Source organism: Cricetulus griseus, chromosome 2 (assembly GCF_003668045.3).
Source record: "Cricetulus griseus strain 17A/GY chromosome 2, alternate assembly CriGri-PICRH-1.0, whole genome shotgun sequence".
Classification (NCBI taxonomy): Eukaryota; Metazoa; Chordata; class Mammalia; order Rodentia; family Cricetidae; genus Cricetulus; species Cricetulus griseus.
Window position 1 is genome coordinate 265,203,246 of NC_048595.1, and position 61,501 is coordinate 265,264,746.

General features: G+C 46.4%; 1 protein-coding gene across 1 annotated transcript; it reads left to right on the top strand.

Annotated features, from left to right (window-relative positions):
- The first annotated feature begins 10,995 nt into the window (after positions 1 to 10,995).
- On the top strand, positions 10,996 to 58,402 carry Scml4 (Scm polycomb group protein like 4). Its single transcript, XM_035439094.1, has 7 exons — positions 10,996 to 11,215; positions 26,002 to 26,131; positions 29,883 to 30,083; positions 32,689 to 32,883; positions 47,879 to 48,163; positions 56,485 to 56,630; positions 58,023 to 58,402. Exons 1-7 carry the CDS (start codon positions 11,060 to 11,062, stop codon positions 58,146 to 58,148), a joined length of 1,239 nt encoding a protein of 412 aa, XP_035294985.1. The 5' UTR covers positions 10,996 to 11,059; the 3' UTR covers positions 58,149 to 58,402.
- Positions 58,403 to 61,501: the final 3,099 nt, after the last annotated feature.

Below are 61,501 nucleotides of genomic sequence, written 5' to 3' on the forward strand. Positions count from 1 at the left end.
CATCAGGGCTGCCACAGAGGAGCTGAGGGGCTTGTGCACAGAGCTCTGGGGCTGGACCCCCGCTCTGCCTACTGATGGGTGGTGATCTCCTGCTATGTGTCTGAGCCTCAGCTCCTCTCCTCTAAGTACAAGGGTGTAACACTGAGCTCCAAACCACGTGAAAACTAACATGATGTAGGTAAATTTTGGTAGGCCTATTTTGGAAACACGTGAATGTCATGTCTTGCTGGGGTGGTCTTCTTGGGAAGTGTGGCTTTTTAAAAAATTGTGCATGAGTGTGCACTCACATCGGTGTGTGTGCACGCTGTGGGGCATGTGTGGAGGTCAGAGGACAACTTGGTGAAGTTGGGTCTCTTCCACTTCTGTGTGGGTTTCCAGACTCGTGGGCTAAGTGCTTTTATCCACTAAGTCATGAAACTGGCCTCAGAAAATGGTTATTGAAGACTCCTCAGGTGGAGTCCTGAGCCTGGGCTTATTACTAACAGATAACAAACAAATGGCCTAGGCTGGAGCCTGCTGTCTCAGTGCTGAGCAGTGGAGGAGTCCTGGATGAGGGGCAGGTCACCAGATCACTCTTTCAACCATTTGGTGAACATTTTCTAATTCTCAGAGATGTACTCACCACCCTGGAGATGGAGCCAGATGTGCGCATCTGTAATCCCAGCACTGAGGAGACCATGGCAGAAGGATCACAGCAAGTCCAAAGCCAGCCTGATCTATATAGCAAATACCAGGCTAGCCAGTGATAGCCTGTCTCAAGAGTCCAAATCAATCAAAGACAGAGCTTGTGTATCAAGAGAGAGACATAGATCCAAATAAGAGAGAGAGAGCACATCGGTGCTATGAGAGGAAGGGTCCCTTCCAGCATAGAGAAGGAGTGGGACACAGAAAGTTTCTGTTGGAGTAGCAACTTCCAGGCAGAGCTATGGAAAAGAAGCCCACCGCCAAGACAGTTTCCCGAGGGGCACGAGCCTTTGAAGGCAGCTCCTCGACTCTTGTGTCAGGAGAGCACCGATGTCTGTTGGAGAGTGAGGACTGATATCTGTTGTGTAAAGCTTAGACAAAACTGTGCAGGGAGTCCTGTTACAGGCTCGCAGGCAGGCAGAGGCTCAGTTCTAACCTTGGAGTCCAGGGGCTGCAGACTCGGGGTTTCCAGCTTCCATATCCTCGAGGGCAAGGGGCACAGGGACCTTGAGGCTCTGAGTACCCAGGAAGAGCAAGGTGGAGAGGAGCTGGTGGCCAGTGTGCTGCAGGCTGTGACTATCCTGGACTCTTTGGCCTGATCCTTGAGGTTCAGCAGTCTCTGAAATGTTCTGCTGTGTCATATGTGATGATCTCTTTTTTTCTAGTGAGTGCTCAGCTCCCAAAGGCAGGGGTCCAGGATCCAGCACGGTGCCCTCAGTGACCCCAATGTCTCCACTAGACCATGTAGGCAAGGTGTGGCTACAGCTAATCTATTGAGAGATGGCCCTGTGATACTCTTCCAGTCTTCCTCCACTCAGCAGAAGGCTGGAGGCATGTAAGGAACTGCTCCATGCCCTTTGTGCCCCTCTCTAAGTGCCCCTGCGACTGTCCTTAGACACCTTCTGGATGCTGCAGCCTTTTGCCTCAACCTGTCTGGGTCACAGGCTGCAGAGCAGCTGAGCTGCACCACACCACTCCTCCCAAGGCACCATGCCTGCTTTGTTTCTAAGTTGCTCTGTGAGTCAGAAGCTGGGAACTCGGGCTCTTCTTGCTTTTACTGTGTGAGCCTGAATCGCCTGGTGCAAGTGTAAAATATCCACGTGTCTTTACCAGCTGTGTCTGTCAGCTTTGCTCCTTGGGGTGTTCAGAAAGCTGAACCTGTGCTGAAGGGGCAGGGTGGGGGTAGGGAGCTAAGCAGGCTCAGAAGGGTTGAGTAACATGTCTGCCTATCAGCTAGTCAAAAGTAGAGTCTACGTGAACCTGATCCACGATCATTTCCACCAGCACTAAGCCTGGAGTGCCATCAGCACCCATGGGGATAGGTGTGGTCTGGTCAGCTGACTCACTGGGATCAGAAGGCCTCCTGCTTGGTGTGAATGCTCACATACTGCGAGTGTACAAGGCTCATGAATGTAACACTCACGTGATGCCCAGTGATTTGCAATCTTTTCATGGTTCAGAGCCCCCCACTCCTCCCACACCAGTGCAGCTGGCCCTGGCAATCAACAGCTGCAGAGGTCAGAGTCACTCTTGCCTTTAGGTCATACTTGGTTTTGTTACTATTTGAACACACATAGCATTCAAGATAGAAAGCAGTGTGGAAAGATAAGTCTCTACATCTCCTGGATCTGCAGTTTCCCTTCTCACCCCAGCAAGAGACACTAGCTGCCATCAGAAGAACTCTTCTAGGGAGACTTTTGCGTCTGTACACCTACACAAGGGATGCGTTCCAAGAACCCCAGTGAATGCCTGAAATGTCAGCTACAACTATATGTACAATTTTTCTTTTACACATACCTATGATAAAGCCAAATTTATAAATTAAGCATGGTAAGAGAGCAACAATAATAACTAACAAGAAAATTTGACGTGGTAATATACTGTAATAAAGGTTATGTACTAAGGGTTGTGTGACTGTGGTCTTTCTCTCAAAGTATCTTAGTTCCTCGTTGTATTATAGTGATATTTTCAGAATGTGGGTAACTGATTTTCCCCAAAGCAAAACCATAGTTAGGCATGGAGGGGGACTGCAGGGATGTACAGTTGTGTAGCATTGATATTTGCACGGTCCCTGCCCGCCATCCGAGAGCACACTATGTAAATTTCAACATTTACCTGGAAGATCACTACCTCTCCCTTTTCTTACCTCCGAGTCTGGGGAACACTGATCTCCTCCCTGTCAGGCCCCCCATCAAGACCCATAAGCTTGCTCATGGGCACATCTCAGGCTGTGGCAAGAGGGAGGCCGACTCAAGCTTTGAAGCAGCAAAGAGGACATTCCCAAAGGAGGCTCTTTTCCAAGATCCCATTTCGCCCCATCATTAAGGACCTGCCTAAGGCAGGTACATGCTGTCATTTCCACAGATGTCCTCAGGGTAATCTCTTTTGTATTTAAGACAATAAGTATTTAATGGAGGGGGATGGCCACATGGTGCTGGAAAAGTCAAGAGAGGAGGCTGGGTATGCAGTCATAGCCCGTGCAGCGACTATGCATGGAAGCAGAGGACCTGTCACTCAGCGGAGGTGAGGACCCTGGAGCCAGACAGGAGGGGTTTTCTGGTACAGAGCTAGCAAAGTGGTGGTGGTGGGGGTAGAGACGGGGGGGGGGGGTACATTCTCCTGGCTTCCTCTTCTCACACCCATCTTCCAAGCTCAGGCTGTCACCTCTCAGAGAGTAAACCTAGACAGCAGCCAGGGGACCAGGGGACATGGCTTAGGCAGGCAGCTCCCTTTTGTAAGGAATGTAGTGGAGAGCATCAGGCCTGGGCTAGTACACATTGGGATCTCCAGTGTGTTGTTCCTTAAAGTGTGAGACTGGCTATGGTGGGGTGTTGAAATAAAAATGAGTGGGTATCTGAAACCAAGAGGAGGCAAGGGCAGCTATTCACAGGTCTTATTTCCGACTTCCATTACCTCACAGCACCTTCTGAAGGGCAGGTTTAGGCCAATAGGCCCTGGCGGCAGAGCTGGAGTTACAAGGGAGTTCCCGGCCTGGCCAAGGGGATTGAAGGAGAGCTGGGATACAGCTGAGTACTGCCCAGCCAGTAAGTTCTAAGAGCTGTGTGTAGCACCTCTGTCTCTCATGTTTCCAGCTACTCTGGTATTTTCAAACCCTGCAGGGTTTGGAGCCCGACTGCACTTGTCTGCTCTTCTTGCATTGTGACACCTTCCCTCCTGTCTCTGACCCAGATGGCCTTTGTTTTCGGTCGGTGCTCTGACTGCTCGACCATCCATCGCTGGGGCAGGGAAGTTCCTCAGCAGCAGGAAGGAAAGTGGGTCCAGTCAAAGGTAGATGAATTTGGCTGCTGCCACAGTCCTCCTTCCCCAGCAATGGCCTATCTTAGGACCCAGAGGCTCTGCCACCTAGCCTTCCTGACAGCCAAGTGAGGGTGCTGTTTCTGGTGGCTGGAGTGCTGTGGTCTCCTTCTGCTTCCTTGGCACATCTAGAAGCTTCGTGTCCTACAGGTTCAAGCAACAAGCCTGCACACCATGTTCCTCTAAGGCAGGTCACCTTCCCTGCTGAGCCCTTCTCCTTGGTTCTGATGTGGAGACCAGCGCTGACAAGTCCCTTCTGCTCTGCATTCAATTCCTGTTTCTCCAGGACAAGTTGGCTTCTTCAGATTGTATTACACTGATCCTTCCCTGTTTAGAATCTACAGACAACTGCATATCCATATCTAATCAGTGGAACAGACAGATAGAAACAGGTCCCCCTACATTTAATGAAACCAACTAAAGCAAATTATATTTTATTCTGTTCACCTTTCAATTATATTAAAATAACTGCAGTTATATCTGGGTGCAACTCTCTAAGGCTCTTGTGGTTTGAAAGGAACTTACTGCCTCCCAACGCTGTATTTGGGTTGCTGTATTACTACCGTCACTGCTAATGTGTAAGCCATTACATCCTTCTTCTTTGTCCTTTTAGTAACCCTCCTCGTACCCTTAAAACTGTCCTTGTCTCTGCACTAATCAGATATTCAAGCTAATCCTCACCCTTCTTTGTCCCCCAAATATGAAATCAGCTGTCTCTAAGGACTCTTGATTTTATTTATAGGATGAACATTTTATCCTATAAATAAAATATGGAGAACAATATCAGAGAGTAAAATTTTAATGCTAGGAATGAATAGATGCGAGTATTGGCTTTGTGTTCTGTTAGCCAAATTTTGTCAGAATTGGGAAAAGTGTGTATTAAAAGAACCCATTTTCTCCATTTAACAGACTCTATTATTATCCTTGTTTCTTGTACTTCATAAAAGATTTTTTTTATTTTTAATCATGTGTGTTCACTTGAAAGGAGTATGTGTCCTGAGCTGTCTCTAGTCCCCATTGCCCCATTCTTGTCATATGAAGTTGTTTCAATCTTCTGTTTATTTAATTTTGCTTTCGCAAGTACTGAGTATCAAAGCCAGGGCTTTGTGCATGCCTTACGAGCATTCTTTCACCAAGCTGCGTCTTCACCCCAGTGTGAAGGTTTTGCTGTTCTTCAAAGTGTTCTTTTATATTGAACACACTTCTATCCCAATAGGTATGTTTTACCCAAACCTTACAAATGTAGATACACACTTCTGACTCCACGTGAGATGGCTGTACTCCACGGTGAGCAATGCTGCCATCACACAGGTGACAGGTGCCCTCTGCAGGTGCAACACTGAACCAGAGGCTGAAGGGCAGAGTAATATGTGGAACATAGGCTCTGGACTCCAGGGATGCACACACATCCCTTATGTGCATGAACCAATGAGGAAGATGTGTGAGTCATAGTTAACCAGTACTCAAGATTACTACTAGTCAGACAATAGGGAGAGATGGAGTTGAGAGACTAGCGCAGGGGAGGAAATCTCTCTGAAACCTGAGTCCTTGGGCCATCTTTGAGAATGGCTGGATTCAGACAGGTGCCAAAGTGAGCCTATATCATTAGAAATTGCTTCATGAATAGCCTCAATGGCCTGAGAGCTGCTGGGACATTAAGTGTCTATAGGTTGGTTATGAAAGATTCTAGGTTACAGTGAATTCAGCATGGGGCCCCAAAGGGAGATGAAATAGGATTACTACAATGTTCTGAAATGATAGTGAGAAAGACCATTACACTGGGGTTCAAAACCCCCTCCCTGTAGTTAACAGAAGGAAATCATTTAAGAGCCAGCAGAGACTTGGCATTCTGTACCTGCTGCCTCTTGGTGCTTTCAGGAACAACAGAAAGCCATGGATCTTTCCGTTTTACCTACTTTTTTTCCCTCTGATTTACCTGCTTTTCCTTCTTCCACCCCCCAAATATCCCTGTCCAACCCTATTGCATCACCATCCTGGGCACTTCTGCCTGAGAAAGTCCTAACTCTGATGTCACGTTCTGATTCTCCTGTTTCCACGCCACTGCAACTATGCTAGTAGAACTGATTTCTTCTGTCGTTGATGCTCTGGCATTTCATATATTGCTTATACTATGTATTTATTAATATGTGCATATTATTATTGCCTCTCTTATCTACTTTTTAAAAATCAGGTGGGGACTACTTTAGAATCTAGAATGTCCCCTGGTTCTTGAAGGGCTGATACAGATGCCGCATTTAGGACTAAGTCCTCAATGGTCTGTAATTCTTAGCACTTTGACCAGTTATGAGACTTACATTAGCCATTACCCACTGTAAAAAAAGGTTTCTCGGACCAAGGCTGAGGGTGAAAGCCATTAACGGTCTTGGGAGTCCCAGCTTTGGACCCTGCCTACTATGGTATATAAGATCTGCTTGGTGCAATAGTGGCATGTCTGTTGAGGGCAACCAATTAATTTCTGATTGGATTTGAGGCCTGCTTCACAAGGGGAATATGCATCTGACACTGTAAAATTGGTCAAAGCCTATGGCTGAGTAGATCACAGGCCCTAGCAGGAAATCTACTACTCATGTTTTGCTAAACGTTTGTGAAGTCAAGCTGTCTTCTGACTGTGTTACAGCAGTAGAGTGATGATGCTCCCAGCCTCTGTCAAAGCAACTTCTTTTTACAGCTTTTGCTTGGATATTAGAGCAATGCTCAGTGGAGTTTGGTGGTTCAGGATGAACCATCATTACAAAACAAAGAAAAGGAAAGCTATTTAAAAAGAGTGAAGATATCAGAAAGAGTTCTCAGAGAATGAAACTCATCCCTGCATTGTTTATTTTTCTATTTGTATATTTGTCTCTGATTTAAAAACTCAAACAATTTACAACAGCACACAAAAGACAGTAAAAGCCGCGTTTCCGTTTCTTTCTTCCCAAGGATGACTGCCCTAGTCATCTGAGGCTTTTCTTTCCCAGCCTTTTACAGAGCACTGCAGATTCCCACATGAAGCCATAAATACACTGTAGAGCACTGCCCTTCACACGCCCTCTTCACACACACACACACACACACACACACACACACACACACACACACACACACAGAGAGAGAGAGAGTACATGCTTAAAACCACAAAGTATTCCATCTTATGAGTTTGGAATAATATGGCAAATCCAGGCTGTGTGAGGGTGTTTTGGTAGTTTTCAGTACTTCACTACTATAAATATCTTTGCAAAGAATGACCCTGGCCATATAGTTTGGGCTTTCTTTAGATTTTTTTCCTTAATAATTTTAAGTGTATTATTTTCATTAGAATTTGTGTTCATTCTTCTTTTTCTTTTCTTTTTTTTATGTTTTATTTGAGATAGGGTCCCACTATGTAGCTCTAGCTGTCCTGGAACTTACTGTGTAGACCAGGCTAGCCTTGAACTCACAGAGATTTGCCTGCCTCTGCCTCCCAAGTGCTAGGATTAAAGGCCTACATCATTACACCCAGTTAGTCTTATTTTTCTTAGGACACAGAGCTACTCTTCTTTCTGGATGACAGTCTTTTATTACATATTCCAGTATTTGTCTTTCCTCATACCATTGAACCTTTATTTACACATGATAAAATTTCACTGTCCTCTCCCATGGTTCTGCTCTCCTTAACAAGATTTTGTGTGTCTTGTTATCACTTGCTTTCCGAAGCTGAAGCACCTCCTTATCTTTAGTATTGTTATTTTAAATTCTCTCTCTCTCTCTCTCTCTCTCTCTCTCTCTCTCTCTCTCTCCCTCATCCCTCCATCCCCTCTCTCAATCTATACCTTAGTTTTGGAAGAGGAGATTTTGGGGCACCTGCATCCCTGTCCCTCCACTTTTCCAAAGCATCTAGACCTGTTATTGAAAGTGAATGTGATTTACTAGTGATTCTCTAAACTCTAAGATTATCCTGTGGCAACATTTAGAGGTTCTAATAAATTCATTTATTGTTCAGGTAGGTAACCTTGTTACTTACATTGAATTTGTCCCTGGTTAGCAGGCAAAGTGAGCAATCACTCAGGCGTGGCAGGTTGAGGGTTTGGACATTGCTTGTCTCTGGCTTTCTATCTCCTCCCTGTGGTACCAACAACACTCCATCAACAATGGCTCCTTGTTGGTTGATTAGGGCCATGTATCAGATTAGTCATCCATCAGGGCTCTCACACTGCCTAAAACTGGTGCTTCTGTGGGAGGCAGCTTAAGGTATGGTTGTTCTTCATTAAAAAGAGGAGGGAGGGGAATGCCAGGGCAAAGAAATTAGTTGAACAGAAATGTGGTTTTTTTTGTTGTTTGTTTGTTTGTTTTCATTTTTTTAGGAAAGGTTTTTGTTATATTGAGCAATATAGGGAAAGTTAAGTTTAATTTTTGGATATCAAAGACTTTTTAGATTTATTTATATTTGAAATTTTGTTGTTAATTCATTTTGTTTTAAACTTCATTTTCTTTTAAAAAATATTACACTGTATTTATTTATTTACTATGTGTGTGGGGGTGTGCACATGTGTGGGCCCATGTGTGTACAGATGAGCATGGAAGCTCATGTTCTTTCTTAGATGCTGTCCATCTTAGTTCTGGGTCTCTCTGGGACCTGGGACTTGCTAGTCAGGTTATGCTGGCAGGCCAGTGAGCCAACCATGTAGATCCACCTGTTTCTGCCTTCTCAGTGTTAGGGTTACAAGCACAGCTACTATGCCTTTTTACCTTGTTCTGGGGATGGGACAAGATCCTTACCTTGCAAGATGAGCACTTTCTCAACTGGGCTTTCTCCTCAACCTCAACCATAGGTTTTCTTGCTTCCCTTTGACGCTGATGCTACTACACACATTGGTAATCTCCACACTAAAGGCAAAGTAGGATAGGCTGTTGGTATACAACTGTCATCCCCGAATTTAGGAGACAGAGGCAGAAGGGACAGGGTTCAAGGACAGCTTGGGCTGCATAGAAAGACTTGACTCCTGAAACCAAAAGTAAACAAAGCCAAAAGAAACTCTAAAAACAAAGGCAAAGTAGAAAAGTGCAGAATACACTCTACAAAATACATCCTGTTTCTAAAACCTTTAAACTCATAAGGAAGAACCAGACATTTGATTACATTTGGTCAAAATGAGACTGACTTTCACCTAATAAGATCTTGTTGGTTCTTGTCGATCCGTCAGTGCTTTTTGGCTCTTTTGTGCCAGTGAATGCTTTTATTTGTGCCAAGGAGTCCAGAAATAGACTTTTATGTTATGAATTCCTATACAGTAATCACAATTCATTGACTCTAAGAGGTATTCAATTACAAGATGTGTCATTATCTTACGATATACTAAGAATTTAAAAAGATACTCCTCACCCCCTTGGAATTCTGATCTGTTTGAAATGCTGCAGGGGCAACCTTATTCCAAGAATGTTAATATGTTAAAGGAAAAAATGTCTCATAGAATCAGTGAGATGGGATATTTTCCTCTACACACGAGAACAAAGAAAACTGATGTCTTTAACAGGCTGTTGATTCCTCTAAATTGTTTTGTTTTTACTTTATTTGTAGCTATGTGTACATTTATATGACTGGATAAGGACTTATGTTTGTGTGTGCAGTGCCTGCAAAAACCCAAAGAGGCCTGGGGAGTTATAGGCAGGTGTGAGCTGCTTGAGGTGGGTGTTGGGAACTGAACCTGTGTCCACTGGAAGAGTGGTCTGGCTTGTTTCTTTATCTGAAACATTCATCAATGTGTGAAATAAAAAATATTTCTACTTTAAAATTCTATTTATCGAGTTGGAAGTGTGGGTCACTAGTAAAGTGCTTGCATAGTGTAAGTTCAGTCTCCACATTGAAAAAAAGTCTACCCACCAAATATGGTATTTCCAAAAACAAACCTTCCCCTATTGTGTTTTAAAAGCATTTCTAGGGTTTCCCCTTTTCTTCTCTGAATAAAGTGATCTAGTTCCTGTATTGCTACTCCCACCAAGGCATGGGGAAGCTCATCCTAATGCCTTCTACAGACTTGCCAGTAAAAGCTTCTAATTTCCACTGGAAGGTTCCACTACTCTGTAGAAGTGGATTTCTAGCATCGCCCCCAAGTTAAAGTCTACAGCTCTGCCCCACTCAACACATTCCTGACCATGCCAGGATATATAACCTCTGGATTTCCAATTCCTCTGTTCTCTGGTCAGGGCTGATCAGTGGCCTTCAAGATTTATGAAATTCTACATGAGCAGTTTATGACTAATACTGTCAGCTGTGTACAAAGGACTATGTGTTGTGAATAGTTGCCCACAGTCTGGCCATCTTTAGCTAGGTGACTTTTTAGCACGCCTCTTTCCATTTATTTTACCATGTAAATTTTGCACACTGGAGATTACTTTTACGCTTCATTTATGTGTCTGATGTCTAATGCTTCCTTCACCCAACACCATGCTATGCAAAATGTGTTACTAAAGGCTTTAACTAGTCGGCAGTTTCAGTTTGTAAGTGAGTTAGCTATTCCCTTATGCATTGTTATTTGGGTTGTATCTATTTTATTTCTGTAGTTCTAAATGTTGTTAAAATGAACATTTCTGTATGCAAACCCCTGTGCACATTTTGACTAAAAGATGTCATGGCTTTAATGGAATTGATGTGTATGGTTAAATTTTTTTCAAGAGAAAAAGAAGTGAAGACAATTTATAATTAAACCAAAGAAAGAAGGTTAAATATTGGGGAGTGATGAGTTTATGTAGTACAATGATATTAAATGTAATATATTGATTTATTTAACATTAAACATAAATATAGAAATGTCATGAATAGTATTTAAATACTATTGTGATACTATTTTATTAGACATGAATGCTCTCAGTTGCTGGTGACAATATCAAGTGTGTCTAGATCCAGCAAGCTATTGTTTTCTGCACCTAAGTGCAGAAGTGATAGGTATGCACACACAGAGCTGTGTGCCTTGAAAACCAAACAGACATTTCTGTTTTTGTTTTGCTTTCTCTCAGGACGAATTCCCAGGACCTCTCTTGCCCGTGTGGTTTGCCTCCTCATTCAGTAAGACTGGCACCAGCAGAGATGCAGACACAGAAGGTCCCAGGGAGGAAGCGTGGCCGGCCTCCACTTCACTCCACACCGGTGCAGATGGCAGTCCATAACCTTTATTCTGCTTCTGCTGGCTCTGTACCAGCGGTGACAATCCCCAAAAAGAGAGGTCGGAAACCCAGGTACAAGGTATGCCTCCACCGGCTCCTCCTCCCAAGTCAACCAGGCTGGGGCACTGGGGAACTGGGGAGAGCTCTGATGCAAAATGTTATGGAAGACAGGGCCCAGGCTAGGAAATAAGTCTCTCAATGCTGCATGTGACAGGCAAGGTCCATTGTGACAACACAGCACACCATGAATGCTCTTGTGTGCTCTTTTTCTTTTTTCTTTTTCACAAGTGGAGAAAGCAAATCACACCAGATGGAGAAGCTATAGGCAAGCAGATTTTAGGCCACTACTAAACACATTATTAAGCTTACAGCTAAACAAGAGTGTCAGGCACTGTCTGTCCCTTGTTTATATGCACTATGGTGGCTCTTGAAGTCACTTCTAGAACTTATTCCTCATCTGTTTCCGTGGAAGCCGATGCTATTCCTTAGACATTTAAAGTAATGCCGTGAGCAGGTCCACGTCAAAGGATGCAGAAAAAGCTCACTGGACAGAGGCTTAGCAAAGGACTCTGGGCTGTCCATGATAATTTCCTGTTTGGAAAAGGCACTGGTGTCAAATTTGGCTGTAAGAGGCAGGTCCATAGCAAGAGAGCATCATAAGAACTAACAATATGGAGAGGCTGTGAGTGGGGAGTAGGTCTGATGACATGATCCCAATTTTATAACCCAGCCCAAACCCAGTGGCCCGCCCTTGTTCTATGGCAGATCACGAATGGACTGGCTACTTGAGGGGAAAGAGAAATAGTATCACCAGGCTTGTTCTCTGCAGGCCTTTGCACTTTTGAAGAGGAGTATCAGTAGTTATCTTAAAACAAAAGCTAGTAGGCCGGGAGTTGGTGGCGCACGCCTTTAATCCCAGTACTCAGGAGGCAGAGGCAGGCAGATCTCTGTGAGTTTGAGGCCAGCCTGCTCTCCAGAGCGAATGCCAGGATAGGCTCCAAAGCTAGACAGAGAAACCCTGTCTTGAAAAACCAAAAATAAATAAATAAATGAAAGCTGGTGTTTCCATCCTAATGATACCCAGATACTGCAACCAAATGCAAATTGGCAATTAACTCCCATTTATCAGGAAAATGTATGGAAATTATTGCAGGTCAGCAGGAAGAGCTTGTAAAAGATCAGGACAACCTTATTAATCAACCTTCTCAATCCTTCCAAATAAACAAAACAAAACAAAACAAAAAACAAAAAACAAAACCAACTGAAAAAAATCCCCCAAGTCAAAAACAAATAAACAGTCATAGGAGAGATGTTGGTTATTCAAAATTACTTGAGAGTCATTTGCTTTAGTTTTCTTAACTTTTTTGAGTTTTTATTTATTTTTATTTTATGTGTATGTGTTTGCCTGAATGCCTGTGTACTATGTGTGTGCTGTGCCCGAAGAGGCCAGAAGAGGGCGTTGGATCCCCTAGGACTGATGTTACAGATGCTTATGAACCACCATGTAGTTTCTGGGAATTGTTTTTGGTCCTCTGCTAGAGCAGCCAGTGCTCTTAATGGCTGAGCCATCTTTCTAGCCCCTATCATCTTTAATTATATGTGTGTGTGTAGAGTCCGGAGTTGGCTATATGTAGACGTGTGCACATAAGTGCAGTTGCTCACAGAGGCCAGAGGAATTGGCTTCTTCTGAACTTGAGTTACAGGTAGTTGTGAGCCACCTCATGCAAGTGCTAGAAACAGAATTTGGGTCCTGTGCAAGAGCCATATATTTTCTGAACTGCTGAGCCATCTCTCTAGCCCACTATATATATATATATATATATATATAATATATATAAGAGAGAGAGAGAGAGAGAGAGAGAGAGAGCTCTTCTTGACCAAAAGAAGTCAAACTCTTCTGCCGGGTATTTTCTGAGAGGGAAACCTCTTTTGTTCATGGCAATGTTGGCTTTGGAATTGTATATCTGCTCTCAGAAGCTAGCCTGGGTGCCTGGGCCTTCTCAGTGCCTTCTTGGGTACCTGTGCCATTGCTGGAGTCTGGGAATTGCATTTGGAGGGCTGGAACAGGGCAGGCGTCCTGTTTCACAGAGCCAGGGAGCAAGTCCAAGCTCTGAGGGAACATATTAAAGCTTCATTGGCCTTCTTCCTGGTCCCCTAGGGTCTGTGACCCAATAATGAAAATTACAAACAGACATAGAATTTCTTGGGCCAAGAAAAATGTCCATTCATTCCATGGAACAAACCTGATTTACTCTGCAAGTTTCTTCACTCCTGAAAGGGATTTTCCAGTGTCCCTGACACCCAGGGATACCTCAGAACAGTACACAGTTTAGGTTGGCTGGGTGACACACAGGCCCTGCACAAAGCAAACAGGTCTGTTCCCAACACATGAAGAATTATTTTTTGTGGGGACAAGAGGCCAGTCATCTTTTGAGTCTATTTCCCATATAGTTAGGAAAATGCATGGACATTATGTCAGACCACGTGTTCCCAGACGACTCCATAAGCCTTAAGCTTAGTGTCCTAGAAGAATACTTCCAAGTCAGGTTCCAGTCTGTGTGACCCTGCCACCTGTCAGTGGTGACACAGGAAAAATAAGAACCATGTGAAACTTTTCATGAAGCTAAAACAATTTCCTCAAAAAGATTACCCTTTATTCTAACATACATGTTGGTGAAAGTGTTTTATCAGACACTGCACAGTGACTGAAACTGGTGACTTAAAATCTTCTCAGTTGGTGAAATAAAGTTGGTAACCTGGTCTCCTAGTTTTATTTTGGCCATTTCCCAGACCCTGACCCCTTATTTTACCATTGAGGACAGAACTGTAATTGTGGAAGAGCCAGCAAGTAAATTGTATGGTCTCACTTCACTTACCAAATGGCCACTAATTTGGCAATTTTAAGTATTTGGGACACAGTAGGGGAGCCAGAAGTTGTTTTAAAAAAAGCCTGACTAAGCAGGGCAGGGTCTTACTTAGTCAGACCTTAAAGATCTTGTATTTTATTACCAAGAAAATGTGTCTTGGACTTGGAGACATATGTTTGTGTTACCAGCTGTCTGGAGGCAGAAGGATTCCTGGAGTCCATGAGTTTGAAACCAGTTTGGGAAACAAAGTAATACCCTGTATCAGCTAAAAGTAGATAAATAAATAAATAAATAAATAAATAAATAAATAAATAACCAACATTAAAGCAGGAAGTGATATGTTGGGACGAGGAAGGGCTCCAGAGGGAGTGTGAAGGAGGAAGAGAGGGCAATGGGGGTAAATAGGATCAAAATGCATTACAGACATGTATGAAATTGCTAAAGAACAAGTAAAATCATTTTTAAAAGAAAGGAAATTCTCCTGCGCCCTCCATCAGAGGCTGGTTAAACACTCTTTGCAAGTTCAGTAGTTTCTCCCATGAGCTACAAAGGGGAAGGCATTTGGAGGGAGAGACAGTGAAAGGGTGACAGTAACTACTTACAATGATACTGACGCTATATTAACATAACAGACACCACTATCACTATTATCATTGTTTTTCTTCTTAGCTTCCTGTGTTTTTCTTCCCCACCCCAGGCAAGACAGCAGCCCTTCAGCCCCTACAGTACTTGTAACACCTCCCCACCCTAGGAAGAATCTCAACTCTGATAGGAGAAACTCCTGTCTCCTCCCACACACCCATTTGTGTCTCTGAAAGACATCCCTCCTGTTACCTTCTGATCTCATCATGGTGCCTGTAGTATGTTATATTTACATAGTTTTATTTCCTTGGGTAAGTGCTGAGGCAAAGACTGTTAAATTAGGATGCCAGATTTGACCAAAGTCAAGGCCAAACGGTACAGCCCCTCCAACCCTTGGGTGTTTATGTTCCCCTGGATGTGAAAGGCAACTGTAGACCCAGTGGACCCCTAGGAATGGAATCATACATACTTCTTACTGGAATCAATTTGCCTTTTACCAGGCAGGATTTTAGCATACAGTCTGAAGTTAAACATGGTAAATGATTCCGTTTCTCTAGCTGTACTTTCCGATGGCCTCCCCTTACAACTCCTAGGGAGTTTTGAATAAACAAAGACTATGACTATCAGGGTGAAAGAAATGCGTCCCCAAGGCAAGTGTGGGGCGGGGACACAGGCAAAGCTATCCTTCCTGCTCCAGCTACTCCAGCAGTAGTGCAGTGGATGAGGCATCACTGTCCTGTGTGATGAACTTCAGGAAAAGATGTCAGCTATAGACGGATCAGGGTTGTTGGCTTTGAAGGTCAAGGCTTAGCCCAGCATGCTGGGAAGGTCGTGGCAGCAGACCTTCAGCTCTTCCCTTCTGGTGCTGCCAGGAAGAGGCCCCTGTTCAACCCTCCACATCACCACCCCACTCACCATTCACCAGATTCTGCTTTACTATTTGCAGTAGGATCTCTACTTGAATCTGGAGTAAGTAACTCCAGTGTTAACATCTTAAACTACAATGTCTAAACTGGAGGATCTCACACCCCAGCACCTATCTCCTTCAGTGTTAACATCTTACACTACAATGGCACACTTGTCACAAACAGCACACAGATAATAACATGTCATAAATCAAGCCCATACTTTATTCTAATTGTATGAACATCTCTCTAATCTGTTCTGGGGCCTCACACTCAGTCATCTTCTTTTCTTAAGCTCCTCTGCCTGTGGAAGTTGCTTAGTTTTTTGTTATTTTTGATGATGAACAGTTTTAAGGAGTTTCACGGGATGTTATACAATTTCTCTCTAGTGTTTCTGCCTAGTGTTTCCCCCATGTATTAGCCTGGGTATAGGGGCAGATCATGGAGGTACAGGGACATCTCTGTCTAACCATATCAGAAGCACATACTGTTAGTACTGCCGCAGGGGTTGCTTTTGATGCTGTGGCTGAGATGACATTTGTCAGGTGTCCCCCCTGTAAAAGTTACTGCCCCCATTGCCACACTGCAGTATTTAGAAGGAATTCATTATGAACAGCTCACTCTTAAAGACCAGGGGGTTGTGCTCACCTCTAAGGGAGGATGTGGAGATTTGCTCATAAGAGATTTATTTGTTCCCCTGCTAATTTAGTTTGTCAGTCATTTACTTATGGCAGATGGACTTGCGGACATTTGTTAGTATAGACTTTGTACTGTAATAAGTCACTACACTTTGCTCTTTCAGTCGGCACCTTGCTTCTTAGGAATCTTCTGTCACTAGCAGTTGTGAAGATCTTGTCACATCTTGGCACTTCCAGCTTATTCTGTATGCTCCCTGTCTTGGGATCATCCATTTCTGCTAGATGTTCCCAGTCCTTTTATTGAAGAATGACACTAGAAACCAATACATGAGCATTTCACTTTATTTTGTCCATTTAAACAACAAAATAAAATAAAATCAATTTTTTTTCAAAAAATTGAAAGTAGGAACAGCAAAGACAAATGTGCCCTGCCCTGCAGAGAACAGCTTGTGTTGGTTGAGGAAGAGGCTGAATCCCACCACAGATGACGTGCTGCATATCTGTGTTCCTCTATTTCAGGACTTTTCTAAAATCATGGTGACTCCCTCTTAAATGCCACATGTGTGTGCTCTCCAGCTGCTAGACTTGGGTCCTCATTCTTACAAAGAAAGCACTTTACTGACTGAGTTCTCTCTAGTAGGCTATTTTTAGTCCTTTATATTAGGCAGTGAAACTTACATTTCTGAACACTAAGTAAATTTTGATTGTATTTCATTCTTCCACAAAAATCCTATTTTTAAAAAGTCATGGGCTCCCTTGTCTAGTCTAGTTTTGATTAATGTAATGATAGAGTGGTGTCTGCATAATTCATAAAGTAAGGAGCTTTTGGTCTGGGGATATAGCCAGTTGTAGAATGTTTGTCTAGTGAACATGATGTCCTGATTGCTCTCACACACACAGACACACACATACACAGACACACAGACACACACACACACACACACACACACACACACACACACACAGAGAGAGAGAGAGAGAGAGAGAGAGAGAGAGAGAGAGAGAGAGAGAGAAAGGAAAAGAATGTTAACTAGTTTACAATCCTAGAGGCACAAGCATGTGGTGAGGCCTCCTGGCAGAAGATATTATATTAGTTTGAGCAGATGTAATAGGAAGTCACCTGGTGAAACAGGAACATGGCATGAGGGCGGAAGTCACACTTTCTGTTTTCATTTGTTGTTATTGTTTAGAAACAGGGTCTCTCTATGCAGCCCTGGCTGATGCTGGGTTAAAGGCATGTGATACCATGCCTGGCCACTCTCCCACTTTTAAAACAATCTGCTCTCACAGAGACTAACTTACTTCATGAGCCAAAGTCAATTCTTTCCCAAGGTGATGCCCCCAATGGTTTAGCCATTGGAGGTTCTTGAATCTCTTCATTCACCGAGGACCAGCCTCCTAGCACACAAGCCCCTGGGGACATGCCCACACCACAGTGCTTCTCACAGTTTGCAGAAGGTTCCTCTTTGTTTAAAAGTCCCAGCAGCTGTGGAGGCTGGTGTCCTAGTCACTGTCCTATTGCTGTGAAGAGACACTGTGTCCATACAACTCTTTATAAAGGAAAGTATTTAATCGGGGCTGTCTTATAGTTTCAGAGATTTAGTCCATTATCTTCATGGCGGTAAGCATGGCTACAAGCAGGCAGACATGGCTCTGATATAGCTGAGAGTTCTATATTTGGACCCACAGGTGGCATGAAAAAGAGACATTGGGCCTAGAGTGGGCCTTTTAAACCCTCAAGCCCACCCTCAGTGACACACTTCTTCCAGCAAGAGCTCATCTCCTAACCCTTTCAGGCAGCACCACTCTCTGGTGACCAAGCATTAAAATCTATGAGCCCATAGGGGTCATTCTCATTCTAACCACCACATGGGGTAAATAAGGAAGGTTTTGAGACAGGGTTTCTCTGTGTCGCCCTGGCTGTCCTGGCACTCACTCTGGAGACCAGGCTGGCCTCAGACTCAGAGATCCACCTGCCTCTGCCTCTCCAGTGCTGGGATTAAAGGCGTGCGCCGCCAGTGCCTGGCACAGGAAGCTTTTCTTTTCTTGCAACCAGAGGACTCATCTGATTTTTGTGATTGCTTCATTTAGTCAGAAATGATGGGTGGAAACGACAGCTAATTGTAATACTATCACTTTTTGTGAAATGGATTCAGTGGATAAATTCAACATTAATAAATATAATAGAGAACAAGCGTGAGATGTCAGGGTTGTTATGGGTTCATGAGTCTGAGATTTCAGTAATCATTATCATCACCACCACCGTTACCATCATCACCACCATCACCATCATCACCACCATCATCACCACCATCACCACCACCATCACCATCACCACCATCACTACCACCATCACCATCATCACCACCATCACCACCATCACCACCATCACCACCATCACCATCACCACAGTCATCACCATCACCACCACCATCACCATCATCATCACCATCATCACCATCACCACCACCATCACCATCATCATCACCACCATCACCACCATCACCATCACCACCATCACTACCACCATCACCATCATCACCACCATCACCACCATCAGTACCATCACCACCATCATCACCACCATCACCACCATCACCATCATCACCATCATCACCACCATCACCATCCACCACCATCACCACCATCACCATCATCACCATCATCACCACCATCACCATCATCACCACCACCATCACCACCATCACCATCACCACCATCATCACCATCACCACCACCATCACCATCATCACCACCATCACCATCACCACCATCACCACCACCATCACCATCATCATCACCACCATCACCAATATCACCAGCATCACCAGCATCACCATCATCACCATCACCACCACTATCACCATCATCATCACCACCATCACCAGCATCACCATCACCATCATCATCACCATCATCACATCACCATCACCACCATCACCACCATCACCATCATCACCACCATCATCACCACCATCACCATCACCACCATCATCACCATCATCATCACCACCATCACCATCATCACCACCATCACCAGCATCACCATCATCACCATCACCACCACCATCACCATCATCATCACCACCATTACCATCATCACCACCACCGTCACCATCACCACCATCACCATCATCACCACCATCACCACCATCACCACCATCACCATCACCACCATCACTACCACCATCACCATCATCACCACCATCACCACCATCAGTACCATCACCACCATCATCACCACCATCACCACCATCACCATCATCACCACCATCACCACCATCACCACCATCACCACCACCCATCACCATCACCATCTCACCACCATCACCACCATCACCATCACCACCATCATCACCATCACCACCATCATCACCATCATCACCACCATCACCATCACCCATCACCATCATCATCACCACCATCACCATCATCACCACCATCACCATCATCACCATCATCACCACCACCATCACCACATCACCATCACCCATCATCACCATCACCACCACCATCACCATCATCACCACCATCACCATTACCACCATCACCACCACCATCACCATCATCATCACCACCATCACCATTACCACCATCACCACCACCATCACCATCATCATCACCACCATCACCAATATCACCACCATCACCAGCATCACCATCATCACCATCACCACCACTATCACCATCATCATCACCACCATCACCAGCATCACCATCATCACCATCACCACCACCATCACCATCATCATCACCACCATCACCATCATCACCACCATCACCAGCATCACCATCATCACCATCACCACCACTATCACCATCATCATCACCACCATCACCATCATCACCACCATCACCAGCATCACCATCATCACCATCACCACCACCATCACCATCATCATCACCACCATCACCATCATCATCACCACCGTCACCATCACCACCATCACCATCATCACCACCATCACCACCATCACCATCATCACCACCATCATCACCACCATCACCACCACCATCACCATCACCACCATCACTACCACCATCACCATCATCACCACCATCACCACCATCACCACCATCACCACCATCACCATCACCACATCATCATCACCACCATCACCATTACCACCATCACCACCACCATCACCATCATCATCACCACCATCACCAATATCACCACCATCACCAGCATCACCATCACCACCACCATCACCATCATCATCACCATCACCATCATCATCACCACCATCACCATCATCATCACCACCGCCACCATCATCACCACCACCATCACCATCATCACCACCATCACCATCACCACCATCACCACCATCACCATCACCATCACCACCATCACCATCACCCATCATCACCATCACCATCATCACCATCATCACCACCATCACCACCATCACCACCATCACCACCATCATCACCATCACCACCATCACACCATCATCACCATCACCATCATCACCATCATCACCACCATCACCATCATCCACCATCACCACCATCACCATCACCATCACCACCATCACCACCATCACCATCACCATCACCATCACCACCATCATCACCACCACCATCACCATCATCACCACCATCACCATCATCACCACCATCACCATCATCACCACCACCATCACCACCATCACCATCACCACCATCATCACCATCACCACCACCATCACCATCATCACCACCATCACCATCACCACCATCACCACCACCATCACCATCATCATCACCACCATCACCAATATCACCAGCATCACCAGCATCACCATCATCACCATCACCACCACTATCACCATCATCATCACCACCATCACCAGCATCACCACGTCACCATCACCACCATCACCATCATCACCATCATCACCACCATCACCATCATCACCACCACCATCACCACCGTCACCATCACCACCATCACCACCATCATCACCACCATCACCACCATCACCATCATCACCACCACCATCACCACCTCACCATCACCACCATCACCACCATCATCACCATCATCACCACCATCACCACCATCACCACCATCACCACCATCACCACCACCATCACCATCACCACCATCACCATCACCCATCACCACCACCATCACCATCACCATCACCATCACCATCACAACCATCACCACCATCACCATCACCATCACCACCACCATCACCATCATCACCATCACCACCATCACCAGCATCACCACCACCATCACCATCACCATCACCACCATCACCACCACCACCATCCCCGCCACCACCCTCAGTCACCTAGGGAAGGAACACCGGGATCTTCATGTTGATTTACTTGAAGTCCACATGCACATCAATCACCACTTGCCCGTTCTGTCCTCCTGAGGGGTGGAATCGCCTGCAGGCTGGTGCTGGTGACCGAGAATTAGGGAAGGGGAATCTGTGGGTGGAAGTTCCTGTCCCACCTCGTCCCTCAGAATAAACACACAGAGGCTCACACTGACTATAAACGGTGTGGCGATGGCTCGGGCTTCTTCTTTGCCAGCTCTCGCTTAGTTACCAGCCCCTTTCTATTAATCTGGTGTCTCCACATTGTCTTGGCTTACCCATGATGCCTGGGCCTCTGGCCTCCTCAGCCGACACATGGCATCCCTGGTGACTCACTTTTTACCTTTCCCTTCCCAGCGTTCTCCTAGTCTGGTAGCCCCGCCTACATTTAAGAGAAACGTGTATTCACGGCATAGAGAAGGACATCCCCGTCAAGAACTGTCTGGGTTCCCCCGGAGCTTATGCCGGGAGCCTCTGGGTCCCTCTCCCTCGGCCTCCCCAGCATTCACAGCCAGCACCGGGGACCACGGTAGCCAGGGCTGCCGCTTCCTGAGAGCAGAGTCGTGCAGACGGAGAAGTCTCATCCCACCACCGAGGCGCTTCTCAAATTACTTTTCCATTGCTGAATAGTGTGTTGCTAGATTTGGGGTCCTGTGATTTTTTTTCAGATGCTACACTCAAAATGAAACACAACCCCTCCTGTTGACTGAAGCTTTGGGTTTATGCAGGGCAAGAGGCCCTAGTTTGGCATACACACAGCACCACTGTGCAGCCACCACGCTGGCTGTTGGCTGTTCACCTTTCCAGTTTGTTTTCCCGCCTTCCTCTGTCTCCTTAGCTCTCACTCCGGTTCGCTAACATGCCAGCCCCTCCATCCTCTGACACTACTTTTTGTTCCGATGGAGGAACAAGAACAAGCTCCCACTCCTGCCGTCCACTCAGCTCCTACGCAGCTTCCTTCTGCCTCTCTTCCTGCGGTGGTGAGCGCCACCTTCCCTCCCCACTCCTGCTCACAGCCCATAGCTGCTGCCATGCGTCATCCAGCTCATGCTTCTCCTCCCCTGGACCATCAACATCAACATTAAAACTCATTTCTCACTGGGTGATGGCACACAGCTTTAATCCCAGCACTTGGGAGGCAGAGGCAGGAGGATCTCTGAGTTCGAGGCCAACCTGGTCTACAGAGTGAGTTCCAGGACAGCCAAGGCAACACACAGAGAAACCTTGTCTTGAAACACCAAACCCCGCCCCCACAAAAAAAAACCCAAAAACCAAAACCAACCAACCAACAAAAGAACCCCCCAAAACAGATCAAAACAAAAACTTATTTCTCCCACTTTGAATTAAAAAAAAACAAAACAAAACAGTCTTTGAAACTCTTTTTAAAATTGTGGTGAAAAACCTCTGCATGATGTGAAATTAAGTTTCATTTGTCTCTAAGCATAAATTAGGCGTGTTGTGTGCAACCTATCTCTAAACTCTAACCAGCTCTTCGCCCCCGCCCCGCATCTCCCCCCCAGCCCCGGCAGTGCAATGCCCATTCTGCTCTCTGTATGCATCTCGCTTCTGTACTGTAGATAGTGAGCCTGTAGAGCTGGGTGTCCCGACTGTCTTTCAGACTGCCTTCAATTCTTTCCTGTGAGTGTGTGTGAGTCTCTGGGCTGTGTCTGAATTTTCAAGGAACTTTCTTCCTGATTTCCATAGTGACCACACCTAGTATACAAGTGCTCCAGTTTCTCCACAGCCTTGCCAATGCCACTATTTTGTCTTCTGTTTTTCCTTTTGACAGTGTGAGGTGGCACCTACTGTAAGGTAAATCTTCACACTCTACTTCTCCCCATTACTGTGGCTACTTCTCCGTTCCCCTCCATGACAAAACTATACATTGTTGGCTTTATTTCCTGCTTCCAGTATCTTTTTTTCCCTATCATTTCCTAAGTTGATTCCAATTGGAACCATCCCATTTAAAAATTTCATTGCATCCGGTTATGGCGGCACACACCTGTAACTCCATCCTTACACACCTGAAGCCTTTCTGGCCCCAACCTTCAGAGTCAGTTGTGCCTTTCCTACCCAGACACATTCTACCTTTCAATGTATCCAGAAGCACCCATCACTTCTCACCGGCACGACCCTGACTACCCACAGCACCTCTCGCTCATCTACTCTAGATTAGTTCTCCCACTGGGTCCCTTTAAACCTCTTTTCAACATGAGGGGTTAGAGGATTAAGTATTAGCTGCCTGTTCAAAAGTCTCTGGGTAATAGCCGGAGGCCTTGCATGTCCTCCAAAGCCATGCCCAGTCTCGGGGACCTTTTCTACCTTGCTCCCTACTCCTGCCTCAGGACCTTGCTGCTTGATGCCCTCATTGCCAGGAAGAGTCTTCCCCTAGACAACTGTGTTACTTGTTCAATTCAATCTTTATATGATGTGACCCAAGCCATTCTGTTTAAAATTTCACAAAGTGCCCCTCTCCAGTTATTTCCCAGCCCCCCCATCTCATTGCCAATCCCAGCTCATCTCACTTCCCAACACTGTATCACACACACTTGTTATGGTCGTTGCCATCCCTGCCCCATTACAGTATTAACTCCATGAGAGTGATTTTTGGTTTGTTTTATTCTTAGTTGTATCACAAAACAGCAGTCTGGCTTGAAACAGGATAGTACATATTGTGGAGTGACTAAATGGATAAATATAGCAACTTGGTTGTAAAGGATTTGAATGAGAATGGCCCTCACAGGGTCGTATGTTTCAGTGATTGGTCACCAGGGAATGGAGCTGTGTGGGAAGGATTAGGAGGTGTGGCCTTGTTGGACTGAGTGTGGCCTATTGAAGGAGCTGTGTCACCAGGAGTGACTTTAAGGTTTTGAAAGCCCAGGCCAGGCCACACCCAGTCTCACTCTTTCTACCCACTGCCTGCAGACCAGGATGTAAAGCTCTCAGCAATGATCAAGGACTAAGCCACTAAACTTTAAGCGAGCCCCCAATTAAATGCTTTATTTTATGAGTTGCCTTGGTCATGGTGTCTTCTTGCAGCAATAGAACAGTAACTAAGATAATGAATACAGAGTATTTGGAGCACTCTTTCCCCATCATCACTGTTAGTGGGATATCCGGCACATGGAGCACTCTTTCTCCATCACTGTTAATGGGATATCCGGCACATGGAGCACTCTTTCTCCATCACTGTTAATGGGATATCCGGCACATGGAGCACTCTTTCTCCATCACTGTTAATGGGATATCCGGCACATGGAGCACTCTTTCTCCATCACTGTTAGTGGGATATCCGGCACATGGAACACTCTTTCTCCATCACTATTATTAATCCATCCTAACCGTCTAGAGGAAAGCTAGGATGTAGATGTGTGTGATTTAACAGTGGAACAATACACCTGGCTGTCCAAAGTGTGCTTGTGGACCTGCAGAGACATCCCACCTGGGGGCTTATTAAAATGTAGAATCCTACCCCAGAACTCAGAATCAAAGCTAGCATTTTTATGAGACCCACAAGAGATTGCTTGAAAAAGTTGAGCAATTGTTCTTGAACTGTGTCTACACACTGAAAACATTTAAAACTTTTGAAGCTCCTGATACATGGGGTCCCACTTCTGCAAACTGGCTTGATTATTTTGGAGTGGGTCCCCACATAAGTCACTGGTAAAAAGGAAAAGCTAATGACTTATTCCATCTTCCAACTGTATCCACCATCTGGCCCCATTTATCCCCCACTGCTGTCCAGTGCCAGGCGCAGAGTGGCTTATTGACCCAAAATCATTGACTTGTCTTGGCCAATTCACTTAGTGCAAATTCCATCTCCGTGCTGTGGTCTCTGGGGAGACCTTCACAGTGGCGGCTGCCCACCTTTCCTGTCCCATCTGGATTGTATCTGACAGTCCGCCATAGGAAGTTACCACTGAACAGCTTACCAGCAACCTGGAGGATGCTTCTTCATGCTGTGAGTTCATCAGAGAGCGCCATGGTCCATCTCCCGGTGGATACAGGGGAAGCCCTGTAGCCAGAATTCTACAGAACACAGAGGTGTGGATGGGACACTGTCCTGCAGTCTACATACTGTTCTCATGGGGCTTGTGGGTTTTAATGTTCACACATTTTTATGTTCCTACAATCCACTACCTGGCTCTGTCATTTCCTGGGTAGTGCTAATGTAAAGTGCAGTACAGAGCTATATCTGACTATAATCCAAATATGAATTTTGAATGTGGACTTGAACCTGAAGCTTCTTTCCCAAAGCTGAGCAGTAGAAAGGTGTAGAAGTGAGAAAGAGCCCAAAGGTGGAGGTGCATGTCCTTAATCCCAGCACTCGGGAGACAGAGGCAGGCGGATCTCTGTGAGTTTGAGACCAGCTTGGTCTACAGAGCGAGTTCTAGGACAGGCTCCAAAGCTACACAGAGAAACCCTGTCTCAAAAAACAAAAACAACAACAAGAAAGAACTGAGACAGAGTACTTCAGATTAGCAGACATCCAAGAAAGACTGGGGGTAGCATCGAGAACATTTCCAGATTCACTGATTGAAAGATTCTCTTGCAGATCAAGTCTCCAGTGCTTATGACTCCCTTGGCCCTGTCACCTCCACGGAGTACCCCAGAACCCGACCTCAGCTCCATCCCTCAGGATGCAGCCACCATCCCCAGCTTGGTGGTCCCACAGGCTCTCACAGGTATGTCAATAGAATGAACTCCAAGGTGCTAATGGTTTTCTAGAAACAGTGTCCTTTCACCTAAGTTACTTTACGAATCTAAGAATTTCTCTGAGATATTTCACAGGGTGTGGTGGCACGGGTCTTTAATCCCAGCACCTGACACAGGAGGCAGAGGTAGGCTGATCTCTGAGTTCAAGGCCAGCCTGGCCTACAGACTAATTCCGGGACAGCCAGAGCTACACAGAGAAACCCTGTTTCTAAAAAAGAAGTTTCCCTAAGATAGCCCAAAGAAAGATCTGACATGGTAGTTGGGCAGCAGACAGGACAGACCTGGTCTCTGAAAGCACCTTTGGTTATTAAAAACTGTTTTTGTGTGAATGTTGGATTAGGCTGTCTGCTTTGGAGTAGACAAGTAAGAACAGTGTCCAGACCTGAGTGTGCTCACTTGAGTGTGTCCAGACCTGAGTGTGCTCACTTGAGTGTGTCCAGACCTGAGTGTGTTCGCTTGAGTGTGTCCAGACCTGAGTGTGCTCGCTTGAGTGTGTCCAGACCTGAGTGTGTTCGCTTGAGTGTGCCCAGACCTGAGTGTGCTCGCTTGAGTGTGTCCAGACCTGAGTGTGTTCGCTTGAGTGTGTCCAGACCTGAGTGTGCTCGCTTGAGTGTGTCCAGACCTGAGTGTGCTTGCTTGAGTGTGCCCAGACCTGAGTGTGCTCACTTGAGTGTGTCCAGACCTGAGTGTGCTCGCTTGAGTGTGTACAGACCTGAGTGTGCTCGATTGAGTGTGTCCATTTTGCATTTGTATTTTCAGGTGCTACCACATCCCCCAACCCAGTCTAGCACACATTCTAATCTCTCTTTCTCTTTTTGATGATGGAGATGAGGATGATATATCAGCCAATCAATAGCTACATCTTAATTGTCACAGTAGTTAGAGGGCTACAAAGACACACACACACACAGCCTCTCACAAAGGCTACAGAGGCACACGCATACACACATAGGCACACACACACACACACACACACATGCACACACACACACACACATGCACACACACACACACAGCCTCTCACAAAGGCTACAAAGATGCACACACACACACACACACACACATGCACACACACACACACAGCCTCTCACAAAGGCTACAAAGATGCACACACACACACACACACACACACACACACACACACACACACTGCCAGCCCCTCATCACAACTTCACTCCCAGCTCCCATCCACTTTAAGTCCCTTTAGTCCCCTCCCGCTGTAGTGTAAAGACCTTGTCAACATGGCTGAGAAAGCCCTATAGCTTCTAGCCCTCACCCCCCCACACACACCCCTTGGTTCCACTCACCAGGTGCTGTCCATAAGGTCTTAGCATATTCTCTTCCTCTTTTTGGGATGAGCTTCCTGTCTAGTCACCCCACTACTGCCTCCCACTCAGCTCAGATATACCGTCCAGGAAGCATAGCTGCCTTCCCTGCCAGTGGCGTCCTGCCAGAGCACTAGTTCCTCTCTGGGATCTTCAGAGCCTGAGGTCTTACCTCAGCACCTGAGACCTGAGTAGGCAGGGCCCTCATCACTGGCCTGCTGAAACACAGGCCTGCTATTCACTACTTCCCAGATCATCCAATATGAGGGCACATGGGGGCAGTCGCCTTAGATAATGTAATGAACTCTTGGGTTCTGAGGGAATTACCTTCAAGCTCCATGTTGCAGCCCCGACTGCAGATCTGAGCCATCCTTGTTAGCACTTCAGCCTCCGTTTCCTCATGAGCAAAGAAAGCCATAAATATAACAGGCTTGCTTAAAAGATAGGAGGTGCCTGTCTGCTGTCTCTATTCAACATCCTCAAAGACCTGCTAGTCACCTTTTAATGTCCTCCTCAGCATTTCACTGGCCAGGCAGTGGCGGCACAGGCCTTTAATCCCCGCACTTGGGAGGCAGAAGCAGGTAGATCCTTGTGAGTTCGAGGCCAGCCTGGTCTACAGAGCAAGCTCCAGCACAGCCAGGGCTACACAGAGAAACCCTGTCCTGAAAAACCAAACCAAAAAAATAACACCCCTCCCCCACCCCCACCCCCACCCCGCCCCGCCAAAACCCAAAAAAACCAGTACTCCCCTGAAACAGTGACCTCTGAGGTAGGATGCTTATGTATGTCATGGGAAGACAGCACTTAAGACAGGCAATTGATGTGTGGAAGAAAATATGACCCCGTTACTAACAGCCGGTTTTACTTTATTCTTGTAAAATTTCTATTTCTTGCATCTATTTTACACTGTCAACAATACTTGTGAGGCAGAACCTCCTGCATTGCCACCTAAAGGGAGGAAATAGCATTTCCACTTTACTTTGGGGGTAGTTTTTCTCTAGGAAATTCTTCATTTGTTAAGAATCTGGCATTGAGAACAGAGAAGAATCTTGGGGCTTTCCTAAGCAGGTCATGGTAACATTGCTACTTTTAAATCTTCAAACAGCTGACCTGGCAGTAGAGGACAAGATGCATTATATCAGAGCAGTCTGGGGTCAGGCTGACCTGTTGGGTAATTTTTGTTAAATTCCAGGTGACATAGTTGTGAGCAGGCACGTATGCCATGTTAGGACAGAGTTAAGTTGAACTTGTATCCACTGAGATGGACCAGTGGGCACAGGCACTTGCTGCCAAGTAGCTTGGTGACCTAAGTCCAAGCTGGAACCCGCATGGTGGGAAGAGACAACAGAGTCCCTCAAGTTGTCCTCTGATCTCTGCATGGGTGCACCATGGCATGCCTGGCACACACACACTTGCATGCACACACACACACACACACACACACACACACCACACCACACACCACAATGTAAAAGGGGATTTATGAGCTTTTTATTTTCTCTTTTAACTGTAAAGTTCATAAAATTCCCCATAAAATTTCAGGGGTCTGCTGAAAATTTCCTATACATGGAAAACCAGTTTTAGAGACATTCTAACATTTTTCTGTGGATTTATGTTATATCAATATGATACCTACCTACAAAATATGTTAACCCATGATACATTAACGTAGTCAAAATGTAAATGAACACAAGTTATGTTCAAAATTTTACAATGAGATATATTATCTTAAAAGTGTGGGAAATTTGGGACTGGAGAGGGGGTTAAAAGCATTTGTTGCCCTTGCAGAAGACCTGGGTTCAGTTCATAGCACCCACACAGTACCTCACAATTGTCTGTAATTTCAGTTCCATGGGATCTGATACCAGAGCCCAGGGCACATGATAAAAATACATATACATAGGCAAACACACACATACACATAACATTAAAAAAAAAAACCTTTAAAGTATGGGGTTTTGATTGATGGGGTTTGACCATTGTTTTCTGAAATTATAAATAGCTATCCCATGTTTTTTATTGGTGCAAGTTCGCAGAGAAATGGCAGAGGAAGATTTTGTCATGGACCTACCCAGATGGAAATGCCTTTATGTACTTGTCTGTATGGGCCACAGTAATTGTCTTGGATATAGTTTTACACAGTTAGAGGCGACCCAGCTATCTCTCTGCCCACGATCGGAAGGTCATTTCTAGAGCAAGTTTTGACAATTGGGAAGTACAGCTTTGTAGCCTTTTTACCTTCTTACACTGGGAAGCTCAGTCCCATGCCTGCCCTTTGCAGCTTTCCCAAGGCCTGGGCCTGGTCCTGGCCTGAGGTGCCCCCAGCCTAGGCAGCCTGCAGGCCTGATGCACTTGTAATGCTAGACGGCTCACATCTGCTCCTCTCTGCCCACAGTGTGCCTCTACATTAACAAACAGGCCAATGCAGGGCCATACCTGGAGAGGAGGAAGCTGCAGCAGCTTCCGGAGCGTCTGGGGCCTGAGCGGCCTGCAGCTGTCCTGCAGCAGGCCGTGCAGGCATGCATTGACTGTGCGCACCAGCCAAGGCTGGTCTTCTCCCTGGTCAAGCAGGGCTACCGTGGCGAGCTGGTGTCAGGTAAGGCATGGGGATGTGGGAGGCATGCTTGGAGTCTTTCTGTAGCCACCCCCAGTGGGACAGTGGGTGTGGCCAAAGCCTGTCCTTCACCTGCTGGGCTCCAGGGCCTCTGAGAGCTTGTGAGCAGAATGCATCCCTTGGGACAACTTGAGAGACAGTTACCAGAGCTGGACAGCAAGAATGACCTCCTGGATCCTCACCTCTGACTCCTTTGTCTTCTCTCCACTTCCAACACTGTCCCTCTGCTTTCAAGTGTATCCACAATAAGGTCCCAACCACAGTGGGTTTTAAGATTAGGCCATACTTGTTCTTTGCCCTAAATCCACCACTGGCTCCTATGTCCAAGTAAAAGCCTTATCTTTGCAAGGCCCGTAGGCCTATGTGAACTACTTCTGGCTCCATCTCCAAACTCAGGGGCACATCTCTCTCCCATGTTAAGCTCAGGTTAGATGGCTTCTTTGCTATTCTTCCTGCATCCTTCAACTTTTCTCCCACCTTGGGGCCTTTGCTCCCACTGATTTGATTTCTGAGTTTCTTACCTGTGGTCCATGCTGTGAGCTCCTGGAAAGCCTTTTGGGTTTCTACTCAAATGTTGCCTTATCAGAGTCCTGTCTCTGACCTTGACCTGAGTGTTAGACCTTCTTTACTCTGTTCCTTTTTCATAGCACTCACAGACACAGAGGACAACTGGGAAGTCTCACAGTTTCAGCCCCTCTCAAGGGTCACAGCTGTTTCCAGAGGAACAGACTGGCCTTCAGGGCACACAGTCCTGACTCTTTCAAATCTTTTGCCTGTCTATCCTACTCTATACTTGTCACTACCTGTACCACCAGGCTTTGCATTATTGGAGATATATTGGAGAGTCAGGCCCGTGTCTTCTCTGGCTCAGCATTGTGGCTATGGCCTTCCTTAGCACCAAGGAAAGGCAGAATTCCTGGCAATAGGCTGCTGGGTTAGTTAAGAGGGAGTCAGGGGAGAAGTTTGGGGGTGCATGCCTAGAGTCTCAGAACTACAGAGGTGGAGGCAGGAATATCTTGAGTTTGCAGCCAGTTTGGGCTACACAGAGTTCTAAGACATTATGCTAAACAGTGAGATGCTAGGTCAAAGCAGGATGTCCTCTCTTAGGTGTCTTTGTGTGTCCCTCACACTGGACCTGGCGTGCAGTTCTGGGGTAAGAGCCAGGACAGACCCTGCCCAGTGCTTCAGGAAACTGAAGCTACTTCTCAATGGTTACTGTCTATAGCTGGAACCCAGTGTTGATCTAGAGAGTCCCCCTTTTTAAATATTTATTTGTATTTTATGTGCATCAGTGTTTTGCTTGCACGTATGTCTGTAGGGGTTTGGGTTCCCTGGAACGAGAGTTACAGACAGTTGTGAGCTGCCATGCAGGTGTAGGGAATTGAACTCAGGACCTCTGGAAGAGCAAACAGTGCTCTTAACCACTGAGCCATCTCTCCAGCCCTGAGTTAGACTCTTCTCTTGAGAGATTCCTCTGGAATCCCCCTGGAATCCTGTGCTGGCAAATGGCATGTAGAATTGGAGACTTCAGGGTGAACTCAGGTGTCTGTTATCTATCTCCTCCTTCAGACATGGATAGAGATGGACTCCTGGGTAGAAGTATCAACAGGTGTGTAATTACACCAGGAGAGCACACATCCACACTGCCAATGATCTGCCCACTTGGCAGGTTCAAAATCACTGACACCCCAGAGCAGTGAGCTCACCGGTGCTGTGACTGGGCTCTGCATCTCAGGACAGTTGGACGATGGCTAGAGGTGGAGCAGGATGAGCCTGGAATATACTGAAGTTCCCCAAACCAAAAAAATGTGGGATTGAAAGGACACAGGAGGTAACCCCCAGTAGCACTCCCCAAATGAAAACCAGGACAATTTGAGGAACAAGATAAATAGCCTTTGACAACCCAGGACACAAAACATATATACTGGAGTCACACCAAGTTTTAAAAAAATGGCTGAATAAAGAATGCATAGGTGAGATGAGACAAGCTTTCCTTACAGAGGAATTGTAGGCGATACGTGGGATTTGTGCTGTTCCAGTCAGGAAGTGGAGCTAAACACTCCCAAGACCCTTGGGGATGGGCAGACTTAGCGACTTGGTAACCCAGGATTAGTGACAGAGCCCAGGAGCCAGAATATGGAGAACAGAGTAGAAGGGTGTGGGACACATTGACATATCCCCCAGAGTGCTCTGTGGGTATGACATGGCCCCTCTTTGGTGTTATATGAAGGGATCATTGTCTCTATAGTCTTACTCCCCTGTCCCCAATCCCAAAACTCCAGTCATGAGATAAAAAATCAGACAAATGCAAATGGACGGACAGACTCAGAGTATCTGAGCAGAACTAGTCAGAGCTGCTGCCGTAGTCATGAAAATCAAGGAAAGGCTGATGAACTGTCACAGACCAAGGAGACAAAGGGGCATGACAACTAAAACCCTTTGCTGTCCTGGGTGGTACCCCTAGAACAGAAACAGGGTATTATCAAGACTTCCAGTGTAACTCAACAGAGCCCACTCACGAAAGGGAAACGGGTTGCCCTCCCTGCTTTTCACGCCCAGCTCTGAGTTGCTGTTCCTGGTTTTCCAGTCTCTGCTTCCTTTGATGGAAAACAGCACCTGAGGAGTCTGCCCGTGGTGAACAGTGTGGGCTATGTCCTCCGCTTCCTGACCAAACTGTGCCGCAGTCTCCTGTGTGACAACCTCTTCAGCCACCTGCCCTACCCGGGGAGCCTCAGTGCCACGGAGAAGACCCAGGAGAGAGAGGATGGGAGGACGGACTCAGGTGAGTGTGGCAGGGCTGCTTTCTCCTGCTGCAGGAATCTCCCTCAAGGGAGATGAGGCAGCTCCTGAGGGGGGGTGAGGCTGTCCTCTAGAGGCTCAGACCCATCTCTTTGGGCTCCTAGGACTCCCAGCTGACTGGAACTCAGGTATCCAGACTATTCCTGTCCTATACTCCAGGGAAGCATGGCCTCTCCAGCTCCTGGGAGCTGACATTCTAGCTTTGCAGCCTGTGTGTTACAATTTAGACGGTGACACCACATCACATCTTCTGAGTAATGTTCTTCCTCTTACTGTAAGGGAACTCTGTATAACTGCTCATCATTGTTGAGTAGCTGAAGGACTCTAAAACCAAGGAACTAAGCAATCCCAAAGGATTTAGGCTGATGGGCCAGATACAGTCTTACTGTAGGGAGTGTCCCATGTTTAGCTGCTTGAAGAAGCTGCATAACCAAGATCCTGCACTGTAGGGATTTGATTTTGATCAAATACACCTGCCTGTGAGAACTGGTGTCTTCCCTTATCACAGGATGGAAAGTAATGAAAGGCTGAGCAACTTAGATACCACAGTCACAGAATGGCCCAGATTGAGTAAATGGCTAGCGGGTGGGGCAGGGAGGTGTCCTCTGCCTCTGCAGATACCAATGGCAGGTAGAGTCCTTTAGCAAACTAGAGTCGTGGCCTCTCCAGCTGAATTTGTAGAATTCAGCAAGAATCTCCAGGGAGAGCAGAGAAGTGTTGACTTTTTTCTTTCTCTGAAAGTAGCATTGTTGGTCTAGGAAAAGCCCATGGGAAACAAAGTGGATCCAGGGCCTTGGTTTCTTTCAAATATCCACAAAGGCAACTGAAGGGAGAAAGGGTGACCCGTCCCTCGGGTCAGTCATTCAGGGTTCTGGAGGGGGGCTGCCTGAAAGAGTCATGGGCGAGAGAAGGAAGGAGACCAAGCGCGCAAAAGAGGGGACCAGAGTCCATCTGTGCAATTGTCAAGGCCTCGATTTATTGGGGCTCAGTGTGGGTTTATATAGCCCTGCACCAAGGAAATTGGGTAAGGGGGGGCAGGGGGGAATAACAGGAAGGAACATTTGGTGTATGCTGGGGCAGGAGCATTCTTCTTATCAGCCGGAACATCTTGTGGTCTTCCCCCGGAACTACGAAAGCCCCAGGCCCTTTCTCAGAACAGAAGCAATTAGCAGTTCCGTATAGCCGAACCGTCTAATTACAGGTTATATGAGGCTCACAGAGTCGGCTTTAAGCCGAAAACTTAAAGGTCATAAAAGGACTTACAAAGATGGGCTTTAAAACCCATAGTTTAGGGCCCATGGCCCTTAACAAAAGGGTTGGTTCCGGCCCACAGTTCCAGGACGGAGTCCAGCATGGAGGGGAAGTCTGGATGGCAGGGCATGAAGCAGCCACTCAGGGTGCACTTGACGTCGGGGAGCAGAGAATGATAAACGCTGTGCAGGGCTTGGTTCCCCTTCTTCACTTCATACAGACCATCAACTTTCTCCCAGAGAATGGTACCATCTACAGCCCTGATGGGTCATGTAAGATAACCCCAACAGGCATGCCCCGTGTCTTAGGGTTTCTATTGCTGTGATGAAACACCATGGCTGAAAAAGCAAGTTGGAGAGGAAAGGGTTTATTTGTCTCACATTTCTACATCATAGTCCATCACTGAAGGAATCCAGGACAGGAACTCAAGCAGGAGCCAGGAAGCAGAAGCAGATGCATAGGCCATGGAGGGGTGCTGCTTACTGGCTTGCTCTTCATGGCCTGCTCACCGTGCTTTTTTACAGAATCCAAGACCACCTGCCCAGGGATGGCCTCACCCACAATGGGCTGGGCCCTCCTCCATTGATCACTAATTAAGAAAATGCCCTATAGGCCTTCCTACAGCCTAGTCTTATGGAGGCATTCTCTTCATTGAGGTTCCCTCCTCTCACAGGACTTTAGCTTGTGTCAACTTGACATCAAACTAGCCAGCACACCTGAGACCCATCTCCCAGGTGAGTTTAGAGACTGTCACATTGACAATGAACACCAACCATCACTAATCAGGATCCTATACAGTTGCCAAACCTTCCCCTGTCCAAAGTTCTATATGAGACCTTGCCATGGAAAGTCATAATTTAGGAAAGTTTCTGAGGAATAAAATCACAAATAATGAAAAAATAATGTTCCATCTGCAGGTCTGGGCTCTCAGACAGAATTAGCTCAGAGTATAAAATACTTGCAATAAAGATGACTGTCAGGGCAGGTGTGCTAGCACATTGCTGCAATGTGTCACTCAGGAGCCAGGGTGATGGTAAATTGGAAGCTAGCCTGGGCTACACAGTGATGCTGTCTTAAACATGAATGAATGGATGAATGAATGAATGAATGAATGAATGAATGAATGAGGGGCTAAATCTCAAGTCCAAGAAGAGAGTAGGGAAGGATTCATTTAGATCCTTCAAAGGGGGTTTCTTAGAAACTATAGGAACCTTGCCCACAGTTTGGTTTTGATCACACTTAGGCCTTAGAAGAAGGAAGAAACCATATGCAGAAAAGTAGCTGAGTATGAGTAGCGTGGGCAGAGGCCACATACCTACCTCTATGCTTTTCTTCATGCCTCTCCATGTGAGCTCCTCTCTAGTCTCTGGGCCTGTACTTCCTGCATCAAACAAGAAGGTGGAGGTGTGGCTGCAAAGCATTCCTTCTGTCCCCTCCAAGTCATAGTGTGCTCAGAGACACATGGAGTTAATTTTCTACAAGATCTTGGTACGAGGCTAGCAGAGATACGTGGCTTCATTTCTCAAACCCTTGCCTCCTTGTTGTGTTGAACAAACAGAAATCCATAGGACTCGGGCAGGAGCACACTGTTCCATAGGACACGACCAGGAGCACACTGTTCCATAGGACACGGTCAGGAGCACGCGGCTCATGCTTCCCACTGCCCTGGAAGCCTGTCCTCTGGAACCTGCTCTTCTCTGACTATGGATAGAATTTAGGACAAGTCCTGTGACCTTTCCAGATCCTTTCACATGACAAAATTTTCTTATTCAACAACAATTGTGCTCAGGTGGCTGTGATATCTGAGTATCCCTCAGAGATCTCACTCCTGTGTTGCCAGTTTCCAGAGTAACTTCCGGCAGGTCACCTGCCTGCAGTGGTGAAGGTGGCCATGGTGGGATTCGTTTCACCAGCCCTCTGTCCCTCCCATGCCAGCAAATGCTGATTGATTTCTGAACCCTTCAACAGCATTGTGGGGGAGGAGGAAAGGAAGGGGACCACTAGGCTTTCCTTGATGTACACTGCTGTAGGTTGGTGTTATGCTCCATTTCTGGCAGGGGTTTGAAGCTGATTGTCATCTATGGGCTCTTACTGTCTGTCGCCCACATGCTTCTTGACATGGACAAATATTTGCTGCTCTTTTCTGGGTATCAGCCTACATTTCCTTTGGGGACCAACTCTAGTCTCTCTCTCTCTCTCTCTGGTTGGGGTATAATGGCCTTGACTTGGACACGCTAGACAAGTATTGAGCCCGCCAGCCACTGGATTTTTGAGGTAGGACCTAGAACTCATGATCTTCCTCATTCCCGTATGGTGATCGCAGGCAAGTGTCATGCTGAAGCCTGTCCTATGGCATGGACCTAAGGCTCCTGCAGCTCTCTCCAGATGGCCATGCCTGTTTCTTGAGAAACAGACATTCTTCGCCCCAGCAATCTCAGCACACATGTGGAACTCTACAGGGCACCCCTCTTTTCCTCTGTCAGCTGTGTGTAGTCTTTCAGATTTTCCAAGGGACTCAGACAGTAATCGAGCAGATAGTCCAAACTCCAGTGAGCAGAGACCAAACTATTCATGTGGTCACGTTAGAGCACTGAGAACAGACTAGGATACGTCTCTTGTTAATTTGGATTTTAGTCAACCTTCTGGTCAGCCTCAGCCTCCTCAGTCTTGTTCACACACTAGTGTGCATAATAATTTACTAGAGAAAAATTGGAGACTCTTGTCCCCTCCCCATCCCCCTGCATCTCCTGTGTGTGTATGTGTGCGCACACACGCACGCGAATAGGATGTCATATTTATTGATGAGCATGATTAATGGGGGGAGCACAATGGAAACCCTCAAGAGCACAGGGTCTGAACTATAGGACCCATGACTGGGGATGTATTTGCCCCACAACCACCATGAGTGAGTGAAGCCCTCTAGGAGATTTGGTTCTTCTGGCATCCAGGGACCATGAAGTTGTCCTTTCATCAGACCTTTCATCATTACACATTCTTTTTTTCTGTAACTCGGTACAGATGGACATGATGATCTGACCATTGTGAATCCTGGCTACTAGCCTGAGGGTTCCCAAAGGTACCTATGTACCTGTCCGAAGCCTGCCAGCTCCAACTCAGGATAGTAAACCATGCTAAAAAGGCAGTGCTGTGCTCCGATATGAAAGCTATCTCTCTGCCAACTTTACTGCATACTTAGTGGCAGGGCTACAGGTGACCGACCTCCAGGGCTTTTGTGCAGAGCTGCTTGTCATCTGACACCATGGAGCCACAATGTGGAATTTGTGCCCTTTAGCCTTCTATCCCAGGACAATGAATCGGATCTTAGCATCTGCGACACTTCAGCAGAAAAGAGGCATTGGGCACTACTTGGAAGCATCAGGATCCTCTATGCTGTGTCTTAGTTACATTCTATTGCTAATAGAGCACCATGACCAGGCAGCATATATAAGAAAGCATTTAACTGGGATTCTGGTTTGAAAGCATCAGAGTCTGTGATGGCAGAGGAGAGGCGTGGTATCAGGAGCATGAGAGCTCATATCTCAGACTGAAAGCAGGAGGCCGCACTGGGAACAGCATGGTCTTTTGGAACTCAAAGCCCTCAGTGACATAGCTCCTCCAATAAGTTCACACCTCCTAATCCTTCCCAAACAGTTCCACCAACTGGGGACCAAGTGTTAAACCTATGGGGCCTTTCTCATTCAAGCCACTACAAAGAGGTCTCTGCCATCTTTTTTTTTTTTTTGCAGGGGGAGGGGGGGACAAGGCCTCCCTAATGGCTGCTCTCTTTCAGCCTTAGCCCAATCTAAAACAAAAACAGTCTTGTTTTAACAGTTAACTTGTTAACCACTCTTATCCCAGAGACCAGCAGCCTTCCTCAAAGACAAGAGCTGGTTTCTTTCTGAGTCAACCTTGAATAAATAACATTAGCCATGCTGATGAGTCCTTCCCTGATTCAAGATGACTTATAAAAACCAGGTTGGTCCAAATCAGCCAGTCTTGTGGCTCTGGCTCCTCAGACCCCGAATGCTGTGGAGCTGAATGCCTGCTCTGTGTTTCTTTGCTGATTAAGGGACATTTTCAATTTCCCAAATTTATTTAGTATGTGTATGTATGTAGTTTACTTAGGGTGTGTAGGATGGGGGTGGGCTGGCTAGTCTTATGTCAACGTGACACAAGCTAAAGTCATCTGAGAAGAGGGAATGTCAATTGAGAAAATACCCCCATAAGATAAGGCTGTAGGCATTTTCTTAGTGATTGGTGGGGGAGGGCCCAGGACATTGTAGTACCACCCCTGGGCTGCTGGTCCTGGGTTCTGTAAGAAAGCAGGCTGAACAAGCCATATGGAGCAAGCCAGTATGCAGCACCCCTCCATGGTCTCTGCATCAGCTCCTGCCTCCAGGTTCTAGTCCTGCTGGAGATCCTGTCCTGACTTCCTTCAATGATGGAGTACGATGTGGAAGTGTCAGCCCAATAAACCCCCTCCTCCCCAACATGTTGCTCATGGTGTTTTATCACAGCAATAGGACAATAGGAGTCCTAACCAAGACGGGGGTGCATGTATGTGCATATGGGACGCACAGGTGTACATGTGTATGAAGGTCAATGGTCAACATTGGGAGTCTTCCTCAGTTGCTCGCCACCTTCTTATTAAAAGAAAATATTTATTTTCCTTTTTATTGTATGCATGTGTGTGTGAGGGCAGGTCCCCTAGGAGTCCAGAGAGGGCATCAGATTGAAGGGACCAGCTTCCCTTTCGGCAGCCATAACAGCCGAACACGTGCTTGCCATAAACCTGCCTTGGTCACTTAGAGGTCAGATGCCTGTCTCGTGACAAGGAACCAATCAGAAGTTAGCTGCTGGTGCTATGTTTTACGACCCTGGGTGTGCTTTACGGACAAGCCCACAGCAATGACGTAGAGAGCATAGCAACCACCCTGGGAGGGCCTATGGGCCATAACAACCAGTTGACCAATCAACCCAGGGCAAACCCTCCAAGCCTGGAGGCCCAATCCTGAGCCTGTGCATACCCCAGATACTCCCCTTATGCTGCCCTATAAAGATCTGTGCACAGCGGCTTCAAACTGTCTTTGCTACCCATCATGCAATTTGCATCAAGCTTTCGCCTCCATTCTGTGATTGGGGTGGCCGAGGTCCTGGGCTAAGATTCTGGAAGCCTGAGCTTTCCGAGGGTCTTACAAGATTTCCTGGAGCTGGTTAAGCTGGTTGTGAACGGTGCTGAACACATACTATGGCTGTTAAACTGCTGAGGTGTTTCTCTCCCCTAGTCACCTTGTTTCCTCAGTTTCTTCTTGAACTCGGAGCTCAGTAGTTTGCTAGGCTGGCTGATCGGCAAGCCTGGGAATTGACATGTGTGTGTTCTTGTGTGTGTGAGTGTGTGTGCATGGCCGTGAGTGTGTGTACTAGAATCTAACTCATGTCCTCACACTTGTGTGGCGAGAACTTTGCTCATGGAATCATCTCTCCAGTCCCCCAGTTTATAAAAGAGCAAAAGGTATGGGGGCTGTTGAAGCAGAGCTAGGACTGTGGACTGCCCTCACCGCCACTGTGTCTTCTTGCTTGGGTATCCCATGCACTTTGTGGAAGAGGCTTAGCAGAGCCACCAGATGCCATGGAAGGTGGTCATGGAGCCTGCTCTCCTCTTGAGGCCCAAAGGGAATTTATTATTCTAAACAGCTGACTTCAGTCAAAGCTGTCTTTGGTCCAACTTTCCGAAGGAGCAAAATCAATCCGTAGCTTAGAACAAAGTCTTAGGCAAACTAGAAACATGCTGGAGCATGAAGGAAAAGTCAGGTGTCAGGCATTAAAGATGAAGGCTGGTTCTGGGCCTCTCCTCAGGGAAAGGAAAATGTAAATGTACTAAAATGGACCAGAATGGAGTCAGGGGTGATCCTCGGGCTGAGCTGAGGGCAAGCTCGAGGAGAAAATCTATACTGGCTGGAGACTAAGTTAATGGAAAATGTAATTGAGGCGAATAAAATGCTCCGCCTGTAGGTGGTGTGGCCTGGTGCCCTTTGAACCAGGAAGGCAAGACACAAGGCCACTGAGGCCCTAAGGGAAAACGAGAATTGCTTATCTGTAAGAACAAGGGCGGGACTGAGCCTGGGAACAAAAAATCTGCCACCAGAACCTCCTCAAAGGCTGCAGTGAAAGGGTGGATGTTTGGTTTCTGTCACCTTTGAGTCCTTAGAGGACACAGAAGGCCCCTGCGTCCCACAGCATCTGGCACATGTTAGGAGCTGCAGCTCCCAGGAGTGTGGGCTAAGCCTGAGGAAAAGGACCCTGCACCAGGTAGGATGGGAGGCACCTGTGTCTGGGCTGAGGGGAGAGGAGCAAGCCCCACCCCTTCCCTTGCTGGTCCTGCCCCCAGCTTCTCCCCTCAGGCTGCCTGTGCATGCTGGGGACTCCAGGCTTTTCTCTGTAGGAATGGCTACCTGGATCAGCCTCCCTGGCAGGTACTTGACAACTCTCAGAAGCTGTGCCTGTCAGGCTTCAGTCCAGCCTTTTGTCCCCTGGGCTCTGAGACTGGGATCTGAACTGCTGCCAGCTCTTAGTGTAGCCAGGCCAAGCTGTTCTCACTGAAACCCTCTGGACACTGACCAGGAACTAAGCAGAGCTGCGAAGGGCCAGACTATCAAGAAAGGCCACAGCTTTCAGCCTGGGGGAAGGTAGCAGTAATGACCCTACCAAGGGCTCGCTCTGTACAGCTGCTCCCTCAACTGGGAAGTTATGATTGATGTGGGAGAAATGGGGTGAGGTGGAGTGTGTGTGTGTGTGTGTGTGTGTGTGTGTGTGTGTGTGTGTGTGTGTGTGTGTGTGTGTGTGCACGCGCATGCCCGTCCGTGTGCACGCAGGGATGGGGTGGAGGAGAGTTTCCCAGTCTGGAGTGTCTTAGCATCACTGGATCAAGAGGTATTTGTGAGAAGGATTTTGTAGGTGATCTTGCGGCATTTGAGGCTTCATTAGAGAACACAAGTACTGGTTTGATCTACTGAGTAAAATCAGTGGCCCAAGCCCCCTTGGCTAATAGCTATCAAACCTGTGCCTTAAACATGGAGCACTATTGCTTGCTCTGCAAGTCGGCCTTGTGCGCAGGCCTCCCTTGCTTTGGGACCCCCTCTCCCTCTGTCCCTCTTTCTTCTGCTGCCTCTCCCTGTGGAGTTCTCCAGGACAATGGAGTGTGTGATCTGCCCACAGGGATCCTGTAAGACCCCTCTCAATCCCTCTGTACTCTAGACACAGGGAGGAAAATTTTCTTCAAACAGGGAGGCTTAGTCTGGGGGCCCTTCCGGTTCTAGAGATTCCTTTGGCTTCGTCCATGGACATATTTTTATACGCAGCAGCCGAGGAAACCACAGTCCCCAAACAGATCAATGGTGAAAAAGAAACACAAAGCTCTCCAGAAAGTTCCCCAGACACCCAGACCGTAAAAAGGGCCCGAGATGTACGCATGTGTCGCGCATGCGCTTGCCTCTGCTGAAGAAAGCTTTGTGGGTGCGCAGAAGTCAGACTGCTGTTCTCCCTGAAGGAGACACGGGATGATTTACAAGTGGCTTCTCTGGGCCCTGGGATGGGCTTGCAAGGTCTGCCTCCCCTGTTTTGCCCAGAGGGCACTTTCCACAGCCCTGGCTGGATTCTCTCCCTGGGGACAGAGAGGTTACTGCAGATGACAAGAGCTTTGTGAGGACCCATGAGGGAAGCACACTGGCCATATTACCTGCCAGGCCTGTGGTTTGCCAGGAATCTGTGTGGAAGGAAGGTGCAGACTCTATGAAATGTGTTCTGGACGATTCCAGGTCTGCTGGCCCCATCTGCTGTTCATACTCTGGTCTGCCACAAAACTAAAAGGAGTAGTTCTCTCTGCCAGTAAACCTTTCTTCCTTTGTTTCTCCCACTTTAAGAACTGGATTCAGATGATAAGTGTATGTCACAGTACAGTTAAGTGTGTAAGTTGCTAAAAGTTCTGCATACCTGCAACCTGTTGAATGACCTCATGGTTTTGAGTAGTACACCAGCCATCTTTTATGCCTAAGCAAGAGCAATTGGGTTTAGATGAAAGAGAGAATTTTTAAGCGATAGATTTATAGCACAGTGACCTATCTATGAGATCCCTTGGGGAAGTTGGTTTTTTTTTTTTTTTTTTTTTTTTATTTCATTTTTATGGATGTAGCTTTGAGCATGTGCATGCAGTACCAACAGTGGCCAGAAGAGGGCATTAGATCTCCTGCAGACAGTTCTGTACTCCTCTATTCCAAACCCATCCACTGTGGGTGCTGGGAACTGAACTTTCGACTTCTGCAAAAGTAGTACAGGTTCTTCAACCACTGAGCCACCTCTCCAGGTCCCTGGGGAAGATTCTCAGTAAGAGGCTCAGCTACTGGCCATAGAAGACAAAGCTCAGCGTGTACCAATCCAACATGTCACCCACTTCACAGTTCTTACTATGTCTGGGTAATATCTAAAGAGTTGATCACTCCAGATATCCCTTTCAATCGATTCATTTTCAACAAACCTTTCATCAGTGATATCATTGTTTGATTTGCTAATTGTATGCTGTGGATATATCTTAAAATACATGACTGTAAAAACGTAAGAGCCATGTGTGGTCCCTTATGCCTGTAATTTCAGCACTCAGCAGACTTGCTGTAAGTTCAATGCCAGCCTAGGCTACATTGTGAATTCCAGGTTAGTCTGGGTTACTGAGTGAGATTCTGTCTTAAGAATACCAATAGGGGCTGGAGAGATGGCTCAGAGGTTAAGAGCACTCACTGGCTGCTCATCCAGAGGTCCTGAGTTCAATTTCCAGCAATCACGTGGTGGCTCACAACCATCTATAGTGGGATCTGATGCCCTCTTCTGGCATAAAGTTGTACATGAAGATAGAGCACTCATGTACATAAAATAAATGTATAAATCTTTTTAAAAAAAGATAACACCAACAAAACTCATTTACTTGTTCTCAGCTGAACTGTGTCTTTCCATGTGATGTGTGTTGCCCTACTTCTTGTGAATGGGCCCTTATTTAGGAATGGGGTCTTTGCTGAAATGATGAGGGTCCATTGCACTGTAGGAGACGGGGGTACAGATATTACCCACAGGGAGAACAGAGAGGCTGAGACTGGAGAAATGCAACTCAGCCATGAGTGAGCACAAAAGCCCTTGGAGATGTAAGGCTCCTCCCCTACCCTCCTGAAGGCAGCCCAGCCTCTGCTGCCTCCACCCACACTCAGGGCATGGGAGGATAGTCTTCTTTTCAGCTATGTAGTTTCTGATGAATGCTTCACCTGGTTTTACCTAAAGCTGGTCCTGCCAGGGGACACCGTTGACACCAGGGAAACACCAAGCCAGGTGCTCAGTCCCTTAAAGGCTTGTAGCATGCTAGCCATCTCGAGTGGCTTTAGTTGTTTCACACTTGGTGTGCTGTGTACACTCCCACTGGTGCATGTGAGCTGTTTTAATGGGGCTCAAGCGGATTTGCTGTGCTGTCTTTGCTTTTTATTTCTTGGTGGAACTGAAGATTAGAATTAGAGCTTGCCCTTCTTAGCATGTGTCGCATTGCTGCGTTGTGTCTTCAACCCTCTTGTTGTTTTGTTTTGTTTCCATTTTATTTTGAGACAGGATTGCGAAGTTGCCTAAGCAGGCCTTGAACTTGCAATCATTTTTCCTCAGCATCCAAGTACCTGGGATTACAGGCCTCACCCTCACACCTGGGCATCTGAAATGCTGTTGTTCATGTCTCTCAGAAGGCAGGTGTGTAGTGTGGTGACTTGTCCCCATAGTTACCCACTCTTGGAGTCACTAGAGTGTCCTTTGTGTGGGAGGTGCCCTGGCTCATGCTCTCTGGGGTGGCCTTTGTCTTCTGACTGAGTCATTGGGACCTCAGCCCAAAGGCTGGCTTTTATTGCTTTATTCTCACCAGGTCTTAAAGCAGTCTTGTTCCCATGGTTCCTGTGTTCTCTATAGGAGACTATCAGGACAACTCAGGCATATCCTCTTTAGATTTAAAATAATTAGTGCAAGTGTTTTATTAAAGCTTTTTTCATTGTTTGTCAAAAATCTACATGAAGTTCCATGTCACCAACTTATGACATGGGTCAAAGCATCTTCGGAGTCATCACCCTGTTCTTGTTAACACTGGCTTCGTGTTTACCCAGTAAACATTCTCAAGCTTGCCTCTATGCCAAGCTCTATGGAAGAAACTATTGTCGTGGACACCGAAACACTTGGAACAAGGGAAGGGGCGGCTATGTGAACTTAGCAATAAAGGGACATTCGCTGCATTTCTACTTAGTGGCAGTACAGTGGTGCTGGAGTACAGCATGTACTCAAGAGGTGACTGTTCCTTCTTAGTCAGGGTGGAGAGGTTCAGCTCTAGCTTCCAGAAAATACGTTGCAGCACATGGTCAGGCATGCAGGACATTTAGGCTGCCCAGCCTTCTATGTCCTAGTGACCAGGACAGTGTTATCAAAGTTAACTTCAAAGCTCTTGAGAGTTTGATCACAGCTTCCAGTCTGCAAGTCACTGACCCTCTTCAAAAACGGCTGTTTTGGGATTTAATCCATGTATCACCAAATTCACCCATTTAAGGTACAGTTCGAGGAGACATGCATCTGTTACCCTAGCCAAGTGTGGGGTATTGTCATCACCCCAAGAATAAAACACAGGTCTTTAGGTGCCACCTTCTTCTCCTAACTACAAGCCCTAGCCAGCCACTAATCTCCTTTTTGTCTCAATAGAGATGCTTGTCTTGTGCACTCGAGTTAATGGAATCATTGATGCTTTGTGACTACCTTCTTACCCCAGCATAATGCTTCAGGGAGCGTCCAAGCTGTGCCATGCATGGATGCTTTGCTCTTTCTATGCTGAGATAGTGCTGTTGTTCAGGTGTAATCCATTCATTGGCTGGTAGACACGTGGGTTGCTTCCATCTTTGAACAATACTACTGTAAACACTCATGCACAAATTTTTGTACAGACAAATGTTCTTATTGCCTTTATGCACACGCCCAGGAATGCAGTTTCTGAGTCATGTAGTAATTCTACCTTATGTGTCTGTTTTCCAAAGTGGCTAGGCTGCTTTTTACTTATCAGCACTATATGAAAGTTCTAATTTCTTTGCCACACTTCTATTGTCTGTTTGGAGGAGCTTTGTGGTACTGAGGCTTTGAGTGTGTTAGGCCGTCAATGTTTCTCCTTGCCCTTGCCATAACAATTATCCTAGGTATGTTAATTACAATAAAGAAATTAATGAGGATTCTAACAGGGATTGTGTGGATTTTGTTGAACAATTTTAGTGTATTGGCAGTGTATTTTAATGATTAAAAAATATCTATGAATACTGTATTTTCACCATTCCTTTGTATCTTCTTCCAACAGGGTTGTGTATTGGCCAGAACATAAATTGGGATTTCTTTTGTTCAATTTGTTTTAGAGTGTTTCACTATTTTTAATCTTATTGTATGTGTTTGCTTTCTTAATTTCATCTTCAGGTTGTTCAGCAGAAGTATATAGAAATACAATTGATTTTTGTGTATTGATTTTGCACCCTACAACCTTGCTGATAATTTATTCATTCCATTAATTTTAAAACTGGGTTCGTGAGGCTTTTGTATGCACAGAGGTCATTTTACTTCCTTTTCCAATCTGGAAGGCTGTCCTTGCTTTTTCTTAGCAAAATCTTGAGCCATGGCTGAAACCTCCAATGCAAAGCTGATGGCAAAGTGATGGTGGCCTTAGGGAGCAGCATCCACTCTTCCCACGAACTGTGGTGTCACCTGTGGGCTTTCAAACAGCCTTCGCTGAGTTAATTCCGGTCTGTCCTGGCTTACTGACTGATACTCATCATGAAAAGCTTTTTCTGCATCTGTGGAGATGGCCGTGTGGTCTCAGGACTTTTGTGTTCTATCATTACAGCATGGTAACTTATTTTCAGATGTTCATTTAGTGCTCAATTATTCTTCCTGGATGTCATCAGGTTCAGTCTTGTTAGTACTGGGGGAGGATTTCCACATCCATGGGATCAGCGTCCTGGTGCCTGTAATTCTCTTTTCCTCAGGTGTCTGTCTGGATTTGGCAGCAAAGAGACTCAAGCTTCAGAAAATGAGTTGGAAAGCATTTTCTCCTCTTTCACTTTTTTTGGAAGAATTTGTGAAAAATCTGTATTTTTTTAAATCTTGAAATGTTTGACAGAGTTTGCCTATGAACCACTTGTATTTTCTCTTTTTTGTGGATTTTTTTTAAATCGCTAGTTCAATTTCTTGCTACAGGTCTATACTATACAGATTATCATTTCTTGAGTCAGCTCCAGTAATTTTCCCATTTCATTCAAATCACCTAATTAATTACAGTCATTTAGGGCATACTTCAACTGTTCTTAGTCCTGTAAGGTTGAGAGAAATACCTCTTTTTATTTCTGAATCTAGTGATCTGAGTTGCCTATATTTTTATCAAGTCATCTAAAGATTTGTTCATTTTGTTACTGTTTTCAAAGATAGCTTTTTCTATCACTGTTTTTATTTCCTAATGTTTTCTTCTATTAGATTAATTTGTGCTCAAATCTCTATCCATTTGCTTTAAATTTAATTTGCTGATTTTTACTGTCTTAAGGTGAATGGCTAATCATATGAAATTGTTCATCCTCTACAATATAAGCTTTTTATCTTATTTTATATGTATGGGTTATTTGCCTGCATGTATGTCTGTCTGTGCCCTGTACGCATGCCTGATGTTTGTGGAGGGAGAAGGTGTTGGATCCCCTGGACCTGGGGCTACAGACAGTTGTGCACCAACATATAGGTCCTAAGAATTGAGCCTAGGTTGTCTGGGAGAAAAGCAAGTGCTCTTGACTGCTGGGCCATCTTTCTAGCCCTAAAACAGACATTTCTGCACCTACAAAATGTACCTCTAAGTTAGGGCCATGGTCTTAAGTCTTGATTGCTTTTGTTTCCAGGCAGCCTCCATGGAAGTCCCCAGCAGTGAGACCAGCTACTTGCCCTAATATCAATTTTTAGTTTTTTAGTACCTTCTTGAAGGAGTAATCTAGACATGGTAAAGATGTCTGGGTCTTGTGTTTCTTCATTGCCAAACCTGGAACGTTTCTTGTTGTTACTGATTGTGTTTCTTTTGGTATATCAGGATCTGTTTTGATGGTGTTTAATCTGCAATTATTGATGAAACTAAAAAGATATGGTTTTGACTAGGTGGGGGTACTCTTTATCTTTGTGATATATCTGGACATTTACAGACACACACACACACACACACACACACACACACACACACACACACATCCCTGTACAGACCTACACACATACCTCTACACACATACACACACACCCCTACACACACATCTACATACACACAACCTACACATACCTACTCAAACACACCTCCACATGTACCTCTCTACACACACACACCCACTGATCACATGTACAGCTCACAAACAGAACTATTAATTTTTTGGGGGGGTTCATTTCCAAGTGGTTAAGGGCTAAGATAGCCCTTTAAACATGGAAGAACCTGTCTTTTGGTCCCTCTCTGGTAAGGCAAGATCTCAGTCTGCTGGACTAGTCTGTGTTCATGTCTTCTCTTTGTGCATGCTCACTGGTAATACTGAGCATGTCAGAGCAAAGTTTGTCAAGACTGAGGCTTGGGTAGCTCCCTGGACTGCTCTTTCATGTCTGTTCCCTGCATCCTTACTTTTTAGCCCAGGCAGCCACAGCTGAAGAGTGTCTGGCAAACCCTGTGGGCATGAACCGCTACAGCATGGACACCACCTCCACTGCCTTTAGCCACAGGGGCTCCTTGACCCACTCCTCCTCACTGTACTACAAGAAGCTGAACTCTGGAGACAGCCACGTTGTGGGAGGCCCTGCCACTACCACCAGTGGTTCCCGTACCAACCCTGTGGCCTCGGGAGGTCCATCGACACCTGGACTGAGGTTCCTAGCCTCCAGCCCCAAGAGGAACGATGTGGAAGGAAACAGATGTGGTAATGTAATGCGTGCCCTGGCTTACTGGTGGCTTAATGGCCTCCACCCTTGCCCTGGAGACGAATCGGGGTGGGATAGGAGGGGATTAGATTACAGGGATTTGAACATGACACTTCTGGAAACCAGAACTTTCCACAAGCCCCTTAGATTTTTGCTATTCTTATAGGCAGCCAATCTCAACTTTTTGATCATAAATGAAGAAAATGATACATCAGGTTAGGAATAATTAGCAGACTACAAAATGCCCACTCACTTAAATGCCATTGACAGCTTAGTTCAAGAGTCCAAGGGGGGTGTTCCCTCTCAAGGCAGAGCCCCCTTTCTGTTCATTTTATGTCTCTACCATGCCTTTCTCACCTCATACCTACATCTAGTGGACGAGAGTGAGGATGAGGATGACATATATGATGCCCCAGAAGCAATGTGCATGGATCCCACTCGCAAATCCATTGGCAAGGCTGGACCGTTAGATCCCACTTAACTAAGAAGGAGCCCAGCTCTGTTCCCAGAAGAAAACAGCAGCAGACTTAAATAAAAGGTTGTCTTTTTCATAGTAAGAGATTGATTGACTCATCCATGGCATGAGTTCACTGGAGAAAGCAGAAAAGACAAAAAAAGTGTCTCAGTGCTGGTCATTAGGCCCTCCTGTCCCTCACAAGAGAAAGGTAATACACGAGAGTGCTCAGAGGAACGTGTGATTCTAGGAACTATGTTGAGGCTCTTTACAACAGACGGGTCCAATCTGCAGCCCGTGGCCACCCTGTAACCAGAGTTTCAGTGAATTTAATATAGCACGTATCATATGACATCATATTGGACACCCCTGCTTCACAGAGTCGTTTTCAAGCTTTGGTATTTCAGTAATGGATTAGAGCGATTAGCAGAATGGATAACTTCATGGATGAAGCAGCCTAATTCTGGATTTGATGTTCTCTGTACTAGTTTAAAGTACTAGTTTCTCCGTGCCTGTGTCCTTACCTGAGAAGTTGAAATGGTCATACCAGCCACACTTCCCTCACAGAGCCATGGGGAAGGTTGAATACAAGTAGCTTAGTAGAAGGCCAATGGCCATAGTAAGTGGTTAATAAACACTAATAGCATAGATCCATGAATACATCCCTCAACAGAGGGCAGCCTATCCACAGCTGGAACAGCCGAAGGAGGCTCCGGGCCAGAATCAGGGGAGCTTCAGCTTGCTTCTCTGTCACCATCCACTGGGCTGCCTGTGTGCCCTTTGGCAAGCCACATCTCTTCTCTAGGTATGGATCCCTCCTCCAGTGACTGCCACGAGTCACACTCACTCCCTCAAACAGCTTCACCCATCCCAGATGAGAAAGCCCCAGATGGGCCTCTGCTGGCCAAGGATTGAAGAAGAGGTGGCTCTAAGAGGCAGAAAAATGAATTTATCCACTCTTTATAACTGCAGGAACTTTTCAGTGTAAGGCTTGCATTTACGGTGCCTCTGCAGGGTGCTAAAGGGAAAATGGGAACACAGGAGCAAGCTTCTCAGCCATGCATCCTCAGGAGAGAGAGGGCCACGTAGGTGGGAGGAAAGGGAACAGAGGGTTGTGCCTAATGTGTCTGAAAGAACTTTCCATTTCTGCTACATCTCATTTTCTAGAATTGAGTTACGTTGTCAATAGCTGCAAAGGAAACTGGAAAATATGGGTTTGGATTCCAGGTGGAAATCAGGGACCTTGTTATACAGAAATGGGATAAGAGGTGTTCTGCAGGCAGCTAGTAGTCCGAGCCACACTTCCCTATTATGAGTGAGTGTATTCTCCATTTTCCTTCCCTTGGTACTTTATCCCCCAAGTATCACTCTGTCCTGCCACACACTAAGAGAACCATGACCTGTCTTGTGGGGGGGTCTCATTTATATTTGCATCCCCAACAGCTTTGTTAAACTTTCATTTATAGATCATCAACCATGGGCCACTTTCTATTGCTACTTAGTATTTATTATGTAGTAATGTATTGCTTCTAGAACATGTTTGTTACCAGATACATTTCCAGGTAGCATGGATCAAGAAGTCTGTCAGTTGTTGAACCAAACTGGCGTGGCCAACTCCAAAGTCTGAGTCTGTCCAGACAACTCCAGGACCTTTGCTTGCACAGTTTCCTGGGGTCCTTTCTGATGTGGAAGGGGATGGAGAAGAGGGTGAGGTGGACAGGAATCCAGCCCCGCTGTGACTCTTTATCCGGGACCTCTCCACAATTGCTTTGCTTGAAACAAACCTGTCCAGTTACCGGTGATTAGAAAGCATGGTGGTTCAGCATGCCGCGCTGAGCATCACATTGAAAGCACAGGGAAAGCCTTAGCCTCCATTCCCACCTTCACCATCTGCCAGCCTGCACCCCTGCTGCAGGTCCTTCTCTCTCTTCTTGTCTCTGTTAAAGCCTTTTCTCTCTCCAATGACTACTTGATGTTCCTCCGAAATTACATCCCAGGTGAAATCCATTGCCACCAAGAAACTGTTTCTTTTTCAGTGGGTTTGACCCAACTCATCAACCCTCTAAGAAACCTAGAAATGGATTTTTCTCCCCAACTCCTAATTACAATGGGTTAGAACCACACAGTCTAGAAGCTGCACCAGGCTGCAGGCAGGACAGGAGGAGTGATGATGTGACCAGCTCTCCCTCCCTCCTGTGTGAAGCCTTACCCTAACCTCCCACTGTCCCTGGAGATAGTGCCTGGGCTGCCAGTGTCTGCCAGTGCCACCACGGTGCAACGTGGGATGTGGTTTGCCTAGGGTTTAAGCTGACATTCAGGTGAATATTGGGAGGTTCTGTCTCTTATTCCAGATACAATCAGCCAGAGCTATAAAAGGCTGTAAAGAGGTTTCAGATAACAAAAGCTTCCTGAATATGCTATAGAATTCCCAGCCACAGGCGGCTCCAAGATGCAAAATAAATCTGACATTGTTGTTATAGCTCAAATGTTTCCTGTGGGCTGGAGTTGGCGTCCATGGGATGCGGAGTTGGTGAGGGATAGAGATAATTCTGCTAGAGAAAGAATGAGGACAGGGACTCATGTGAGGCCTGGCTTCTGCAGGGCTTCCTCATTGTGGAGAAAAGAGTTAGGTGATGTGGGAAAGCACACTGGATGGTTTGGGGGTCTGTGTCAGGCAGATGGAGCTTCACTTACAGCAATTCTAAACCACATATTTCTGAGCAGAGGAGGGAGCTGGTTGTTGTTGGTGGGATTTGGGGGGCTGAATCTACTGGACATTTATGGATGACATAGAAGAATACCTACTAGCTTTGGGACTAATCAGACATTTATAACCTTATCCCGTTTGATCCTTGCTGCCCAAGATGGCAGGGAGACAACTAAGAGACTGGGGTGTTCTGGTTAGCAGACGTCCACTGAGCACCTAGGCAGGGACTTTCAGGGCTGAGGATGGTGCAGTGAACAGGGCAGAAGGATCCCATTCCAGAGAGACAGACTTTAGCATGTTTATTGTGATTGCTGGTGGAGGTTCAAAGTGTGGCCAGTGTGTTGGATGGGGAGGTGTTGCTGTGACAGTGTGGGATGGAGGGATTGATGGACCCCCTCACCTTGGGAGTCAGGAAAAGCTCCAGGGAGGTGAGGTGACACCCACTGAAATGAGAAGCGACATTTGAGTCCTTTGAAGGAGAGATGTCCACAGGCCTCTGGCAGAGATCACATTGTGTCAAGGCAAGTGGGTGGAGGCTCACAGAGTAGCCGCTGGCTGAGAAGGAACGCTGCCCAGCCTGGCCTGCTGTCTCCAGGGACGTTTTCTGTCCTGTTGGCAGGTCAGCTTATCTTGAATGATTAATAGAAAAATCTGATTCAAATATGAGGAAGATTGGGACTCCTTCTCTCTGGTCTCTGTCACCTCAGATTGTCTTCCAAACTGGAATTGAAAGAGTATGAAACAACACTGTTTCAAACCACCTGATTCTGCACCGATTGTGGGCTAGCCTGGGCACCTCACACTCTGCATAGCCCTGGACACACACCTGAGGCCTTCAGAGGTGTCAGTGTCACTGGCAGTACTGTTGGAGGGAGCATGGAGATCCTGCCACACACAGCTCTCCTGCACTTTGGAGAACCGCCGAGCCAGGCACAGCTGTGGGAGGTGGGAGCTGTGGCTCCTGGCTCATCCTGGCTCATCACTCGCTTGCTCCACTCTCCCACACTGTTAGCTAAAGTTTCCCCTGAATTATGAATGAGCAAAAACCAATTATGTGTGTGCTCATGGGAATGCATATGACAGAAAGAGATCTGCAGATGTGGCACCTGTACTTTGGCAGGGGTTGAGGGATTGCTTTTCAGCACCGGCTTTGCCGGTGGTCTAGTTTTCTGTTAACCATCAATTTGGCTTCAGGAGCAACAAGATTTAATTATGTACCCATTCGCCACTGGGTCTCACTTTTCACGACTCCACAGCCCATGGGGAGCGGTCTGACCAACAAGGCTTTCCCAGCGCTAGAGAGTGCTGTGGATGGCGAGTGCTTTGCATGCTCTGTCCATGCACAATTCACTCGCTGCCTCATGGCTCACTGTTGACATCTGCCTGCTCCAGCGGTGTCGGACTGGACGCTTCTGTCTTCCAGACACCTTCCCAGAGGCTGGAGCAGGGTGTGGTGGCGTGTTGGTTTTTCTCTGTGAGTACAGACCTGCACTGGCTTTGCAAATGCGCTGCTGGAAAGTTCCATTTGCCTTCTCTAGTGAGTTTGTGTGCTTTGGATGAGGAGCGACTCGTGAGGTTTGACTTAGGCTACCTGCTGTCCTGTCTTGTGTGACTAAAAGGACCCTCAGAAATACTCCTGAGCCAGTCTGGTTGCTCTTTCACCATCCCGAAAAAGGAAAAGGTGCCCGCATCTGGCACCAAGTCCCAGTGTGGGAACGCTTACCTCAGAGTCTGCTCTCTACAGTTGGCACTGACAGCGCCCTCTGCTGCAGACAGCGACTGCAGTCCCTGACCTCGTTCTTATCAGTGGGCCGGACTTCCCCTCCTTCCTGCCAAGTATAGGAAATTAGATTTGACCTCTGCTCTCATCACCCAGAATCATTCTTGGGCTAAAGACTTCCTGTCTTTGTGGTCAGGACATTTATTACCAGCCTGATTAACAGCCATGCTCCCGTGGGCGGGCCCTGAAGACAGATGTGATTTCTGATTCTTCAGTCGCATGTTGAGTGCAGATGTCTTTAAATGGAGTAAAAAAATCATCTCTCACTAGTGTGCATCAGTGTTGGGAGGCTCTGTGGAACATTAACAGTTTCTCATCGAGATGCCCGGTGCCAAACCCCTTATAGGACCCTTCCAGATTCAACAGGGAAAGGTCAGGGGAAAAAGTCTCAAAGTAAATCCAGTTCACAACCAGCACAGATTCAGAAGAAACCACTTTCCTCTTTAGACTTAGAAAAGAGAGCCTGTGCCAGCTTCTCAGCTCCTAGAATTATCCTGTAGGGAAGCTGCTGTTTGTTTGGTATTCTTGGCCTTTTTCTAGCCTTGAAGTAGTGGCAAGGATCACACACACAAAGCTAGCAGGTTTCTGTAAAGCATATTGATCCATTTCACAGTCGTCAATTCTACATTTCAAGTATATTTATGGTCTGCACAGTTGTGGAGGGGGTCAATGTAATATATGACCCCTGTAATGAGAGGATTTGGATTGTATTGTTCAGCAAACATTTTTCCCAAAGGCCAAGCCAGGGAAGAAAGTGCTTGGTACATGATTGTGAAATGAACATGGAGGATTCTCGGGGAATTAAAATCTAAGGCTACAGAAAGTATGAGTACTGCAAGGGTTGGGGAAGCATCTTAGGAGGAGGTTAGATGAGGAGGCAGGTGATAGCAAGAGGATAGCCATGATGTTCACAAAGGGGTCTGATGGTTCCTGAGCCGGCAGGGCTCTGTCTCTCTCTGTCTCTCTTCCCCCCTCTCTCTGTCTCTCTCTCTCACTGTCTATCATTTTATTTGTGTGTATGTGTATACATGTGGCTATGTCGTGTACCTGTATGTTGGTGTATGAATTGCACTCTGTGTGTGCCATCTTTCTCATGTGGAGGTTCAAAGACAATCTTTGGTGCCTTTTCACCAAGTCTCAGGAACAACCTTGCCTGTTCAAGCCAGGGTCTCCTCACTGCTTTTCTGCTGTGTACACTAGGTTAGCTGGTTCACAGACTTCCAGAGAGTTTTCTACCTCCTTCTCTTATCTCCTCTGAGGAGTATTGGGATTACAGACAGACACTTGCAATGCATCGTATTTTTATGTCAGCTTTGGGGACTCAAACTCAAATTCTCATTTTTGTATGGCAAATGTTTCACCCACTGAGCCATCTCCCTGGGCTTTGGTGGCTGGTGATATCACTGGGCAGGAGGAGGGCAAATAGGGAAGCAATAGGAAAACGGGCCATAATCAGTATCCCACGTGGATGTGTAGGGAGTCTCCTCTTTGTGGAATACCTGTGGTAGGTTGACCAGAAGGCCCAGTGTTTGCTCACTTCAGAACCCATAACCAGCCTCTCTGGCTAGAGAATCCTGCCATGATCTAAGATAAATTGTGGCCTAATCATAAGCAGAGGAAGATCCAGGATTTGTCCCTAGGTCCCCTAGCCACAAATCCTTCGTCTGCATCTAAGAAGGAAAGTACTGTGGAATCACAATACAGCTGTTGACTTGGAGATTCAGTGCATAGACAAGGGGGACTCAGAGGGACCTTGAGTGGCAGATGTATACAGACACATCTTGGTCTCAGGGACAGCTTGAGGCAGTGGCAGTTATATGCTAGACAGAAAGTAGCAAAGCAAGGAGACCCATGGGAAAATTGTTTGGGGGGATAGGAATATGCGGATATTTCTTACTTTTCTCATTCCTTGGAACAAATACCTGACAAGAAGTAACTTAAGGGAGAAGGCCTCCCTTAAGTTACTGTTAAGGGGGTAACTTAACAGTACCCCCTTACTGTTACTGTTAAGGGGGTGAGCTCACTGTTTGGGGGTATAGCCCCCCCTGACAAGCTGGGCATGGAAGCAGAAGCTGAGTGAGGCTGGGCAGTGGTGCATGCTCAGTTCTGTTGTACAGAAAGCAGAGCAGGGGAAGCTGGAGCTTAGCTGGCTGTCTTAGCTAGGGATTCTATTGTTGTAATAAAACACAATCACCAAAAGCAGCTTAGGGAGGAAAGGGTTAGTTCATCTCACACCTTGTAGTCCATTATCCAGGATAATCATAGCAGAGACTCAAGGCACCTGGAGAAAGGAACCGATATCATGGAAGAGTGCTGCCTACTGGCTTGCTTGGCCTGTTTTCTTGTAGCAGCCAGGACCACCAGCCCAAGGGTGGTGCTGCCCACAGCAAGTCATCTGGGCCCTCCCACATCAGTCATCAGTCATCAGTCAATTGGCTTGTCTACAGCCAATCTCTTGGGAGCATTTTCTCAATTGAGGTTCCTTCTTCCAGAATTACTCTAGCATGTACCAAGTTCACATAAAACTTAGCCAGCACACTGGTTTTCTCCACCACTGCCCCATTCAGTCTGTGACCCCAGACTCTGGGTGCCTCTACCCATATCCAGGGTGTGTCTTCCCTTCTCTCTGGAAATGCTTCCCAGAGGTGTGTCTCCTGGGCAATTCTAAATCCAGTCACAAAGACAATACACATTAACCATACCATTAGCAGTATGAGTTTACCAGAGATTCAGCAGGGATGGCAGGGAAAAGGGCCAGCAGGAGAGGCACCCTCCTAAAAACTCAGAAGAACCCAGTACTAGGACGAAGGACAAGCAGTGAGGTGATATCACCTTCCTCAGAGAGCAGGTATAGATGGACCCTACCAGGGCTCCTGGATGTTAAGTGGCAGATTAGCCATTCTGCAAAGTCCAAAAGTGAAGGCCCAAACACACCTCAGTTCTGCTACCACTACCATCTCCAGAGGACCCAGAAAGGGCCCGGTATCACTTGGCCCACAGACCCCAGAGGCACATTTTACTACTGCTTCTCTCAGCTCGACCAGCCTCAGTCACCAATACCTGGCTATAGCAGATGCCAGGCCACAAACAGAGTCCCGAACCTCTAGAGGGTCTGGAAGACGTCAGCCGAACCAGAATTTCTGTTTGTTGAGGATGAAAGTTCCCCAAACTTCCTTCCTTGGACAGCATGGCACCGAGTGGCTGTTGCCTTCCTATGCCCCTTGCTCCTCACTGAGCAGCCATTTGGCTGTGCCATGGACTTCAGAGCACTAAGGACTTCTCCTAGGGCAGCTGGGAGTGGGTATACCCAGTAGGCAGCCCCAGGTGAGTGCTGAGTTTCCCTGGCTCATGGTCCCCCTCCTCTGCTTACTCCATGCAGCCTCGAGCCCCTCTCCAGAGGTTCAGGACACCCGGCGACCAAGCAGCAGAAACCCTTCCACCTGGACTGTAGAGGATGTGGTTCGATTTGTGAAAGATGCTGACCCTCAGGCTCTGGGGCCTCATGTGGACCTCTTCAGAAAGCATGTATGGAAGCAGTGGATCTGGAGGGAGGGCCAGGGAATGGGATGCGTAGAAGGAGAGAGGAGTTCAGGATCCCCCAAATGCTGGTGATCTCGACTAAGCCCTATCAATCTTGAGTATGCCAGTGATGAGAGAGACAGCGGTAACCATAGGCCTGTCAGAGTAGAGCAACCATCAGTTTTGTGTTTTTAAGGAACATTTTGTTCTTCTGTTCTCTCTTAGGCCTTGGCTGTTTTTCTGCCCACACATCCATCCATCCATCCCTCCATCCATCCATCCCTCCATCCCTCCCTCCATCCATCCATCCCTCCATCCATCCATCCCTCCCTCCATCCATCCCTCCCTCCATCCATCCCTCCATCCATCCCTCCATCCATCCATGCACCTGTCCAACCTGTATGCATCCAGCTGTCAATTACAGCACACCTTCATGTGCTGGGCAAACTGTGGTCTAGCCTATTCTTACTGCTTGGAGCAGTGGTTCTCAACTTTCCTACTGCTGTGACCCCTTAATACAGTTGTGACCCCAACCATAAAATTACTTTCATTACTAATTCATAAGTGTAATTTTGCTACTGTTATGAATCATAATATAAATATCTGTGTTTTCCGATGGTCTTAGGTAACACCTGTGAAAGGCTCATTGGACCCCACAGTTTGAGAACCACTGGCTTAGAGTTTTACATGAGAAAATATACTTAAATACATTATGTGAGACCTAATTCATAAATAGCTTTCATATGAATGTTATAATCATTTAGTTACTTCTGAAATATATAAAGACAGAAGTGGGGTGAAATGTAAGAATTATTATATTACTTGTTCAGCTTATTAATTCTGGATTGCTGGTGTAACAAATTGCCACAAATTCAGGTCCTTAAGACAATGGACATTGCTTGTCTTTATTTCTATGGGTCAGACAGGAGCCTTGTCAGGGTCTCCAGAGGCTAAGATCCAGGTGTTTTCAGGGATACATTCTAGTATTTTAGGGGCAATCTGTTTACCTTTCCCAACTTCATGATCCTCTTCAAAGCCGGGAGCATCAATCTGGGTCCCCTCAGGCTGGCCTCTGTGGGAGGATTTAGTTGGATGACAAATGCCATACATGGAATAATAGGAATGGAGGTGAACTTATTTCTGATTCCTTCAATTGGGAGTGGTCAGGAATCCGAGTGGCACCAGGTAGCAAATGACTTCAGGGAGGGCACAGGGAGAAGAGGGCATCATATTTGTTTGCTTTAACTGTTCCCAAGAGCTCTCCCAGAACCAATAGCATATGCCCTCTAACCCAGTCAGCTGCCCTTAAGCTGCCTGGTTAGCACACCTTGACCATAGCTGCCATTTGCTTGCTCTAACCGTCTTCTGGGTTTTCTTTTCCCAACCCCCTTGCACCAGGAGATTGATGGCAATGCCTTGTTGTTGCTGAGGAGTGACATGATTATGAAATACCTGGGCCTGAAGCTGGGACCGGCGCTGAAACTCTGCTACCACATTGAAAAGCTGAAGCAAGCTAAGTTCTGAAGTTTGTAGAGTTGGAGGCAAAGCCCCAGAGCTTGGGACTATCCTCTGCCTGACCAGCACCCAGCAGCACCCAGCCAGTATCCCAAGTGGATTGTCTCCTTAAAACTAACAGCCACAAAGACTGTATTTTTACCAAATGTGTGCGCATTTGCCTTTTCTAACATTCCAAATGGCCCCTTTCAAAGGCTCAGCTGTGTCATTGATTTGTCAGAAAAATCACAGAAAAGCCTATTACATTTAATGTCCCTGACATGCTGGTCCTTCTTTATGGGTGCTATTTGTGTCATGACAGAGTGGATAACTGAATGCTGTCACCCAAGGAGTGCCCGGAGGGGCCTCTCAGAGTCATGAGAAGGACCTTGTCCTTGGAGGTGGTGTGGGGTTTCCCATTGCAGAGGCAGCCTCTCCCTGTACTGGGGACCGACCAGCATGAGGCCACTGGAGTCAGCTCTGGGATGACTGCCTCCCGAGGATGACTTGCCTCACCTTGCACTATCTGAAAGCTTGAAGTTTGTTGCTCCCTCAAAGAGAAGTGAGGAAAAGATATTTTAGTCTTAGCTACTAAGTCCTTCACTTGTCCACAGGAGGGCAGACTACTAATGAGGTTTCAGGATGCAGATTGCAGTGGCCTGCTCATGCAGAACTCAATGGCTGCATTAGGGCTTCCCAAGGTCTGGCTTGCTCAGGGATAGGGGATTGATTCCACAGTCAGCACCCCAGATTGCCACTTGAGAAGTAATTGTGATCTGGAGGGTTCCAGCTCATATTCACCATTGACTGACTGACTGACAAGGTGAGGATTTGGAAGCAACTGTCTGCCTAAACAAAGATTTGGAGTCACTCCCCTCCCAGACTCTTGCTGCAGGCTGAGAAGCTGGAGTGCTGCAGAATCTTGGTGACATTTAGCTATGGGTATTTCTTGAAGAAAAAGAGAGGAAAGAAAACTGTCTCAACAAAGTATGAAACGGGAGAGTGCTGATTTCAAGTTACATGGCTGCATTCTGGAACTGTGTCTGTGGCTAATTTTTCTAGTCTTCAACAAACACACAGACGTGTTTTTACTGGGTTTAATTCAATTTACAAATAGGTTTTCACTCTTCACTGTGAAGTAATAAGAAAAAATTGATTTTCTACCCTTTGCAGCTGTGTCCAGAGAGGGCTGGAGACACAGTTTCCTGGGCAGAAGGGTGATCTTTTTGCTGCTATTCTTTGGCAAGACCTTCCAATGGAGAACTCATGGGCACCTCCTTTTCCTTACAGGTGTGTCTGAGGAGGTGGGGATCAAGGGTAACAAAGGGTCTCCCACGGCCACAGTGTGGGTTAGAAAAGGCATCTCCCCTTAGGTTGCAGCCTGAGCATGGCCTCAGCTGGCAAGAGGAGCTGGAGGGGGGTTCACCCCTCAGCTCTTATCCAGATGTTCTGCTCCAGGACAAGATGGGTATAGCCTCTTGGATAGAGCTACCTATGGTATGGATCAGCTAGAATTTAGGCATAGACCACAGGAAATATTCCACGTTGTGCTATGGGGCCCACTGTGATGTTGCCTGTTTGAGAAAATGTGGCACAACACTGCAAGATCTTTGTTACATAGACGGTGGTGGTTGGACTTGAAATATGACAGAGGAGAAGAATGTCCCAAAGCTTCCCACTGAATGAAACTTGATTAGGTGTCTGATGAACTAGATGTCCCTTATTGTTAGCATGTGACAAAATGACCTTTAATCAGACCTTGGGGAGAATCTTTAAGATGTTAAAAGCAATGAACAGACTCTGCCTTGGGAAGTTTGTTAATGCTGGGTGTTTGCCGAGGCTCTGAAGTCAGATCCTTGTCTCAAAAACTGTCAGACAATTCATAGAAACAGAATTGCTGTATGAAAGCAGCGAGATCTGGAACGATTGCTTGTTCCACTCAACTGTTTGTGCCCTGTCCCTGCAGACCCATGGCACTTCTTCCAGGGACACTTAAGCTTTCCAAATGTCCTGCCTAACCTTACCAGTGCCTCCCTGGTGCCCCCAAGTTAAATACACCCAAACAAGTCAAACAAGAGAGACCTCAAGTAGCTTTCGAAGAAGAGCTAGGTAGGGCCTGTGGGAGTACTGGAGTTGTGTCTCCATACCACAACTCTCAGTCAGGTGCTGTCTTATTTCACACAAAGCCTTAAATTAGCTTGATTGCAGAATCCCAGACATTTAAGGTTTGGCTAAATTTTTTTTTAAAATTAAGAAACCAAGAAGCAATTTCATTATTCTTGGCACGAAGGCTGCAATACAACAGAAGAACCAGTGGAACCAATTCTTCTTGCCTGTTTTTGCATGGAATCTAATTAGCTGACCAAATCATTGTAGCAATGCTGCAATTATAATTAATTTTCATTCCTCTCAAAAACCTTGTCAAACAGGGCAGCTAAATAGCTTCTCAAATGTAAAACACGCCAGGCCATTTCCTCTAAACAGACCTTAAAGGTCCAGGCCATAGGGGTTACTCTGGCCAAATGAGAAGGACTTGAACTCACATTTGGCAGATAGCACTCTTGCTATTCCATCTGCATAGTTTTGCTTCAGGTTGTGGTGAATTATGATCAAATTTTGTGTAATTCCAAATTAAAGAGTGTGTGTGCTCATGTTCCAAACATTTCCAATTACATTTGTCTGTTAAACACTTGGAAAAAAATCAAGAGATAATTCTGTTGCCTAAAGCATTTTAAATGTTTTATGAAACACATTATTCCCTTTGTGAAGATTTTAGATAAAAGATATGGCGCATGCCCACGCGCGTGTGTGTATGTGTGTATATGTGTGTGTGTGTGTGTGTGTGTGTGTGTGTGTGTGTGTGTGTGTGTGTGTGAGTGTGTGTGAGTGTGTATTTCCTGATACCAGAGTTGGAAAAATCTAAGGAAGTGATTGGGAGTATACCATATTCTTATATTTCTTCCCAGCTTTGTAATGTGGAGGCAAGCCCAGTTTAGTCCTCCTACTGGCTGTTACTAGAAGGTGTTCCCTCTTACTGTAGCAGGGCCTGTCCCTTGGACAGTTAGATGACTGGAACAATTCTGGCTTCTTGACTTGGTCCTTCACATGGCTAACATGACATGCCAAACCTGAGGACCCGGATGCCCGAGGAAAGGGCACACTGTGGAACTGTAGGCAGAGAAAGCTGGCCAAGGGTCTCAGTCATGTCTGTCAGGGAGGACATGGGCATGTTATTTCTCTTCAACAGGATTGCCAATGTTTATTCCCTTTTGGTAGAAATAAAGGATCAGAGAACTCCTCAGAAAAACTGTGTTCAAAATGAATAACTTGGGAAGGGATGCTGGGCTGAGAGTTCAAGAAGCAACCAGAACATACAAAAACAT

Excerpts from the sequence above, each read along its gene's own strand:
- Scml4 (XM_035439094.1), top strand. The coding sequence starts at position 11,060 with ATGCAGACACAGAAGGTCCCAGGGAGGAAGCGTGGCCGGCCTCCACTT. Across the intron at positions 11,216-26,001 it reads GTCGGAAACCCAGGTACAAG|ATCAAGTCTCCAGTGCTTAT; the intron begins GTATGCCTCCAC and ends ATTCTCTTGCAG. Across the intron at positions 48,164-56,484 it reads TGTGGAAGGAAACAGATGTG|CCTCGAGCCCCTCTCCAGAG; the intron begins GTAATGTAATGC and ends TACTCCATGCAG.